The sequence below is a fragment of the Bidens hawaiensis genome, unplaced genomic scaffold, assembly GCF_021521415.1.
Source record: "Bidens hawaiensis isolate Kalapana, Puna unplaced genomic scaffold, B.hawaiensis_p1.1 tig00060385_1, whole genome shotgun sequence".
NCBI classification, from domain to species: Eukaryota; Viridiplantae; Streptophyta; class Magnoliopsida; order Asterales; family Asteraceae; genus Bidens; species Bidens hawaiensis.
In genome coordinates this window covers 32,774-104,862 of record NW_027500904.1, presented here as the reverse complement: position 1 = coordinate 104,862, position 72,089 = coordinate 32,774, and the positions used below count along the sequence as shown (strand labels likewise).

The window sequence follows — 72,089 nt, the reverse complement described above, 5'->3', positions numbered from 1 at the left end:
AGTAAACGAGCCAAGCTCGAGCTCGACAGACTACTCATGGGCTGAGCTCAAGCTTTAAAATTACAGCTCTAAATGAGCCAAGCTTGAGCTCTAGCACTTTTAAATTAAAACTAGCCGAGTCTCGTTTACGCGCCTCTGTAACTACTTTCAAAATGATGATGAAAGTTGAAATTATGACCCTAATTTCCTCTGATTTGCCAGTATATATCAGAATATTATCTCGATGGATTAATTCTAAAGTCGAAATTACTAATGAAGATCTGTATTTTGGTAGGGAAATTTGAGATGATGCATTTTAATTGTTTTCCTGGAATTGGAAATATCAAAGTTGATGGATTAATGGTATAACTAATCTATCTTTTTGTTTAATTACATAAGCTATTAATTCAATTCACCCTGTTTGGTAAAACCCTCTTATATTCTGAATTTGATCTTACTCTTATCCAGGTTAAGAAAAAATCTCACCTTTATCACTTGCCTGCATCCATGCCCATAAAGCATGTTTTCCAAGATTCCAACAAAACATGGTTTTTATACACGGAAATATCACCAAAACCCGAATCTGAAATTTCTCATCGCGGGTTTTCAGAAAATATATGCAAAAAGCCAATAAAGAAAATGGAACCGACAAGTGAAAGAATGTCTGAAACTGTATCTATTTCGGGCATTATCAAGAAATATTTTTCTGTTTTTGATGACGAGGTGACTTCGAGTGGTTCAAAAGCACAGGTGTCAAATTATGCACCAAAAACGCCTCCCACGATTACGAAAGTTGGAGGGTCGCGAGAGACGAAGAGGATCGGAAAGCGGCTTATTGTGGCTGCAAATAATCTTGGGATATCAGCAAGTGATAAGACACCAGTGATCTCTCTCTGCAAACAAAAGTGCGATAAGTTCAGGGTACCAAAATCATCATCTTCCACCGTAAGACATCCTGTTTTTGAGATTGGTGAAGAGTGATTGTTTGTAAAGGTAGATTATGTATACATTGTTAACAATGCATATCTTTGTATTGTAGTTTTTTGTAAGGTTTTGATGGATTTTGCTTCTGGTAGTGACATTTTTAGAAGCAAATGATAAATTTAACAAAATACTGATTTGGGTTTGGGGGCTCAAATGTTGATTTTTAGCTGCGTTTGGAACTATCTCTAATACCCAAGTGAGCCTTTATGAGATGGGATATCAACCGTTCGTCCATAGGGCTCCAGACATGATGAACACCATCAAGGAGGAAACACGTCACTGTAGGAAAAGCCTATTGAGTTGGCCATCCCTTGTACTATAATCTTTAGAGCTACCATGTTTAACACGTTTAGTATGTTAGTGTGGTTATCTAGTGTACGAAAGAGTTTTGGTTTTAGGTTGTAAGGAAAAAAGAGTTTTCAATAAGTTGTTGGTTAATGTTTTATTTTGTTAAGTTAATATAAAATCAACCATGATCCAATTCAGGTTTTTTATTTTGTTATTTCTTGTTCAAAATTAAGTTACTTGAAACAAATTAAATGGCCAAAATCACATAATATAATTGCCGTACATATTGGAAGTAATGGAATGAGGAGAGAATGAAATGAGAGAAGGAATTGAATGAATAAGGGAATGAAATGGATCATTATCATTCTTTTGTCTTGTTTGGTTAACCTATGGGAATGAAATGAATAATTACTTTATGTTGTTTGGTATCCAAATAAAATTGTATGAATGAAATAGAACTAATAAAAACATTCCTATCTCAAAATATATTTATTTTTTTACACAAAAAAAAACCCCCTGAAATGGCGACGATGGTGGTAGCTTCGGCGAAGAAAATGGTGGTGGTGGTAGCTCCGACGACGAAAATGGTGGTGGTGGTGCTGGCGGTGATAGCATTGGTAGTAATGGCGAGGGTAGGGTGGCGACGACGAAGGTGGTGGTCAGGCAGCGACAGTGGTGGTGGCGGTTATGGTCAGGTGGGCGGTGGTAGCGTTGGTGGTAAGGTGGTGGTGGCACCGGTGGTGGTGGTGGTGGCGGAGGTGGTGGCGACGGCGGTGATCAGTGGTGGTGGTGGTGGTGGCGGAGGTGGTGGCGACGGCGGTGATCAGTGGTGGTGGTGTTGGTGTTGAGAAAGTAGGGTGAAGGATGAACGAAATGAAAAAAAAATAAGGGGGTGGGAAGGAATGGTTTTGATGAAATGGGATTCCATGTGTAATGGATGATTCCATTCCATTGAGCAACCAAACATCACTTTATTCATTCCCACGTAATGAATTATTCCATTCCTCTTATCATTCCTGCATAACAAACGCTACCTAATAATGTATTAAACTTTAGGAAAATAATGTTTGTAGACTTGTACAAAAGTGCCCATTTTGAACGGTTTTCGAACTCGTTTGATTAACTCATTTATTTTGTCACCTCTTTAAGAAACTTGCATTGGTAAAAAGATCATAATGGTCTTTCATCACAACTCACAAGAATTTTTCTTTGTATTGCAGTTTGCACTAGGCGAGATGTTGTATCAAAGTAGAAATTTGGGATAAATTTCAAATTCATAATAAGGTAATTTAGACCCGTTTACTATGAACAGGTCAACTCGGACAATATGATCTCTAATAGGTAAAATGGGTTAAAAGTTAGAAAAAAGACAAAGTATATTGTTTTTTAATTAAAAGAACCCTATCAAATTACTTAATTCAATAGGGAGAGTTTTATATAAACTCTTAATTTCATATTTACCCATTATTCGGCCCTTTATTTTGCCACCACTACTTTTTCCGTTAGACCTCATAGATTGTTACATTACAAAATGGTAATCAAGGGATTAAGAGATAAAAGATAAGACTAAGCAGAATCACATATAAGAGGAGATAACTATCAAATCAATAGCTACCATTTTCGTTCACCGTTCATTGTTTAAGCATAACTGACTACTTATATCCACAGTCCCCATATTATGCTATTATTACAATTGACCCCTCTACTATTTACTACCTAACATACATCGATTCAGTGATGGTGGTTTTGTGTTACAGCTAAGATAACTGGCTATACTTTATAAACATAAAAGAAGATTGAGCTAACCCACCAAAGTTACATGTTTCAACAAAATCGACACTTTTGAAGATGTATAACGTCATACAATATATGTATAGTGGATATTAAAATCTACTTATTAGTGTCACTTGAAACTACATTTTAAATATAAAAGATTTAAATGGTAAGTTTTGAAAATTGGCTTGATAAAAAATATAAGTTGTATATAATTAAGTTGTAATACATACAATAATAATATATACACGTAAATTTTTGTAAAACTGTTTTCTCTTTCACACAAACCAATTAACTTGTCAATTTATAATATAAAAACTACCGCTAATGATATAAAAGTCAATCCAGAAAGTTTAATAAATATAACATAAAATTTCAGTCTGAAATTATAGCAAACAAAAAGCATCATTGTCAAATAAAATGCAACTTATTCAATAATCAAATACTCAAACCATGAGCAAAACTTGACCCCATCAATGGGTTCTTGATTCTTACACTCACCCCATACCCTAACACATGGTTGAGCCACTTGTCTATTCTCATTGTCAAGCAGATCGAGCAATTTCTTTGATACCAAGGACTGTTCGAGTCACCATTTCGTTTATCGAGTTGATGGCTTCCAATGTGAGGTCCGAGCTAGCTATTTCTTGGTGTAATATTTGGTACCCAATAGTCACCATGGATCCACGCTTGCCACTTGGTGCACCTACACCACTTTCACCGTAGCCTGGAACAATACATAACCCTGATGGCAAGAGAGCCACTGAAGAAGTGTCTCCGCCGCTCATCACCATGGACACTGTCTGGGAATCCACAGTTGCATAAATAATAAGTGACCCCGTCATGTCACTCGTAGTCTCCTGCAGCACCATAATTTGATTGTCCTTTGTGGATGTCTTTACATGCAAAATAAATAAATAATTAGAAAACAAGCATTTAACTATTAAGACTAATACATACACATACAAAGTAACTATGTAAACTTACATTTGAATTTAAAATTGAGATGCAATTAGGATTGCTCTCATCTTCGCTCAATGGAAAATCGATCATGTTTTCGGTAGCGATCCTATGGTATATCACATCCCATAGACACCTCAAGTCTTTTGTAAGCAACAAACCATACAAGTGTTGATGATTTGCTGGTATCCAGACCGAATATGTTGCACTCATGACTATTCCAAATGGTTCGCCAAAACCACTTATGCACTTGCGTGCCATGATCCTTGGTCTTCCCGGTGCACCCACAACCAACTCCCATTTTTGACCACCGGTCAAACAAACGCCAGCACAAAAGATACCCGTCATGCGTCGTGCTAGCCTATTTAAGCTTATTTTCATTTCTTCGTACAAATCAGGGTGGAGGGTGGGTGAAGTGGCGGCACTTAAGCCCTCACAGTGCCACAAAAGTGCACCAATCCATCTTTGTGCACCAAACCCAACGCCAGATCTAATTAACTGGCGATACTGATGGGGGACTGATTGTTCATTGTATTCAACATGTTCGATCCATGTAACCTACACATATTAGTTAGAAGTAATTATATTATAGTTAGACATTATGCAATACAAAAATATATATGTACCATACCATTGAGAAACCATTTGGTATATCACGTAGGATACATCCGGAAGGACACCTTCTTGTTAAGTTTCCTTCCAATCCATAATCGACAGACAAATCAGCCACAACCCACAACCCCTCGGCTTGTTGTTTGGCAAACCGAATAAACTTAAAGACTCTAACCGGTACTAGAGACGAAATGAGTTGAATTTCGGCTTTCATCTGCATAAAGTTTTAACTGTTTAGCATTTTCTTATCTAAAAACATTAACTTAGACAAAGGAGATAAAAAAAGAACCCAAGAAGGCTTACAAGTTGGAGAGCACCATCTTTTGAACCTTCGGTACCATTAGAAATCACTTCAGTTGTAGTACAACTTCCGATGATGCTCGTAAACATTTCTCTCCATTGATTCTATAGTATATGATATCATGTTCTTGTATAAGTTAATATAATTTTTGGCTCTCTCTGAAACTAACAAAAGCTAAAAAAAAACGATAAGTTACCGCATCGAGTAATGCTTCTACAAGTGTTGAACTACTCATCGGGACCACACTGCTAGCTCTTGTAGCATCGGATACGAATCCACGTGGTTTTCTACCAAGGCAAGGAAGAAAAGCCTTTGCATATTCTTCAAAATTAAGGGTTTCTCCTCCGCCTTCCACATTTCTTTTCCATTGTGGTGAATCAACTAACCCAATCTTCAAGAGTTCTTCCATGGCCCTCGACGCTTGTTCAAGATATCCATTCCTTTGAATGGGTATGTTGATGCCCCTTTGTAATTGAGCCGCCATTGGATCTAATGAACCATAGACGTAGGTTCCTCCTGCGAGTTCCAAGTTAGAACTTGTAAGTAATAGACTAGTAAGACAAACATTATTAGTTCTCGTTTGTGTGGGCAAAAAATATATAGTTTAGGTCGAATATACTCATATACCTTCTTGATCTTTCTTACTTGTCTCACTAGGATATATGATATTGTTTTGCAATTGACTAGGGTCTGATGATTGCTCTTCCATTAATTGATTGAAGTGATTAGTTATTCTGCTAAGCTCCTCTCTCAATCGAGCATTTTCTATCTCGATATTGTGATCATGAAATACGGGCATGTTCGGTGTTGTTGATTGCGCATCACATCTGATGCAAAGTGCGTTCTTGGCAACTTCTTGCAAGGCTAAAAGCTCAAGCTTCATTTGCTCGTTCTGCTTCCTTAGAGTCGAATTTTCATGGCGCTCCGTTTGAGCCTACACAAATGTAATTAATGATTTATAATACCAGTGAATTAGTTGCCATCCAAATAACAATGGTTCTGGAATTTCGAAACTAAATCAAGTTATGCTTTACATATATATACATATAAACTTTAATTTTTTAATCATAGAATTACCAGGTGGTCAACTATGCACACACCATCTGACATCTAATCTCACACAATTTCAACTGTGCGTCCACTTCCAGATAGAGGTTTGATAGCCGTTTTGACCAAAGTTTTATTTTTTCAACATTTTTTCAACGTTTGGCTGTCTATGGTCAGAACGGCCGCTTGAATGTTCCTCAGACATCTGTTATGACTAATATTTTTCAAATTTTGACTTTTTTGATCAAAACGACCATCTCATACTAGTGTTTTGTGGACAGATGTTTGATGGTGTGTAATCAGATGAGGGTAGTGTAACTACAGCATGACCCTGTTATCGGACATTACCTTCAATTGAGTTCTTTTATTCTGGAACCAAAATTTAACCTTTTTTACATCGATGCCGAGTTTTCTCCCAATTGCAGCCCTTTCTTTCTCGTCAGGGTGAGCATTCTTCTTGAAGTATCTGTTATCGATCACAAAACAAAATATAACCAAGGAACAATATATACATGCATGCATGAATACGAAATATTGGTCAATAACCGAAAGGTGAGTATTACTTTTCAAGTTCTTCAGTTTGAGATGGTGTATGACGAGTATATTGTGCTCTTCTTGAACTCGAAGACTGGATTTCTTGTTCGTCACTAGACGCTTCAAAGTTCTCGTTTAAGTCGGATGGTGTTGCTGGTATTTCTTCCCTAGCCCTTTGATTATCATTTCCTTCAGCTCTTTTCCGTGAAAAGTTAGATCCTTCATATCCTGCCATTTTTCGCTTTCGTCTGCAAAATCATCACGGGTGTTAAATTGAAAATCAACAAACAAGATGCATTCAAAATCCATAAATGACTCTACAATAAAAGCTTCGCAAAAGGAATAAGACAGCAACATATATATGTAACAATGTAACATACAATGAAGATTAGTACATCAAAGTATATAATGAAAATATATGGGATATATAATATGGTTTTAAATTTTTATTTTTTTTTAACTTTTTCTAAATAAAAGGAATACTATAATTAAATCTTGGAAACTCGTTGAAATAATTTATGTTGGTGAAAATTTATATAATAAATAATTCAGATATGATGATATTTTCTTTTAAGTTATATATGGAACGAAAAAAATACGTTTTCTTTCATTCAGTTACAAAATCTGAAAATCAATAAAATAAGGCAATCTTGCGGTACATATTATTTCATATCTATTGCTAACCAATTCAAACAAATTATTATAAAAGCTCATTTGTAAACAATGGGTAAAAACTTTATAACCAACAACAAAAATAAAACAAACAAATGTTTAACAAATCGTTTTTAGTATGTTTCGAGTTTGTTGATTTTAAAAACATATTCAAAACTTGAATTCGGAAAAGAGCTAACTGTATCAAGGAAAAAAATGGCAACGACATCTCAGGCTTGAGATACGAGAGAGTTGATATTTTCTAAAATGGTACGTACCCATCATATAAAGAAAAAGGGGAAACAAATCGATATATTATGTATAAAAAACAAAATATGTAATTCGATTTTCGAGCGGGTTCGATCAAAGCTCAAAATTTCGTAATTCAATTTGAACAACAAAATATGAATTCTGATTATATCTATGCCGGAATGAAAAGCCACAAACGGAAGGATTTTGATTTTTTGAGTTCGATTTAGATAATTAACACACATTACAACATACGATAGGTAATTTTGCAACTTTAATACCATGACAAAAGGTTCCGACCGTAAAATCATTTTCATCAAAATTGAAATCAAACTCGAACTCAAAAATTGTAACGAACAAATAAATCCAAAAAAAATGATTACAAATACAAAGGAAAACACATAAGAGGGTACATTATTACTTTTGATAGTAGTTAATCAATGAAAAAGCTTTCTTCTTGAATTCTTTTAACTCATAAAATGAAATATTATAAGTGATCTGACCGGAAGAGTTATATATACACCATTGGAGAGGAAAAGAATGAGACATTGTTGTATCTTTACGGGTGTAAAAAGAAATATGTTGAATATTCTTTAATATTTTTCTATATATATAGCTCCTTTAATTTTTTTCCTGCTATAAAGAAAAAAAATAAATAACAGAAATAATAATCTATATAAACGAAACCTCCCTGTTTTTTCTTAAACCACCAGATTATTTTATTTGGAATTTGTAAATGGTGGTTTTTCATGTATTTGACCCGAATTCACGTGTAGTGTCTCATTAAACCCAGATAGCCATTAAACGATTTATAAGATCTCATTATATTAAAAATAAATCTTACCAAATATTTGATATGAAAATCCTATAAAATAGGGATATACTAAAAACTAATATATGATTTTTTTTAAAAAAAATATTATTTATAATTATGAAACAATTTTATACTAAAAAAATAAGCGGGTTATAGGTCTCATCAAACCCAAATAGTTTTTAAACGGGTTATAACATCTCATTTGTTTGTGAACCCTTTTCATCATCAAATCCAAAGTATATTATTAATTTCCTTATAATAAATAAAATTAAAATACAAAAAAATATATAAATATTAGAAACGTAAAATGTGAAACAAACCCCGTAATCAAACCCTAATATAATTTCTCAATATGATTTTTGTTACGTTAGCGAATCTTTTTTCTTTTAAGTTTAACTTAAATAAAAAAGTTTCACAAAATAATATTCAAATTATAGCAGATGAACATAAACGAATAAATATAAAAATTAAGTAGATAATTCTTTCAACGATTAACTAAAAAATGAAAATAACCCAACATAAATTAATCAAAATAGGTTCAAGTATATTATTAACTTCTTACAATAAATAAACTAAAATCCAAAATACATTCATAATATTATAAACGAAGATATTAGAAACAAAAACTTTAAACAATCCCCGTAATACGGGGGGTAAAAACTAGTCTTACTAATATATTAAAGCAACACAAGTTATCCACATGACATTTAACTAAGCACTCCACATACCAAGTAGATGTCATGTCACTATTTCTTATTATATTATGATCAATGACTCGTTTTCTTGTTATGACGCATGACCCATAATGCTTTATAAAACTTTGAAAAATAAATTATTGTGTGATACGAGTTTCAAACCTAAGACCTTAGGTTTCAAACCAAATGTGGTTACCAACTCCACTAAAGTGGTAATTGTGTTATATTTCTTGACTTAACATATATAAATGTGATTACAAAATTAAATTATTTATTTAAACACCATTTTGGTCAAACTTAACATTTAAAGTTTTGAATTCATAACTTAACATTTACTTTGACTTTATTACGAGAAGACATACGTTAATTTGGTAACAACTAATTATAATTAACAAAATGATCACAAAAGTTTTTTTTTTAATATTACTAAAATCTCAGTTTGACAATGCATATTTATTTAAACTAATAGTTCTTTCTGTTTTGAGTTTTTACTTTTAAGTATCTCATATTTAAATACACAATTACGATATATGCATTTTAATTGAATATTATTTTTTCAATGATATTTTAGTAAAAAAATCATTTAATGTATTATGGATTTTAAAACTTTAAAAAACACCATTTTAAATTTGAATTCATAACTTTAAATATAGTTGAGCTTGCAATACACCATATGTTAAATTTGTTAACAATTAATTATAATTAATGATAAAATCACAATATTGTTATTATTACTTTTAAAACTTAATAGAATCTCGTTTTACATATTTAAAATATATACACATTTACATTAACATGGTTAGACAATTCATTTCTATTTTAGTTATTGTTCTCAATTTTATTTTACTCATAGTAATCCTCTCACATATAGGTTTCACAATTCGTGTATTGTGTGTGTGTGTGTATTCAGTTTTAAATTTTGAATTTAAAATGAATCAATTTGAAACAATATTCCATGTTTAATTAATTAATCAAAAATATACATAATCTTACCTCCCTATACAAAATATATGACATAATAATTTTTACACCAACATCGATCGATTTAAGAAGCAAATCCACGACCATTGTAAGTTTCATTTTTATTACTCACTGTTCCATTCATATGTATTGTTATTAATATGCATACATTGACATTTATATCAATATACTTATTTGTATACAATATTATTATTTCATAAACAACGCAATGGAACCACAAAACATTTTGATTGATGTTGATCGTTTGTCCACTGTTACAATATTGTTCTAAGTTTTATCACTTCTCAAGACTATTAATATTCTGCTTACCGGTAATCTAAGGTACGTTCTTTTACTAATCCCTTCTACTTTTGCAGCTTACTGTTTGGTCCATATTTGGTGGTTTGTACTTAGTTCAATATGTACTTGGGCTTATCTTGTAATATGGTATTGGGCTTTTGGTTAGCTATTGGGCTAGTTGTTTGGTTCCCTATATATAGAACATGCATGTATAGGGTTTAGGTTGGTTGTTCACATTGAGAGAAGTTGAACACTTTGAGAGCCACCATCTAGAGAGCAATACGTGTAATCTCATGTACCAGACGGTTTAATAATATAATCGTGTGCATTTGGAGTATTACTTCGTGTTTATTATATTCATACTGTTCATCGTTGTTCTTGAATCACCACGTTAACTAGATTCCGCATATTTGACGTGTGTTGGTTGATATCATATTGTAGTGATTCAGATTCGGGACTTACAATTGGTATCAGAGCCTTGAACGAATTCAGGCTCGTTATTATGATATTAACAGATTCAAGATCTTATTTTTTGGTGGTTCCGGTTGTGTTTTCCGGAGAGAGTTTGATCGGAGAAGAAGAAGTTGTTTTGGTTAGAGATTGAGATTTGTTTTTGGAAACAAATAAAATCCCTCTAAACTCGCAAAGTTGTTACTACCAAAATTCAACTGATCAACTTATTTTCGGCTAGACTTTTGACAGATCATTTAAGGTTTTCGGCCAAATTGGGGTGTTCTCGGCTACGTTACACTAGTTCTCGGCCAAAATCAAGTGATTTCGGCCAGTCTTCATAGTTTTCAGCCAATCTCTAGCGTTCTCTGCCAAGACTCAAGTCTGTTCTCGGCCAACAACATCTGATCTCTGTCAAACAGAGTTCTCGGCTGTGTTTCATGGTTCTCGGCTTAATTTGGGTGTTCTCGGTCAACCATATTTGATCTCATTCAACAGAGGTTTTCGGCCAGAAGTATTCTCGGTCAAAGACTTAGAGTTTTCAATCAAAGGAGTTATCAGCCAAAAAAAAAGTATTTTGGCGGGAAAATTTTTCTTGAACGAAATTTTTCCAGAATACTCCTTATTAGTAAAAATCCATCCTTGAAAATTTTGGCGAAAATATTTTTTTTCGGGTGATATTTTGGCGGGAAATTCGAAAACAATTTTGTCTTGAACGAAATTTTTCCTAGACACTTCTCTTGACTGGGACATTCTTCTTGAGAATTTTGGAGATCATATTTTTTTCAAAAAAAACATTGGCGGGAAAATGACTTCGTGTGAGATAAGGTTTAAACCATGCTCTTTAAATTGTGGTGAGAAAATAGAAATGTATAAGCTTCATAATGACAGTCTAAGTAGAGATATGGAAAGAATAAAATCAGAGAATTTTAAACTTAAGAAGAATGAAAAGGGTTTTCTAGACAAAATAGAAGCTCAGAACAAGGATATTAAAAAACTTAAGTCTGATTTTAGCATAAAGAGCTGTCACCATCTTGATGCTAAACAGAAATCGCTGAGTTAACTGCTAAACTGGAAGCTTCCAAGTTAGAAATCTTGAATCTAACTAGTAAGTTTCAAAAGGCCGAACTTGATTTTAAAAAATTCGATGGTTCAAGCAAAGTAGTTAACTCAATGATTGAAAATCAATTATGGTGGAAAGAAAACGAAGGTGAGGGGATAGGATATAGTCAAATACCTCCACCATACAATGACAACTATACTAGTCTTCCTCTTACCAAAGAACAGGAGGAAAAGATAAAAGACATGAAGTATGGTAAACAGGTTCAATCTAAAACTGTTGGATCAGGATCCCTAGAGGAAATCAAGCCTGTTTTTAAATGTGTGAACAATTTTGATGCTTCTACTTCATGTGCAGATATAGTAAATGATGTTGCTTCTGATAGTAAAGGGGTTCAGGCTAGTGAAAATGAATCTCATTCTAACGTGTCATCAAACTCAGATGACACCACCACACAAAGTTGTACTAATAATAATAATACACAGAGTTGTGGCAACAAAGGGAAGGCACATAAGAAATCAGCACAACAAGGACAGTCTCGTCCTCATAGATCCTCCGGATGTCCATGTGTTGATAAATCATCGGGTGCTACTTATATCAAGAGGCAAACATGTTACCACTGTGGCACGCCAGGACATATAGCCAGAAATTGTGTCCATCGTCTATATGTTCCATACTACAAGCAAAATCAGAAGGCTGTGCAAAGGGGCAAGAAGAATGGAAAAACCTTTCCTAAGAAGAATTCCAACATGAGGCAATTGTATCCGTTGACATTAGAAGGATGAAGGCGTGTTTCGTCTGCGGGATCGGCGGGCATTTGGCAAAGGAGTGTCACTACCGTGCTGTAAATAGACAAGCCCCTCAGGTGAAAGGTAATAGGTTTCAACCTAATCCATTGGTTAAACAAAATTCTTATTTTAGAAAACCACGTGTATCTGTACAACGGATCACAGATACTCAAGGATTCAAAGTTAATATGACAGGTTTGCACTCAAATGATTTAGAAACTGTTAAAAGAAAATTAAATTTTCAGAAATCAAAGAGTGTTGAGAGTTCTAAGAATTCGAATTCGAATTGCTCCACTCCAAAGTCTGTTCCATCAAATTTCATTAAACCAAGACAGACTTGGAAACTTAAAACTCAGCAACCAGAATCTGTCATAACAAATGATTCTGTTAAAGATGGGAATGATATGAGTTGGCAAGAGGTCACATATGTTGATGCTCAAGGAAACCCCAAGACATTTATGACTTGGGTTCCTATGTCCAACTAATCCGCTATGCGTGTAGGAACAACCACAAATTCATTGTTTATTTAATGGGTTGTGCCAGGCACATGACAGGGCAAATATCCATTGTTTTTAAATCTTTAAACCATCAAATGGATTATTTGTTGCCTGGACGGGATGATTTTAGGGTGATAGAACGTTTTTAATCTGCTCTCTAAGTGTGTATGAACAAATCAGAGAATACATTGCATATTAAAAGGTTTGTTCCAGACATTCAACTCGTAAGTATGCAGAATCTCAAAACAAGTTTATTCCTAGGGGGAGATTCTCACAAATGAAAAATGATGTCTTGAAGATAAAAGGTAATCGTATCACTTTGGTATGAAATATTGATCAATCAAAAATATTTTAAAATTTTAAATTTTTATAAAAAACACAAAAATATGTTCACGTATAGTTTTTCAAGTATAGTGTATTTTGTTTCCCAAAAATGCGAAAATGACTTGAACGTATATGAGAAATGATAGTACATCGGTTGGCTGACTATCACACTTCATTTTTTTAAATACTACGTTTCGACGATTGAGTCTTTTTGAGGTTAAATTTGTACATAAAAGTTTTCCTTTCTGTCAAAATTTTTGCACAAAATTAGGGGGAGAAAATTAAAAAATTCAAAAAGAGTGTGTGTGCGTTTATTAAAAAATTTTATCTATGTCTTTCAAACTTCACTCTCGCTTAAAATTATGTCAGCTGCTCAAGTTTGAAGAACATATACTTGTATATGTTTGGTTCGGTGATCTACTTGTAGATTCACAGGATAGTCATTTATCTAAAGGCTGAAAGCATCTGGGGCAATTGTGATGTGTTTTCGTGTTTTGAATTCTTTCACTTAAAATTATGTCGGTAATCCCAAGTTGGAGGGACACGTATTCTCATATGTGTTTGGTCTTGTTAACCACTAGTGGTCATACGGGATAGCCACTTACCTGAAAACTGAAGAGTGACTGGGGTGACTGAGTTCTTAACATGTGTGTCTTCTGTAATTTTATGGAAATTGATATCATTATTCAGTTAACAACTTTTTAGAAGTTTCAAAATATTTTCATATGAAAATTGATCCAACCTTTGGAAAGTGATAGATAAATTGTTTCTGTGTGCCTAACGGGTGAAGTTATTAAGCTTAAAAAAAGGCTCTAAAACAGTTATTGATTTGTATGGTAGCTTTCCATGATGCGTAAAAGTTAAAGTGATATAAACTAAATATGCTAAACTTACTGTGGAGAGTCATTTTAAAGAAATATGCATGTCTCCAAATACATCTCTCCGAATGATAGGCAGAAAAGCAATTACCCAGTCATACACGAGCCCGTTAGTGTCTTGATCACCAAAAATATTATGTTTCTAAGTTTTTGCTGAAAAAAAAACAAAAAGAGAGAAAAATATATAATAAAAAATAAATAAAAAAAGGATTATTATGATAAAAAAAATAAAAAAATTTCATATTTCAAAAAGCTTAAAGGGTCAAACTAGAACTACAGAGATGGGGGCACAAAAATAAGTCCTGTCATGTCTCGAATGAAAGGCCTGTAAGTCCGGATGGCTTGTAAGTCCAACGTTCAACCTTAAAGCTTAAATATTCTATTTGATTATCGATAAAATCTTTTGATCAAGCACTAGGGGGTTGGAGTCAAATTGGGGTGATCTGGGGAAAGCCAAATACGCTTTGAGAAGAGATAGGAGGTATCACAGGTCCATGAGTGATGTCCATCTAAGCTTTATGCCGAACTGAACCTAATTCATATCACTGATGCAATGAAAATCATGCTAAGTTCATTATACCTGCTATCAACCTGTTTCTTTATGTCATAATAACGCTGAACATGAATCCTTGTGAAAGCACCTTAAACAATATGATTCCATGTTCGGATCTTTTCATAAAGGCGGCATTTTTATCAAAAAACTGAAATTTGATCCTAATTTTTAGCTAAATTACAAGAAGACCGGGTGATTAAATTTGTTTTATTTGTTGTTTTTGGTTTTATTTTATTTCATTTATTTTATTTTTACTTCTTTATTACTCTTGTCGAAACAAATGTGTTAGAAATCATTTTAAAATTTGTCTTCAATTAATGAAATATGATTTCGGTTATTGTGTTATAGTTGGTTTAGCTGGTATGATCTCATTTCAAGTCTTTTCAAGAAAATTAAAAAAAACAGAAAAACATAAAAATTACAAAAATATGTCTGTCTTATTTTGTTTTTAATTTAAATTGTTTTCAAAAATATTTTGGTTGATCTTTCTAACAAAGTTGATTGTTCCTTCAAGACTGATTTCTTGCAACGGAAGCATATGAAGTATCTGAGATTCAAATTGGATGATGCTATCAAAAAGGGGGAGATGGTAGAATATTGGATGCAGATGCTGAAGTTGCTGATCATGTTCAAGGGGAGATGGTAGAGTATTGGATGCAGATTTTGAAGTTGCTGATTATATTCTAGTAAAGATTCTGAAGATCTTGAAAGCATCAGTCTAAGGGCAAGATTGTTGGGTCATAATTTGGTTAGACTGGCGCATATCAAAAGGCCACGACATGATCAAGACTAAAGTGATGTAAACGAAGACGAGTTGAAGAATTGCATTGGTGTAATACCGAAATCCTTATGGATTTCGGTTAGGCTAGTCTGAAGTGAAATAAACAAGAACGAAGCTACAAACCAAGGGGGAGATTGTTAGGTCCATATTTGGTGGTTTGTACTTAGTTCAATATGTACTTGGGATTATCTTGTAATATGGTATTGGGCTGCGGGCTAAGTATGTAAGCCGAGATCCCTTGGGATCTCGGTGGGCTTTTGAAAGCTATTGGGCTAGTTGTTTGGTTCCCTATATATAGAACATGCATGTATAGGGTTTAGGTTGGTTGTTCACATTGAGAGAAGTCGAACGCTTTGAGAGCCACCATCTAGAGAGCAATACGTGTAATCTCATGTACCTGACGGTTTAATAATATAATCGTGTGCATTTGGAGTATTACTTCGTGTTTATTATATTCATACTGTTCATCGTTGTTCTTGAATCACCACGTTAACTAGATTCCGCATATTTGACGTGTGTTGGTTGATATCATATTGTAGTGATTCTGATTCGGGACTAACAATTGGTATCAGAGCCTTGAACGAATTCAGGCTCGTTATTATGATATTAACAGATTCAAGATCTTATTTTTTGGTGGTTCCGGTTGTGTTTTCCGGCGAGAGTTTGATCGGAGAAGAAGAAGTTGTTTTGGTTAGAGATTGAGTTTTGTTATTGGAAAAGTTTGGGACTGGAGACCTTAAAAATCTCAAGCCTTAAACATCACCTTCATACCATTGAATCAGAAGACCAATTGTAAATAGTAAACGACAAAATACAACGAATATTATATTAATTGTGATTATTCCAATTTAGAGCTATTTGTCATATCACTGGTTTATACTATGGAAATCATATTATTACATATGGTTTTGCTAAGTGTATCCCTTCCATATGATTTTTACGAAGTGTACATCCTATTGAACTTATCAAATCAATTATCATTTTCCCTTAACATTATTAACATAAACTTAAGTCCCTTCAACATTTTATTTTCACTCGTTAGTCTTCACTAAATATATCGAATTAGAAACTATTTTGTTAATAATAATGATAATAAATGTAAATATTATCAGTATTTTTTTATTTTTAATAATATCAATATTAATATCAGCCTTTCACATACACACATATTTATATATAATTTTATGATAATGTATCGACGGTGATAATAATAACTACTATTATGATTAAGGACAATAAATAAAAAAAGAGAAACAAAAAAAATAAAAATAAAACATTATAGAAATAAAAAAAATAAAATTAAAACTTTTAAAGAGAGACCATAAAATTTAAAAAATGTTAGAGAGCAATAATATATCAAATAAAATTGTTGAAGGAAATCAAAGTTCAATGGAGGGGGTATGATTTTAGCGGTTGTTGCGTTTCGTCGGCGGCTAAGGGTGCTTCCGTCAAATCCGACTGATTAGGATTGCTATTTTTGGGTATTATATTAAAGTCATGACTAAAGTTGGGAAGAAGTCGGTCTAAAGTTGGGAAGAAGTCGGTCAAAATGGTTATTTTAGAGATAAATCTCCTATATATTTTTCTTTGAAAAACAATACCTGGTTGTTAAGATGCTAAAAATATGCATTATATTTTATGATCTAAGTTTTCAGATGTAAAAAATTTGTTGCTAAATAGAAGTAAATATTTTGATTTGTACTTTTATTACCTTACCAAAATGGAAGCAATCCTTAAAAATTTCTTTATCATGACATATTTTCTCCTTCAAACACATTTTCTTCATTTATAACTCTGCTAAATTGGTTAAACCTACACATGCCACTTCCTAAAAAAACGTACGTTAGAATGGGCCTCACTTGATTCTCATAACCATATGCACCACATAATTTTTATAATCTGATGTTATGTAACATAAACGACAATCCGACATATCACTATCGAGTGATGTTCAGTTTATATAACTAATTAACCAAACAAATAATAAATTATTAATAATAACAACATTTTTGACCAAACATACAAAACGTGCTCTTGGTCATTTTCCAAAACAAAAACAAAATAATTGCAAATGAAAAAAAAAAAAAAAAGTAAACAGTTGGCACCTAAACTGTACACCATAAATCATTAATGCCAACACCATTCTGTTGCATCCCACAATATATTGTCATATTGATATTGTGGTGCTGGTGGTGGTGTGTATTCTTCTTAGTTGGTTGTCGTCTATATGGCGAGTAACATAGACGAAACTGAAGAAACGTGGATCGGCTCACTGGTAGACGATCAACTTTCCTCGGGTATGAGTATGCTATTTCACCGATGGTTGTCCGGAGTATGAGTTCTTCCACCTACAAAACGAGCAGCACCGTGAACTTACCCCTCAGAAAGGGACAGAGGGGTCCTCTTTGGGGTAACCCTCCGGTGTGAGAATAAGAGATTGTAGGAGAAGATAATAATAATCTGAGAGTGAGTAAGGAATTGGAATGTATTTTCTTGCTTACCTCCCCTTGTGGAGGTGGTGTGGTATTTATAGTGTTAGGGTTTCCAATGATTGGGCTCAGATCCCATTAGGGCCTTTTTGGCCTCCTCCTATTGCTTTGCGCCACGTGTCCTTAGGACACCGGTGCTTTTTCATTGATTATTCTCTGACCCAGACATTTTACCTGACCCATGTGCAATCACGTGGTAGCACATGGGTTTTGCTGAGTTGTCCACCTTTCATTGGCAGCTGTCAACATCAGCATATTCTTATTCCTTAAAGGATACCTTCTGGAAGGTTTGCTGACGAGCACAATCAAGGTTGTCCTTATCCTAATTTGGATAAGGACGAGGTTGATTATGTGCACGTGTGATATGCGCCTATCCTGAGGATGCGCGAAGTCTTCTCTTTATTCTCACGCGCAGATGTTTCATGCGCAGATGTGATATGCGCAAGCATATGTAATATGCGCCACGCGCAGATGTGATATGCGTGAGCATATATGATGCGTGAGCATGCGATATGCGCCACGCGCAGATGTGATATGCGTGAGCATATATGGTGCGCGAGCATGTGATACGCGTGAGCATATGTGATGCGTGAGCATATATGATATGCGCCGTGCGCATAGGTTTTGGCTTTGTGCCTTCATGATATCTTGATTTCAAGCCTCTTGTCTATATCTTGTGGGTTGACCCGCCCCGCTCGATGTTAAGGCGGGTACATACCTCTTCAAGCCCCCCAGTCTAATATGTGTATTGTCTCGCGCGAGCGAGGTAAGATAGATATTAGACTTAATAGTTCTCTTTTAATAGGGTTTTGTCTTTTCCTTTTTTATTTCTCATCGTTGCGCGAAATTCTATCCTTGTGGTTGAAATGAATCGTCCATGTACGTGGTTGGTTGGTGTTGACATCCGTCAGAGATGGAGATATGTGTCAGACTTTTCGTGTGCTCGAGGTGCTACAGTTGCCTTTCATGTCCCCTCACACAGTGTCAGGAACACGTGTCGCGCTCGCGTTGGCCTGCACCTGCGAGTGGGGGCGCGTGAACTCTGATCAGTACCTGTTTCGTTCCCTTTCATGTCCCCTCACACAGTGTCAGGAACACGTGTCGCGCTCGCGTTGGCCTGCACCTGCGAGTGGGGGCGCGTGAACTCTGATCAGTACCTGTTTCGTTCCCTTTTATGTCCCCTCACACAGTGTCAGGAACACGTGTCGCGCTCGCGTTGGCCTGCACCTGCGAGTGGGGGCGCGTGAACTCTGATCAGTACCTGTTTCTCTCTCTCCTGGGCCTATAAAAGCAAGCCTTTTGAGTTGTTATTCTTCATCTTCATTGTTATTTCAAAGCTTTTTCTTTCCTTCCATTTTTATTCCGATTAAGAGCTTGTCTTTTGCTTCCAGATTTCCGTTCTTGAAGTAACCTCTGTTTGATTCACAGTTGTATGTCTGATAACCCAGACGCCATAATCTCCCCCAGCAGACGCCGTGTAAAATCACTAGTCATGTCCACTTTGAAGAAGACCGGCAAGGGAAAACGGGCTGCTGAGGCCTCGTCGGAGGAGGTGGGGAAGGGCAAGACAGTGAAGAGGTGGGATGAGATTCCCTGCAAGTTGAGACAGTCTGATTTCGACAGTCTCATCGCCTCTCAGGGTTTTCTCCCTAGTACGGCTGTATGCTTCCGGCGGCCGGGCAAACGGCGGCAGATCCGCCCACCGGCTATATCTCCTTATATTGCCATTTTTTCACTCACTGCAACCTTCGTCTCCCGATGACAAGGTTTATGGGTGCGCTGCTTCAATTTTATGGGATTCACATATCCCAAGTCCATCCTTTTGGACTTGTGCGCATGACTCATTTTGAGTTCATGTGCAAAGCTCAGCGCGAGGAGCCAACCCCTCGGTGCTTTCAATTTTTTTATAAGCCAAAAATCCAAGATTCTTGGTTCTCATTCGTTCCTCGCAGTTAGAAGATCAAGTGCTGCACTGTTTCCTTCAAGAGCCTTCATAACTGGTCTGAGAAATTTTTCTATATTAAGGCTGGTGTGATTCCCATCCGCATGACCATGCGCGCGATCACTTCTGCGCCCGCGGATGTGAATGTTTTTAAGAACCCAACTGGCGCATGGGTTAATAAGTTGACTGCTGAACCATCCCCCGCCAAGAATATTTGCGAGGAAGCGCTGGTGGGGGTTGGCATGAGCAGGAGGTGGGCCGACAGCGCGACTGAGCCTGTTATCCAAGTTGATGGATTATGTGAGTTATTAGCTCATTGCATTATTTCTGCGTGAATATAATTCGTTTTGCTGATATCATTTGTCTTGTTTTATGCAGTAAGCAAGGAGTACGTCCACGCCGCCTATGATGAGCATATGGAGGGTGGCTCTGTTGCGCTGGGCGCTGGGGAAGTTGGCTTCCCCGATCGCTTCGCTGATATGTTCATCCCTGTTGATTTGGGATTTTGCTTTGACAGCGATGCGCCTGGTAGGCCTTTGTACTTATGCTTATGCCTTTAGAATACCAAATTTGGTTAACATTTCTGTTGCACGTATTGTAGATGCGCTTGAGAACTATGAGCTGGAGCTCGCGGAAGAAGAGGTGGAGGAGGAAGCTGAGGTGCCACAACTCAAGCGTAAAGCTAAAGGGCAAACTGGCGCAGGGGCCAGTAAAAAACAGAAGAAAAATGATGCCCCTGTTGCTCAGGATCCTCCTACTCAGGCGAAGGGACTTAAGAAAACCAAGGGGTTTACCTCCAAGGTTTCCTTGTCTTCTTTGCCTCAAGGTGTGGGCAGTCCTCCTGTCCACACGAGGTATGGTGCCGCCACCTCCTCTCTTCGCGCGGCGGAAAAGGGATGCGGCCCTGCGCCTGCTGTTTCCTCTTCAACAGGTATACTTTGTTTATACTTTATGGTTTTATGAGCATGATTCCGATAGAGTTATTAATGAATCTTTGCTCACTCAAATGTTTGTAGAGCCGGCGACCTTGGTGGATCAACCTCAGGCGCAACAAGGTACGGAGGCTGCGCCGACGGTTGCTTTGAAGTCCCCTGTTTTGCCCTCAAAAGGGGGGAAAATGGACTTCATGGCGATGTTTAACTCGCGAACGGCGGTGCGCCAAGGTATATATTGCGCTTTTATTTTCTGACTTTTTTCTTTTTAGATCAAGTCTTGAATCATTTCTCTTTGTTGGTTTTTTCATAGGCATTATAGCTGGCACACAAGCTGCTGGCGGCACTGCTGGCGCCGGCGCCAGCACCGTTGGTTCTGCTCCTGCTCCTGCAAGCACTGAATCTCCCCTCATTGGGATTACTAAGGAGCAGGAGGCTGTTTTACGCGCTGATCTCGCGGCGTCGAGACCTCCCTCACCTCCTCCTGCGCGCAGCCCTCCTCGCGAGACTGGTTTTGATTTTTCCAGGTCGCATGAGAAAAGGCCTGTTACAGAGGAAGACGAGGAGTTCCATTTTGAAGACTCCGATGGCGGCCGCGCAAGCCCTGTAGCGCCACGAGATTTCGTGGCGCAGTCTTCTCGTGGGGCTGGCGCTGACTTTTCTGCTTGCTCCCCGCAGGTATAAGTTCGTTTTGCTCCGCTGCGCGGACTTCCATATTAGTGTTTAAATGACTAGAACGTTGCTTTGTGTTTGCAGGAAGCCGATCACATCTACCGCCCGAGATGGAATATTACTGAGGATAGCTCATTTCAGTCCATGGGGGTGTGTGAAGACTTCTGGGCTCACTCCGTGCCTCCAGCTGAAAGGAGGTTTCAGGAGGAGCGCGCCCGCGTGGACTTGCTCAACGACCATCTTTTCGCTGGGTCAACGTTCTTTGCTGCCTCCCAAGAGCTTCGCTATGATTATGTAAAGGTGCGTGATGCTCTTGCGGAGGCCAAGCAAGAGGCTAAGGTATCTGCTTGGAATCTTTCTGACGCTCGAGAGAGAGCTGAGAAACTCCAAGCAGAACTCAGCGAGAACCGAGCAAGTGCCAACGCTGCCTTCGTGAAGCGCGGGCATGAGCTGCAGGCTGCGCGGGAGAAGCTGCAGGCAGTAGAGGCGGACGCGGCCAAGTATGCGCGGCGAGTGCGCGACTTGGAGCTGGATGCAGAGGCGCGTGACCAAGCACTTGTGCAGTCTATCACTGACAAATCTTCATTAGAGAGTGAGGTTGCGCGCCTGAAGAAGGAGCTTGAGGCCGCGCGGGCAGAGAAGGATGAAGCCCTGGCGACGGCAGCGTCTAGCCAAGAAGCGCTCGATGCTGCGCGAGCGGAAAGGGAAGAGGCCTTGGCGGCAGCAGCGTCCGACAGAGAGGAGCTGAAACAGACCAAGGAAACTGTTGAGTTGTTAAACTCTCAGATTCCTGCTCTTGAGACGGCTGTTTCTTCCCTCGCGCAGGATCGCCAATGGCTAGTCTCACAGGGTATGACTCGTTGCGCTTATGCGATGAAATACTCAGACGAGTTTCAGACCCTTGTGATGGATTGCAACGCTGCCTCGCGCTTGGTGGGTCGAGCTGAAGGGTTTAAGGATGGCTGTGAATATAGCATACTAAAGAAGAACCCATCCGACTACCCTTATCAGCTCGACGTTGTCTGCGCGGACATGGCCGAGGTGGGGGAGAAGTATTTGAATACTCCCATTCCCATCCTTGAGCAGGTATTTTAACCTTAATGAGTTTACCTTGACTTATTTTCCTAGTCTTTTTGTACTCACACTTTTCCTTATGCTTTGCAGATAGCCTTGCTTGCTGATCAGCCCGATCTCGGCGCTCTAAAGAAATTACTTGACGAGTGTGAAGGGGCTGGTGGTGGCGATGATGGCGCGGGCAATGCTGCCTCTGCTAGCGGCTCTGGCGTGGCCAAAGGACCCGCTCCTGACACTATTGTGATAGAAGACGACTCCATTCAAGACGAACAGCTTGACTATGGCAAGTTTGGAGATGACGAGGAGCGGGCTGCGCCAGATGCTGAGGGAGGTAATGATGAGGGCGATGAAGAGGCTGACGTCGACATAGAGACTTGAGAAGCCCTTCATGTTTTTTTTTTATTTGCAGTTTGTATCTCATCATTTTGTAAATTTGTAACCTTCTATGTTTTGGAATGAAATTTTGTTTTTCCCTTATTCGCATCTTGCGCATTCCCCATTCATCTCTTTATATTGCATGTTTGCTTGTTGAAAATAAGATATGCTTGCACGTTAAAATAAGAACAAGGTTGTAAGGAAATTATTTTACTTAATCCTTGTCATATTTTAAGTGATTTTGCAATATCCTGACTATGTTGACACGTGCCTTGGCGTTTCATTATTCCTCTTTTGCGCGACGTTATCGCGCATTTATTATTGGGAATTATGAGTTTTTTAGCCTTTACGTGTCAGTATGTGTTATTCTGATATCCATTACAATTCCATGCGCGACCTCGACCTGAGACCTTAACAACTACGTTTTGGCATGTGCTTTGCCTTAGTTGTGCTTAGGTATTTTTATGGTCTAGCTGCGCAGCATGTAGGATGGATCTTGTGAGTGATTTGAGCTAAGGCTCGTATTATTGGGCTAAGGCCCTGAGCTAAGGCTCATATTATTGGGCTAAGGCCCTGACGTTTTAGAGTTAAAACTCGTTAACGCGTTTGAGCTTGAAGCTCGCGCATGTATGTTTTACTTCGTTTTATTTTTGTTTTGATGTCAATACAATGTTGTCATATTGCTCAAAATTAATAAAGGGAAGTGTGAAACATGTATGCAAAAGGTAATAGAACACACATTAAGAGAAGATTGCGCGTATCATTATTCATAATGGCTTAAAAAGCCTTGATTACAAACTTGACAATTTTTACATGAGACATTTTCTAAGCTGTGCTGCGTTCCATGCGCGCGGGATCTTCTTTCCATTCAAATCTTTTAAAGCGTATGCGCCTTTTCCCAATTCTTCCGAGACTTGATAAGGTCCCTCCCAATTGGGGGACATCTTTCCCGGGGGTATCGCGCGGCTAGCTTCATTGTTTCGAAGGACAAAATCATTCTTCTTGAAGTGGCATTCTTTCACGCGCTGATTGTAATACTTTTCTAGTTTTTTCTTGTATTTGGCTTCACTGATGATAGCTGCTTCTCTGCGCCCTTCAAGTAAGTTGAGATCCAACCTTCTTTCGCGCTCGTTATCAATCTTACTCATCATGAGCACTCTATGGGATGGGCATCCAATTTCTGCTGGAATCATAGCCTCCGTTCCATAGGTTAGGCTGAACGGGGATTCGCCATTGCTGGTTTTGCTTAATGTCCTGTGCGCCCACAGGACATTAGGTAGCTCCTCGACCCATGAATGGGATTCTCCCTCCAACCTTTTCTTCAGCCCATTTAGCAAGCTTTGGTTCGCGCGCTCCACTTGGCCATTCCCCTGAGGGTGGTATACTGAAGTGAAGATTTGGTTGATGCGCAATTCCTTGAGCCAGCTGGATATCTTCCTGTCGATGAATTGTTTGCTATTGTCGCTCACAATTTCCATGGGCAGGCCAAAACGGCTTATGATGTGGCTCCAAATAAATTGCTTCATCGCTTCGGCTGTGATTTTTGCTAGTGGCTTGGCTTCAACCCATTTTGTGAAATAGTCTACTGCCACTACCAAAAATTTTACTCGCCCTTGCGCTTGCGGTAGGGGACCCACAATATCGATTGCCCATTTGTGGAAAGGCCATGCGGAGGTCACCGGAATCAAGTTGTTCTTTGGCCACATGGTGTTTGGCGCATAGCTCTGACAAGCTTTGCATTTTTGGATCTCTTTTAACGCGTCCAAGTACATGCCTGGCCAATAGTAACCTGCGCTCATTGCCTTGGCAACCACCATGCGCGGGCCAGCATGTATTCCACAGATTCCTTCGTGTATCTCTCTGATCACATATCTTGCTTCCTCAGCATCTAGGCATTTCATGAGCGGTCCAAGATAAGAGCGTCGATATAATGTACCATCAAGCAGTTCATAGTTCTGCGACTTGTGTCTTATCTTCCTCGCCTGTGCGCGATCGTCCGGTACCTTTCCCTTCTTCAAGAATTCCATTATTGGAGTTATCCATGATGAAGGGGTTGTATGAATTACAAGGACAGACTTCGCTCCCACCGACGGGTTGCTCATTACTTCTACCCTGACATCTTTGCCAAAGTGATCGAAGCTGGTTGATGCCATCTTACTCAGCGCGTCAGCAGACTTGTTTTCACTGCGCAGAATATGTATGATTCTTAAGAAGTCAAATTGCTCAATGAGCTTTTTCGCCTGCTCTAGATACAGAGGCATGGTATTCTCCTTGGAATCAAAAAGGCCATTGACCTGTGCTGCTACCAAGTATGAATCAACATGGGCCTCTAGCTTTTTAACTCCGAACTTGTGCGCGATGCGCAGACCAGCCAGCAGGGCTTCATACTCAGCTTCATTGTTGGTGCTCTTGAAATCCAACCTGATTGCGTAAGTATACTCATGACTTTCTGGATCCACCAGCTTGAGGCCTGCGCCGGACCCTTCATTGTTTGAAGCTCCATCAGTGAATAATCTCCAAACATTTTCTTCATTATTGGCTCGCGGAGGGTCTACCTCGCGCTGAGCCTCTTCAATTTTTCCTTCAGGGATTTCTGCGATGAAATCAGCTAAGACTTGTCCCTTTATTGCTGGACGGGGATTATAGGCGATCGTGTGCTCTCCTAATTCCAGCGCCCATTTTGTCAGCCTTCCTGAGAGCGCGGGACGCCGCAAGACTTGCTGGATGTTGTAACCAGTCAGAACTTCAATAGGATGACCATTGAAATATCTATGAAGCTTGCGCGACGCGTGTGTTAGTGACAAAACTAACTTTTCCATGATGGAGTAGCGCGTCTCAGGATCTGTCAACACCCGACTCACATAATAGATTGGTGTTTGGATTCCCTTGCGATCCACCAACAACACTGCGCCGATGGCGCGCTCTCCTGCTGACAGGTACAATGTTAAAGTTTCGCCAGGAAGTGGAGCTGTGAGCGCAGGCAGATTTATCAGACATTCTTTTATCTCACTGAAAGCTTGCTCGGCCTCAGGCGTCCACTTGAATTGGCTTTTCTTTAGGCAATTTCTCGATGTGTTAACGAATGGGGTAGATTTGCTTGCATGGTTCGCTAGGAACCTGTTGATTGATACCAATCTACCATTCAACTTTTGAACTTCTTTCATGGTGGATGGTGAGGGCATGTCAAGGATAGCCTCCACCTTCTCTGGGTTCACCTTGAAACCATCCTTGGTGACCATTACACCGAGAAATTTCCCTTCTTCTACGCCAAATGTGCATTTGCTCGGGTTGAGCTTCATGTTTACTTCCTTTAGGCGCCAAAGGGTTTCTTCGATGTCTTTGAGCATTTGTTTTTCCTCCCTGCTTTTGATCACCAAATCATCCACGTAGACTTCTAGGTTTCTTCCAATTTGCTCGTTGAAAACCTCGTCCATGAGTCTTTGGTAGGTGGCTCCCGCATTCTTCAAACCAAAGGGCATTTTTGTGTAACAAAAAACACCCTTGTCGGTTCTGAAGGCAGTCTTGTCCTCGTCTTGTGGTGCCATTTGAATTTGGTGATAGCCCTTATAGGCATCCAGAAAACATTTGAGCTTAAATGGCGCCACAGAGTCCACCTTCGCGTCAATGTTTGGGAGGGGGTAACAATCTTTTGGACATGCTTTGTTGAGGTCTTTGAAGTCAATGCACATCCTCCTTGACCCGTTGCTCTTCTTTACCATCACAGGATTGGCTACCCATGTCTGGTATCGTATTGGGCGGATGATGTTTGCGCACAGTAGATCCTCTACTTCCTCATTCATGGCCTTTGCCTTCTCATTCCCCATGATTCTCTTCTTTTGAGCAATTGGCTCTACGGACTTGAACGTGTTGAGAGAATGTTGCGCCAGGTCTCGCGGAACCCCAGTCATATCGGAATGTTGCCACGCGAAGACCGACATATACGTTGTGAGCAATCTTTTCATTCTCAACCTTGTGTCGTCTGATATCGTAGCTCCAATTGTGATTGTTTGCTCTGGGAATTTTGGGTTGAGAATCCATTCCTCTGACGCGTTGTTTGCCATTGAAAGTTTCATTCTCCCTTCCCGCGGAATACTTTTCACTGCGCACAAATGATCTCGGTATACAAATGTTACACCTGTTGGTGTTGGGAACCCCAACGCGCCGTGCGCTGGCGACGGTATGGCGTTGAATTGGGCAATCGTTCCTCTACCCAAGATCATATTGTGGCATGAAGTGGTGGGCAAGACCAAGAAGTTGACAATTTCAGCTCGCTTGTGTTTCTCATCCCCCATAGTTAGTTCAAATTGTATCTGACCTAAGGGGTTAATGATTTCATTTGAAACACCCGAGATTGGTGTATTCACAATTTCGAGCCTTGCTTGGTCAGCCGGATCCAACTTCCTGAAACATTGCTCATACATGATGTCTGATTCACTGCCAGTGTCCACCAAGACTTTTGACACTTCATAATGAGCAATGTGTGTAGTGATGACTAGAGGACTGCTGATAGAAGGGCCTCCCCTGATTCTTGGGAAGATTACTTGTTGCTCGCGCCAATCTCCTTGGACTTGCGCGCTTCTCTTTCTCGATCGTTGCCCTTGCCTTCCTCCCTCGGCTACACAGATTCTTTTGAACTTTTTGCTGGCTGAGGCTCCATCTGGTTGTTCATTCTCTGGTCTTGGGTTTTTCACCAGGTGAGCCAACTTGCCTGATTTCACATCTTTTTCAATCGCATCCTTCAAATGGTGGCATGCATCGGTGTTATGCCCCGTGGACTTGTGAAACTCACAATACTTGCCACTGTTTGGTGGTCCCTTATAGTGTAGTGGCTTGGGGCTTTTAAACTGGACAATCTCTATGCTTAACACTTGTGAAGGCGTTTTAGTGAGGGGAGTCCATATTCTTGGTAGAGGTCTGTTAGGCTCTCTGCCCCCTCCCTCTTGTCACCCTCTCCACGATTACGACTGTCTTTTTGGGGCTGGGGTGAGCTTGGTTGTGCCTGCTTTTCTGCGGGAGAAAAACTGGTTTGTTGCAACCTGGACCATACAGAGTTTTGTTTGCCCCTCCTTTCGTTGTTGCGCGGTGCTTCTGCTTGGTGCCCTCTTTCTCTTGCTCTATCTTGGGCAATTTGTTTTTCATTTCGCGCGAAGACTCGCGATGCTTCCATTAGCTTGGCCCAAGTGGTTGGCATGCCATCTCTGCTCACGAGAGCTCTGCGGAGTTGATCACTGCGCGCACCTTGTATAAAGGCCACGCGCAAGAGTTGTTCAGTGATACCTCCAATTGCAAGAGATTCCTGATTGAAACGAGTTATGTAGTCTTCAATCGTTTCATCATTCCTGAGCACGCAGTGCATGATGCCATCAGGGTCGCGCGTGTGTCTGCGCTGCTGTACGAAGTGAGCTTGGAACTTCTCCAATAGCTCTTCGAACCCATCGATTTGCCCAGTCGGCAAGCTTTCGAACCAGACACGCGCCGCGCCCGTGAGGCAGCGAGCAAACATGTGACACCATGTTGGCATCGTCCAGCTTTCTAGGTTTCTAGTGTTATAAAAACCTTGTAAGAAATCGTCTGGATCTGTTGTGCCATCGTACTTGCCCAACCCACTTGGCATCTTAGTTTTGTGTTGAATGGGAGCCTTCGCGATGCGCTCAGTGAATTTTGAATGCTTCACCAAGATGGCTGGCCTGTACGGTGTGGTTACGTCCACTTGCCCTCTCGCTGGTGGGCTGTACGGTGTGTACAGATCCAGATCGGCTTTGGCTCCAGGCGCCATGTTCATGTGCGCGCGGAGCTGTGAGCCTCCTGCATGAGTATCTCGCGTCTTCTTCATGCTGTGCACTTCTTCATCACTAAAATCAGCGTGTTCAGTGTGAACAGAGTGACCATCTTCCGGCGCGCGCGCCCTTTTTGTTGTTCCTTGAATGGTTTGCTTATCAAACGCGAGCCTTTGTGTTAGGTCGGCTAACTTTTTGTGTTTGACCAGCTCATTGTATTTGTCCATTAAACGCCGTTGTTCGTTTATGAGCCATTCTTTAGGGTCATTTGTTTCATCTTCTGGACCCATTGGTCCTTTTTGTTTCGCGCCGGTCAAATTTTGGAACGTGAGATCGTCTGGAGGAGTTTCAGTCTGGCTATGAGGAGTTGTGATGAAGGGATGGTTACTGGTGGTGCGCGCAGAATCACGCGGCACCCTCAAAAACTGTTATCCCTCGTTAACATCCTCACGCTCAATATCCTCCAGAACTTGATCGCTGTTTCGAACACCAGAAATCATGATGAAGTTTTTCAGAGAGAACTGATGAGATTTTGTTGCCGTTGTAACAGGTGATGGCGCCAATGAAGAAACGTGGATCGGATCACTGGTAGACGATCAACTTTCCTCGGTTATGAGTATGCTATTTCACCGATGGTTGTCCGGAGTATGAGTTCTTCCACCTACAAAACGAGCAGCACCGTGAACTTACCCCTCAGAAAGGGACAGAGGGGTCCTCTTTGGGGTAACCCTCCGGTGTGAGAATAAGAGATTGTAGGAGAAGATAATAATAATCTAAGAGTGAGTAAGGAATTGGAATGTATTTTCTTGCTTACCTCCCCTTGTGGAGGTGGTGTGGTATTTATAGTGTTAGGGTTTCCAATGATTGGGCTCAGATCCCATTAGGGCCTTTTTGGCCTCCTCCTATTGCTTTGCGCCACGTGTCCTTAGGACACCTGGTGCTTTTTCATTGATTATTCTCTGACCCAGGCATTTTACCTGACCCATGTGCAATCACGTGGTAGCACATGGGTTTTGCTGAGTTGTCCACCTTTCATTGGCAGCTGTCAACATCAGCATATTCTTATTCCTTAAAGGATACCTTCTGGAAGGTTTGCTGACGAGCACAATCAAGGTTGTCCTTATCCTAATTTGGATAAGGACGAGGTTGATTATGTGCACGTGTGATATGCGCCTATCCTGAGGATGCGCGAAGTCTTCTCTTTATTCTCACGCGCAGATGTTTCATGCGCAGATGTGATATGCGCAAGCATATGTAATATGCGCCACGCGCAGATGTGATATGCGTGAGCATATATGATGCGTGAGCATGCGATATGCGCCACGCGCAGATGTGATATGCGTGAGCATATATGGTGCGCGAGCATGTGATACGCGTGAGCATATGTGATGCGTGAGCATATATGATATGCGCCGTGCGCATAGGTTTTGGCTTTGTGCCTTCATGATATCTTGATTTCAAGCCTCTTGTCTATATCTTGTGGGTTGACCCGCCCCGCTCGATGTTAAGGCGGGTACATACCTCTTCAGCAACGTTATTGTTGTCGCCAGAGGTTGTATCTGAAACAGAAAGTTACACCTCTGGGCGGTCTGGAAGCGTTCGGAGTGATGATGAGTTGCGGCAGAGGCCGATTGAAGGGACTGTGGATTATTCAGAGGAGCGTTACGTGTTCTTGTGTTATAAGAAACCGCAAGTGTGGCCTCCGCATATTGAAGCCGCGGAGTTTGATCGCTTTCCGAGGTTGTTATCGGCTGCTATTGCTTCTAGGAAAATTCATATGAAGAAACAGGTTTGGGTTTTTAATGTTTCTGTTATTTACAGCTGGTTTTGATGCGGATTCTGTGACTCAAAACAGCTAAGTTGGATGGGTCCGGGACCGACATGTTTTAATTATTTGGCCGTAGGTTGTTTATGATCTGGTTTTTGACGGAATTCAAGGACCGAATTGATAAGTAAGGTTCTTTTGAGAAACTAAACCGAGCTGATCAAATTGACCAAAACGGTTTAGTTTTGACGGTTGACTGGTTTGGGCTAGTTTTTTTTTTTAAACGGTATCGTGCCATTAGATTTTCGAAAGTTTAATAAAGTTCAAAAAAGTTAAACCTTTTATTCTTTTAAGCATAAAAGGTATAACTGAAAAAAGTTAAAAAGAAAAAAAAGAACACAATCTAAAACATAACGGTATCGTGCCATTGGGTTTTTTGTTATTAATATACACGCAGGCAGCCACGTCAAGGTTTTTTAACACGTAGGATGGACACGTCATCTAAAACATAACGGAGTTAGTACTCGGTTAGTCGTGGACTGGTGGCAGACACATGTGTGAAAGTTGGGACCGTTGGCAGTTAAAGGGATAGTTGGGACCAGCGCCGGCAAAAATTAAATACTTGGGACCAATAAAAACCAATAGTCCATACAAGATTAATAATATGTAAATCGTTTTTTAATTTTAATGAGATCAAGAAGAAGATTTAAAAAATAATAATAACTCGAAATCAATTAAATTATAATATATACGTATTATAATTATAAGTGGTTATACGCATTATAATTGTTGGGTTACTAAAATTGATTTTTTTGTAAATTATATGGATTAACTAAAAAAATATGATATTTTGGTTAGTTAACTACTAACCAGGCCAAACTTGTCAATTAATATTTAGCTCTGTCGGTGGTTCGGTTTTAGTTGTAATTAAAAATGTTAAAAGTGATAAAAGAGTTGGTATATAAAAACTGTAATAATATATATACGTAACGGTATAATTTGTATCAATGAATAAAAAGGTTCAATAGCCCGTTCCCAACATCACACCAGACCATTGAACTGTCAAACCGCTAAAATCAAACGATTTAAATATCGTGTCACTTCACTTTGTGCGGTCTATCAATTTCATCGGTTTATGAACACCCCTGATTTCATCTAAAATCTTGTGATCAGATATGCTATTTGTTTGTTTATCATTTTATACACATTTTTAGTAACGTGTCGCGTTTATATGATGTTTTGACTAGACCCGTCTAACGATATGCGAGGGACATGATGGGACCGAGTCATCCAATGGAGATATATTAATTTTTCCAGATATGATCAGATACAGGTCAGGTTCCAATCTTAATGAACCAAACGGGTCAAACTAGTTTATAAATAATTTTTAAAAAACTTGGTTTTGCAATTCAAAAAGGGCTGGTGAAGCTGCTTGTTGCCAGTAGACGCCTTCCATATGCAATGGTGATAATTAAGTTTTAATATGAATGAACAAAATTTTAGTGTATTAGTTATTCAAAATTCTTTTTTTTTAAATTAAAAAATAGCCCAATGGATTTTAAAAAGAACTTGTTTCTTTCTTCTTTTCTTTTTTTTTATTAATAACCAATATTAGCAAAATGCAGGAGATTGACTCATCTTGATGTTGACACATTTGTGGAAGAAGTTCTTGTAAAAGAAGGTGAATGGCTGCCCGGAAACCCTGAATCGTTAACAGGAACGTTCATTTTTGTTTGTGCTCATGGTTCACGTGACCAAAGATGTGGTGTTTGTGGGCCTGCTGTGATTGCTCGGCTATGAACCGAAATAGAGTCGCGTGGTCTTCAAACCAAAGTGTCTGTTAGACCATGCTCGCACATTGGTGGTCACAAGTATGCAAGAAATGTTGTCATTTTTGGGTCAAACGATCACGGGATGTAACATCCCGAAATTTCTAAAGTAATATTTATTATATTATTTTGTCGGGTGAAATAAACGAGTTAATGGAACGATAATAATAATAGCAAAATATGAAGACTTAGTAGGATAATTAGATGGGATTAGATATGGACCAAAAGGAAATACGGGCCTTCGGTCCATGAGCTTAAGGGAGTATAAATACCCCCTTAAACCACAATCCTTTCCATTCCATCCATTTATCCATCCTAATCTCTACACACTCCAAAACACACACAACCCAAACCAAGATCCAAAGGCGAGGACCCGGGCTCGTTGGTGCTAGATCGTCGTGACGAACCAAAGCAACAAGACCAGCTCGTGTTCGTAGTTCGACTCATTTACGGTACGTTTATATCGAGAACTTGTTCGTTTAGGTTTGGATTAGTATAGAAATGATAGATCTGTGTTTTTATGGCAAAAAAGAATCCAACAAAGCTAAACTTACTGAAAATGGATATTATTTGATGGGTTAATCGATTGATAAAAGAACCCGTAACCTATATGCCTAAATCGCACCCTTTAAACATCGATGTTAGGTCGATTTGATGGTTGGGGTTTGTAGGCGCTGGTCAGACGATTCCGTGGATACCTAAATCGAGTTATTTGGTTAAGAAACGAAGATGATTAAGGGATTTAAGGACGAACAGTACCTGCAGCTGGACAACTTCGCCTGCAAGCTAAGTTCGCCTGATGAACTTCGCCTGCAAAGCTAAGTTCGCCTGATGACAACTTCGCTGCAAAGCTAAGTTCGCCTGATGACAACTTCGCCTGCAAAGCTAAGTTCGCCTGATGAACTTCGCCTGCAAAGCTAAGTTCGCCTGATGACAACTTCTCCTGCAAAGCTAAGGTCGCCTAATGAACTTCGCCTGCAAAGCTAAGTTCGCCTAAGGTTTAACTTCGCCTAAAGCTAAGTTCGCCTAAGGTTTAACTTCGCCTAAAGCTAAGTTCGCCTAAGGTTTAACTTCGCCTAAAGCTAAGTTCGCCTAAGGTTTAACTTCGCCTAAAGCTAAGTTTGCCTAAGGTTTAACTTCGCCTAAAGTCAAGTTCGATTAGAAAATAAATTACAAACGATAAGTAAAAGTAAGCTAATACTAGGCCACCAGATTAAATCAGGCGAGTATTGATACGTGTAACTTATACAGTCAGCCGAGCTCAGTTAAAGAAGGGATTTACAACTATCGGAGGAAGAAGCAGAGTTCAGGTGAGTTCTAGCCCCATTTATGTGTTATGTTTTCGGGGCTGTGTGCATACTCGATATGTTTGTTAATACGCTTATCCTAAGAGATAAGTGTATGCCTTATGTGAATGATGTGATATGTATGAATGATTGCTTGATGGTACGTGAACGATCTTCGGATATTGCATGTACTGTCAGGTTGTAACGCTATGTATAAGGTAAGTATGATATGTATGCTTATGTGTATGAACGTGAAAAAGTTAATAAAAGAAGGAAATGATGGTTGTATGGTTGTATGGTTACGAAAAGGGTAGCGAGCCCTAATAATACTCGAGGTATGATGTATGGTTGTATGGTAACGAAGAGGGAATCGAACCCTACTAATATTCGAGAACTAGGGAACCGAACCCTACTAATATTCGAGGAAAGAGGGTACCGAGCCCTAATAATACTCGAGGAACGAGGGTACCGAGCCCTAATAATACTCGAGGAAGGAGGGTACCGAGCCCTAATAATACTCGAGGTATGATGTATGGTTGTATGGTAACGAAGAGGGAATCAAACCTTACTAATATTCGAGAACTAGGGAACCGAACCCTACTAATATTCGAGGAAAGAGGGTACCGAGCCCTAATAATACTCGAGGAAAGAGGGTACTGAGCCCTAATAATACTCGAGAAAGGAGGGTATCGAGCCCTAATAATACTCGAGGTATGATGTATGGTTGTATGGTAACGAAGAGGGAATCGAACCCTACTAATATTCGAGAACTAGGGAACCGAACCCTACTAATATTCGAGGAAAGAGGGTACCGAGCCCTAATAATACTCGAGGAAAGAGGGTACCGAGCCCTAATAATACTCGAGGAAGGAGGGTACCGAGCCCTAATAATACTCGAGGAAGGAGGGTACCGAGCCCTAATAATACTCGAGGAATGTAGGGCGTAATGCTCTTTATAACGTATGATATGAAAGTAAGTTAATACAAAAGAAAGTATGAAAGTATGAAAGTATGAATGAAAGAATATAAGTTTATGTGTATTGTATAGTGTATGATTAACTAGAACTCACTCAGCGTAGCTGACTTTTAGTATGCACGCAGGTGAGTAGAATGAGACAGCTAGCTTGAGCGGGCACATGGTGGGCGAATAGGAGACTGGCATTTGAAGACTCAAGATGTTTTAATGTAATTGACGTTTATTTTGAAAGACAAGAATGTTTAATTAAGGCAAGTTTTGGATTGTTGTAACGTTTCATGAAAGTTTTTATATTCCGCGAAAGTTTTAATGAACTCTGATTTGTAAGAACTGTGTTTATGAGTAAATCCGACGCTAAAGTAAGGCTACTGCGTTCGGGGCCTTACAAGTTGGTATCAGAGCATAAGTTCGAGAGATTTAAGCATCCTACATGCTTAGACTCGAACAGAGAATGAGATTTAAAATGAGAAAGAAAGAAGATGCCAGTTCAAGATAGCCATGTGTCACTCAAGCAAGCTCAGTAAAAGTAAAGTGTATGGTAAATGGTGTATGTTAATGTTGGCTTATTTGCTAAATGAAGAATGAGTGCAGGTTAGGGATAGGATTAATTGATCTTAACTGATTAACTGTTTAAGAGTATAAACAAGCACAAGTGAAATCATGAAGGGAAGTATGTAGAACCTGAGGAGTAACGCAAATAGTTAATTACACTTGATCAACGTCATTAACTACTTACTTTACAAATCATGTGCTAAATAATTCCTAGAGTGATGACGTTTATGTTTTCCCTTTAGAATACTAATGGCTGGAGCTGGAGAAATTGTTGGAACTGGAGGTCGCACTGGACGTCGTGGTAGGCCTCGTCTTGTCTGGCAACCCTCGGTAGAAGAAGCTTCCAACACCGGAGACGAAGGAGGCGCAGCTGGAGGAAACTCGAGCAACAACGAAGGACATCAACTTGACCCTGCTGTTCTAGCTGCCATTGCCCAAGCTGTGGCAACTGCCATGAAGACTGGGAATCCCGAAGGATCTGCTGGAAGAATTGCTGAAGGATCAGGAGAGAATGGTAGGAAGGATGGTGATGGAGGGAAGGGTGACTCGAGTGAAGCTGGATTTGTCAAGGTTGGTGATGGAAAGAGAGGTCGAGGTGGGTGTAACTACAAGTCCTTCAAGGGATGCGACCCGCCGAAGCTGACTGGTTTGGGAGATGCAATCGCTACTCTTCAATGGATAACCACTATGGACAAGATTATCCGCATTAGCGAATGCCGTCCCGACCAAGCTGTGGGTTATGTTACTCAGTCATTTGAGGAAGAAGCTATGTATTGGTGGGAAAGTGTGGAGCAGAGAAAGACTAGGGATGAGATTAAGGCGTTGAGATGGGACGATCTGAAAGAGTTGGTGATGAAGAAGTTGTGTGCAGATGCCGAGGTTGAAAGGACGGAGATGAAGTTCCTGAATTTAAAGGCCGGTATGATGACGCATCGTGAGTATACTACTGAATTCAACCGACTAACTAGGTTGGTTCCTGATATGGTTGACACTGAGGTCAAGGGAATCAAATGTTATGTGAGGGGATTGCCACAAAAAGTCCGCATGTTAGTCAGGGCAAATAAACCTGCTACTTTTGACTCTCTGTTGAACTTGCAGAAGTGGTTTATGCTGACCTGGCTGAGGACGATGTGGTGGTGGAGGAAAAGAAGGAGAAGAAATGGGCTACCTCTGCTAAGCGGTCTGGCGAGATGGTGACAACAACTGATGGGAGGAAGGCCAAGGTTGGGAACAAGGATGCATGTAAGACGTGTGGGCAAGTGCACCAGGGAGAATGCAGGACTGGGACAGACAGGTGCTATCGGTGTGGAAAGAGTGGGCATTACTCTCGAGAATGCCCTGATCGTCCAAAGTGCTTCAAATGCGAAAAAGCTGACCACATGGCTAGGGATTGCAAAGAATCAGGGGCGGGAGGTGCGAAAGGATAAAGACTTGGGGAAACTGCAGAGAGGAACACTAGATGAAGGAATAATTGCTCATGCAATGGTTTTATTAAATTACATTTGCTTAAGAACTTGTTTTGTGTTAAGGTTTAAAACTTATGTTTATCAGTGACGTGTAATATATTGAGTTTGGTTATGAATGATTATTATGTTATGATGAAATGTTGTTTTAGACAATAGTGTTAAAAGTACTAATCGAAGCCTTGGAAGGATGAGATGAGTCTTGGTACATCGAGGGTCTCATGGACAAGCTACCTTAAATAGCTAAAACACATGACCACCATTCGATGGCTGCAAAGTCGGGAGTAAGAAGGATAACTAAGAAAGCAAAGATGATTCAATGAAGTGTGCGATTATAAAGAAAAAGGTATTCCTTTTACAAAGGTATTCCTTTTAAAGGAATAAGCTAGGTTTCGGGGACGAAACCTCTTTAAGGAGGGAAGACTTGTAACATCCCGAAATTTCTAAAGTAATATTTATTATATTATTTTGTCGGGTGAAATAAACGAGTTAGTGGAACGATAATAATAATAGCAAAATATGAAGACTTAGTAGGATAATTAGATGGGATTAGATATGGACCAAAAGGAAATATGGGCCTTCTGTCCATGGGCTTAAGGGAGTATAAATACCCCCTTAAACCACAATCCTTTCCATTCCATCCATTTATCCATCCTAATCTCTACACACTCCAAAACACACACAACCCGAACCAAGATCCAAAGGCGAGGACCCGGGCTCGTTGGTGCTAGATCGTCGTGACGAACCAAAGCAACAAGACCAGCTCGTGTTCGTAGTTCGACTCATTTACGGTACGTTTATATCGAGAACTTGTTCGTTTAGGTTTGGATTAGTATAGAAATGATAGATCTGTGTTTTTATGGTAAAAACGAATCCAACAAAGCTAAACTTACTGAAAATGGATATGATTTGATAGGTTAATCGATTGATAAAAGAACCTGTAACCTATATGCCTAAATCGCACCCTTTAAACATCGATGTTAGGTCGATTTGATGGTTGGGGTTTGTAGGCGCTGGTCAGACGATTCCGTGGATACCTAAATCGAGTTATTTGGTTAAGAAACGAAGATGATTAAGGGATTTAAGGACGAACAGTACCTGCAGCTGGACAACTTCGCCTGCAAGCTAAGTTCGCCTGATGAACTTCGCCTGCAAAGCTAAGTTCGCCTGATGACAACTTCGCTGCAAAGCTAAGTTCGCCTGATGACAACTTCGCCTGCAAAGCTAAGTTCGCCTGATGAACTTCGCGTGCAAAGCTAAGTTCGCCTGATGACAACTTCGCCTGCAAAGCTAAGTTCGCCTGATGAACTTCTCCTGCAAAGCTAAGTTCGCCTAAGGTTTAACTTCGCCTAAAGCTAAGTTCGCCTAAGGTTTAACTTTGCCTAAAGCTAAGTTCGCCTAAGGTTTAACTTCCCCTAAAGCTAAGTTCGCCTAAGGTTTAACTTCGCCTAAAGTCAAGTTCGATTAGAAAATAAATTACAAACGATAAGTAAAAGTAAGCTAATACTAGGCCACCAGATTAAATCAGGCGAGTATTGATACGTGTAACTTATACAGTCAGCCGAGCTCAGTTAAAGAAGGGATTTACAACTATCGGAGGAAGAAGCAGAGTTCAGGTGAGTTCTAGCCCCATTTATGTGTTATGTTTTCGGGGCTGTGTGCATACTCGATATGTTTGTTAATACGCTTATCCTAAGAGATAAGTGTATGCCTTATGTGAATGATGTGATATGTATGAATGATTGCTTGATGGTACGTGAACGATCTTCGGATATTGCATGTACTGTCAGGTTGTAACGCTATGTATAAGGTAAGTATGATATGTATGCTTATGTGTATGAACGTGATAAAGTTAATAAAAGAAGGAAATGATGGTTGTATGGTTGTATGGTTACGAAAAGGGTACCGAGCCCTAATAATACTCGAGGTATGATGTATGGTTGTATGGTAACGAAGAGGGAATCGAACCCTACTAATATTCGAGAACTAGGGAACCGAACCCTACTAATATTCGAGGAAAGAGGGTACCGAGCCCTAATAATACTCTAGGAAAGAGGGTACCGAGCCCTAATAATACTCGAGGAAGGAGGGTACCAAGCCCTAATAATACTCGAGGTATGATGTATGGTTGTATTGTAACGAAGAGGGAATTGAACCCTACTAATATTCGAGAACTAGGGAACCGAACCCTACTAATATTCGAGGAAAGAGGGTACCGAGCCCTAATAATACTCGAGGAAAGAGGGTACCGACGAGGAAAGAGGGTACCGAGCCCTAATAATACTCGAGGTATGATGTATGGTTGTATGGTAACGAAGAGGGAATCGAACCCTACTAATATTCGAGAACTAGGGAACCGAACCCTACTAATATTCGAGGAAAGAGGGTACCGAGCCCTAATAATACTCGAGGAAAGAGGGTACCGAGCCCTAATAATACTCGAGGAAGGAGGGTACCGAGCCCTAATAATACTCGAGGTATGATGTATGGTTGTATGGTAACGAAGAGGGAATCGAACCCTACTAATATTCGAGAACTAGGGAACCGAACCCTACTAATATTCGAGGAAAGAGGGTACCGAGCCCTAATAATACTCGAGGAAAGAGGGTACCGAGCCCTAATAATACTCGAGGAAGGAGGGTACCGAGCCCTAATAATACTCGAGGAAGGAGGGTACCGAGCCCTAATAATACTCGAGGAATGTAGGGTGTAATGCTCTTTATAACGTAAGATATGAAAGTAAGTTAATACAAAAGAAAGTATGAAAGTATGAAAGTATGAATGAAAGAATATAAGTTTATGTGTATTGTATAGTGTATGATTAACTAGAACTCACTCAGCGTAGCTGACTTTTAGTATGCACGCAGGTGAGTAGAATGAGACAGCTAGCTTGAGCGGGCACATGGTGGGCGAATAGGAGACTGGCATTTGAAGACTCAAGATGTTTTAATGTAATTGACGTTTATTTTGAAAGACAAGAATGTTTAATTAAGGCAAGTTTTGGATTGTTGTAACGTTTCATGAAAGTTTTTATATTCCGCGAAAGTTTTAATGAACTCTGATTTGTAAGAACTGTGTTTATGAGTAAATCCGACGCTAAAGTAAGGCTACCGGGTTCGGGGCCTTACACGGGAAAGTCACGGGCCACTGGTAAGAAGCCTAGAAGGCGTATATATACCTCTCGTTTTGTTTTGTTTTTACATTTTTTCGGTTTGTTATTGGGATTTTGGGTTGTAATGTTTTTCAGGTATGGATATGTTATGCCGGATGATGTACCCGCATTGCTTGAACTTCATGTCGAGAAAGGGGAATTCGTAGACCGGCTTTGGAGGTAGGTTTTTCCTTTCGTAGTGTCAGTTGGCAAAACGGTCAGGTCAGGCAGGGTGACGGGTCAGCATGTGTCATTTTAAAAAGTTGATCTTTTGCATTTGGGTCAGGTCAGGTTTCGATGCAACTGACCATTTTTTAAATGATCAATTTTTTATATATATAAGGTGATGTTTTTTATAAAATGGTCATTTGTGTCAAAGCCCGACGTTCTAACTCAAACTCAAATGATCAATTTTTTTAAAATGACCGGTTCTGACACGTCACCCTACCTGACCCAACCCACCCGTTTTACCATGTATGCTAGTGTCTTCTATAAAAATCAAAGACGAAAATATATTGATTTCGTCTTCAGGGGACAGAAGAGGTTACCAGAAGACAACCTAACCAAGGGTAAAGAGCTAACGGTTATAGCAAAAGGCGGTAACAACATAGATGATGTTTGTGACCCGATGGAACATGGTGGTTGTTGCAACAATCCTCCCATTGCCCCTGAAGATCCAACAAATTACAAGTGTGCCACCAAGTCTACTTCTCAGAAGAATAAAGTGATGATCAAGAATCAAGTTTCAAGTAACATGAGTAATAAATCGGGGCCTGCAACGCACAAAGTTTATAATATGCCAACATGGCTCGAGACGTGGGAGAGGGAAGACGTATATGCAACGCTTGCTCTTATTGGTGCAGCTCTCTCGGTTGCAGTCGCCTACAACTGCTATAGACAGTTGGGTTAAACGGAGAGTATTAAATTTTCTTTTTTCTTTTTAAATATTTGTAAATGCCGGTGGGATCCGATTTTCTATTTAACCCTGATGCATAAGCCAATTTAATGTGTGTTTAAGATAGGAACTCTTCTGTTGTGATATACCTCTACATTAAACATAACTAAGTTACATATTTTGTTTAACTTATTCATATGTAAAATGATCATATACATAACGTCTTAATCGTTAAAATAATGCTTGAAAAATAAACGCCAAATGTAAATAATACTAGGCTTATTTTCTTGTTTATTAAGACATACATGAGACAAAATTTAGAGGACTTGAAATATTATGGGTATTTCAAACTGCAAATATGGAAGATTGAAGCTTACATTAGCAGAGAATAATAGTAACATGTGAAATGATACATGGACTGACATGTATTAGTTAATGTTTAATATCTTTGATGGCTTTAAAGATGTTCTCAGCTCTGACGGGACGATAAGGAGGAGGGTGTGGGTGTCGTAGGCAATCGATAAGCTGGCGGATACGGTTGCGAGCAAGTCGACACCAGAAGCACAGGCCTATTTGAGTAAGGAATCCGGTAATAGTAGCAATGGCCAAGGAGAGCCCCATTGTCTTTGAAATTAATTCCTAGTGGGATATGTGATGTTTTTTTATATAAAATTTTGTGCCTAGTAACTGAAGATTTAGAATTATCATTAATAGGTAAGGTGTCATTAATTTTTCTGAGTTGTAACAGATGCACTGTTTTTACAAATATGACATTAGTGTTATTGTCGTTTCAACTCGTCCATATAGATCATCATTTCATTGAAATGTGTGAATCAATCGATTCAGTCGGCAAGCTTAAAGGTTCGGAATTGGAATTGTTTATGAAAATCTCATAAACTAATTAAACAATCTATACCCTATTTAAGCCAAAACAATTCAAGGATTTGGTTCTTTTCAGAAGTATTTTTTTAGCGAGAAGTGCGAGAAGTTAATTAGACCAATCAAAAATTTTCTTTTTTATTTTTTGATTATTTAAATACATGGGTATTTTAGTAAAATGCTAGTTATTATTTTTTTTGGTAACTAATCACAATTAATAGTTAGTTACAATTCAATTTTTTTTCATCTTTAATTATATAAACATAAGTACTTAACCCCACCAACTAAAGTTGATATCGTCTCCTCCATCTAAATTAATATCAAGCTTTAATTTCAAATAACTCAATACCATATTCAATTTCAAGATACAATTTCAAATTATGTTTGTAATTTAAGAATCAGGAAAGGAGTTCAACCAATATCTATGTAGGCATGTATGAATAGGATTGTTGAATATATTTTTAATTATCACTTCACTTGGTATATGTAACATGTTTTAATAAGATAACGATAAACACCAAAATCATAGATAAAAAAACAATATACCAAACACTGTAACATATTTTAAATAACATATAACACTTAAAACACTTGACCAAAACAATATAACATATTTTATATAAGATAAACAATTTAATTGATCGACAGTTGATTCGTTTTCTTTGTTATCTTCTTCTCTCTTCTTTTTTTTACATGTGCAATAATCAAGATCGTTAATATACTTAAACCATATGTGAATCTTTTTGTTTTTTTTGCTTGGGGGCTGATCGTGCAACAAGTACAAGAACCTTTATTTAGTATTCCTTTTGGTGCAGTGACTAAGATGGTATCTATATCATCACACCCATACAAATCTTGAATTATAGAGGACTTCTTGTTATATCCTACACACACACATAAGACATTTCATAACGTTCCCTACATATAATAATGACCTGAACCAACGAAGATATTAACGATTCATATAAGTAAAATCATCCACAGTGAACAAAACACATACACAACAATTCACCATACACCAAAACCAACAAAAAAAAACTTCAAACAACTCTACACAGATCATCCTAAAATTTTTACAGCCTAACATCATACAACAACATAGCATATAACACCAAAACCAGTATAAGCCTACACAGATCATAAGCCCATACAATAATCCTACACAAAATACAATCAGGACATTACTAACATATATAATAAACAAACCGTATACACAAGAAAGTCAGTGAACCTACATTGTAAATAACCAACATACACAACAACCACAGTCACCCCTACACAAAATACAATCTACACATCACCTGAATAAGCATACCCAAAAAAACAAACCACATACACAAGAATTTAAGTCAACCTACACGGTAAACAACCTGCATACACTACAGTCACCCCTACATAATAAACAAATTATCTACACAAGAGACTTATTATCTCTACACATAAAACAAGAAAATTATTAACTACTTCAGCATACACATAGCGCAGTCAACATAATATAGTTATTTCCTACACACTCTACGTAATCCCTACACATTTCAAAAATATAATCTACACACCTAAATTATGCCATACACAAATAACATAGCTATCTAAATGAATAGATTAGTTATCTAGACAGTTACATTCTGCTAAAAACATAACATCCTTCATAAGCTCCTTAGTTACATACACATTGTTAATTACTACTCAAAACCTTGTCTGACTCATACTCGAAAGGGTTAGATACATACATTATAATTTTATCATACACAATTAATAAGCATCCCTACACAAAATAACAAATACATATAGAATTTCATGGTAGATACACATCAAAATAAGTCACTCGCCATGGTATTAATACCTACACAATATATCTGTAATGTATCCATGAACATACATACAAACCTAATATGAACATACATAAAAAATAGCAGTCTACATCCTTAATTCCTTATCAAGTTATAAGCCCTAAAATTACGAAAACCACAATCAACTTACTTAAAAAAAACCTATTTTTTTACCCAAACAATAGAGGTATTGAATCGATTATGAATTTTTGTACCAGAAAACCCTTACTTAAACAAGCTTCCATTAGTAACTTCATAGCCTACATATAATCATATAAAAAAACCAATAAACCACAAACACAAAAACAACAAAACCTAAAATTGATGAACATACCTTCAATACTTTGTGCAGGGTTCAATCCCACTAGCATTCGAGAACCCCCAATTCCACTTCAAAACCAATGTCGTTCAATTGAGAGAACATCAACTGCTTCTTATACTCAAGGAATTGAAATTAATCGAATTTAATTATGACGATTTAGTGTATCAGTTGGATAAATGAAGAAGATTTCGTGCCTCAAGCCTTGTGCAGGAGTTATAGAGTATAACCAGGGATACATCAGCCGTTCCATTTTGCTAGCTACACAAGATTTATCATTATGCCCTTTCAAGCAATAAAAACCTGGTTATAACTTCTTGATATTTACTAAAATGCCATGTTGTAACATAAACCATTGATCTTTGTAATCAATGGTTGTGATTTACTTCTCGCAAGATCCATCCCCAACAATTCAAATATTAAAGTTGGAAACAAGATACATGAAAGTTTTAAAAATAAATAAAAAATGGTAGAACATGATTTCATTCAAATGACTGAATCAAAAGATTCAGTTGGCAAGCTTAAAGCTTTGGAATTATTTCTCAAAATCTCAAAAACTAACTAAACAATCTCAACCATATTTAAGCTAAACGATTAAAAAACAAAATTTAGATACAGAACAATAATGAAAACTTTAAAAATAAATAATAATAAAAATAATAATAATAATAATAATAATAAAATATATAAAAATAAGAAGATATAAATTTGTTCCATAACTTAGGCCTTCTTTTCCTATCCTTCGTCCAACCGGCCCACCTTCTTGATCCATCTTTTGGCCCATATGATTTTGGATTATTGGATTAAAATAATCCAACATTCAATGAGTTGATCAATAATAATCTCACCTCAGTTATTTTCCTCTGGCAGTCCCAGATTTTCCATGTTTTTTGTTTTATGATCCCGCTAAAAATAATTAATGGTGTTAACTTTTTGCTGATGTGGCTATATGAGTTGGCATTTAAAAATTCAACGTGGCTTTTTTTTATAGTTATCTAAATTATGTGGAATCCCTCACGCATATAACCCCCAACTTATTCACTGAAGCCCTAATTCCGCAGCCGGAGTAGCTACGGCACCACCTCCGCCGTCGGATTTGAAGAAGTACCCATCGAAAAAAAAACGACTTAATCGTATCTGCAATCGTGTCGGAATCAAGTGAAGAAGGCAAAAGGCTTGAATTCTGAGAACTACCCAGTTGATTGTCAACAATATTATCATCTAGGTGTTGCTCAAAATGACTCAACTGTTCCAGGTTATGCTCAAAATTAACAATCGAAGAATTAGGGTTTGTGTTTCTTGGTACCCGGAGTCGCAATAGGTTTGTGTTTCCGGTGGACCGTACAATGTGACCACCTTGAACATCGACAATCTTACCGCCGGTTTTCCATAATCTTGACGACCCAGTTGGTTCTTGCTGCTGGTTCTGCTGGAGCTATTGGTGGTTGGGAAACTGATAACTTTCACCCATTTTTTCCGGTGCATATTCGAAAGAAGATGAATAAGATCGTTTGTTATTCTGTTGCGGCGGTGGTGGAGGTGGTGCCGTAGCTACTCCGGCGTGGGTTTGCTGAAGCTTAATAAGGATTCAAGCAGATAAAAACTTAGTTATAGATAATAATAATAATAATAATAATAATAATAATAATAATAATAATAATAATAAAAAAGTCACGTTGGATTTTTAAATGTCAACTCATTTAACCACATCAGCAAAAAGTTAACCCCGTTAATTATTTTTAACGGGGGATCATAAAACAAAAAATATGGAAAAGGTGGGACTGTCAGAGAGAAATAACTGAGATGAGATTATTATTGGCCAACTCATTAAATGTTGGATTATTTTAATCCAATAATCCTATGATTTTTAATTCTTTACCGGCCTACTTTCAACATTTTTTAACCCATTGCCAGGATCAAATGACCCACTAGAGATGCACAAATCGGGTTTTTTAAATACACGGCTCCGGGTATTGAACCAGGTTCGGGCCAGCTGTCCCTTTCGAGGTCGTCTACCAACACCTCAGCAAAACACCACCACACAACTCACCACCGGACCCCGCCTACAAGACACCACCTAGGGTTTCTAGATGGTGGTGGTTGAAGACGGTGAACACGATGGCGGCTGTTGAAGAGGGTGGAACCGACATGAGTTAATGGTCAACCACAACAGCCCACCGCCACCAAGGGTTTGGAATCGGAACCCGGCAACGATAAACAATCATCATGGGCTTGGAGACAGTTCATCTATCGCACAAATCACCCCACGTGTAAAGATCGGCTCCTAAATGATGATAAGTACAGAACTATGTGTGTAATGTATGTATGTATTGATTGTATGTATAGGTGTGTATTGAAAGTAAGTACTTATCACATTATAAGTTGTAAATTGAATGAACAGTTGTCACTGTGAAAGGAGTTGTGAATGCTTTTTAAATATATATATAATAGGCCAATGAGCCAACAACAAAAAAAAGTAATAATAAAGTTCTTCTATGATACTTTTAACAAATCACATGGACTCCTATAATAACATATAACTTTCATAAACATATATAGTTTCTTGTAACAAATTTCTTTTCTTCTCCCAACATTACATTCATCCAAAGAAAACTGAACAAATACACTTCAACTTCTAAAGTCAAACAAATTGACTTTTAAACATCAAAAGGAGAAACAAGAGAAGAAAGCCACAAGACTTAATTACCCTCATATAGCCAAAGTTTTAAGTTACAAAATAAACTTAACATCACTCTTTTTTTACATAACCATAAGTCATACACATTGGCGGCATAAGGTGGCGGCCGCCATTTCATTTCTTTGCTTCATCTCCATTAATTGCAACAGCCTCATTTTGACCACTTAACTTTTGAAACTCGGATTCTATAGTTTGCGCAATCTTTTCATCTTCAGGGTTCGGTTCAGGGAACGCCACATGAAATGATTTTTGTGATATCATGGCTCGTGACTCCATCACGGCCTTGGCTTCCTGGTTAACATAGTTATAAAGATCCTGATGGAATGCATGGTCCAATGAAAAACAGTTATCTTCAGCCCCGCGGGTTCTAGAGTGTTTTGAGGATCCGGATCCACTGCCTTCGCTTTTACAAAAATGAGGGAGAGACTCATAGTCCATTATCTGCCATTTAATTAACAATGTCATTAAGTTTTTGTCACTAAGTTTTCATAACTTGTTTATAGTTTAAGGTTTTTAAATTACCTTCAATAATTCATCTTTTCCACAGCCCGGAAGCACCTGTATTTTCCTCCTTGTTCTTTCTTGCAGAAGAGGCTTCACGACCTACACGAATTCATATTCAAACTTGAATCACAATTAACATGATGGCTTATTAAAAAAAATATATTACAATAATAGTATAAATCTTTGCATAACATAATTTAGGTAGTGCTTTTTTTTATTCGACCCGTTTGAAATGAAAACCAACCCAAATCGATCCATTAAAAATTGTTATCTCTAGGAAACAACTAACCTTCCAACATGCTGAGAATATATATGGAGCATTGACAATGTAGTAGATGTCAGTCATTTCCGGATAGTTCACGTCATCAATGCTGGATATAGCCGTCAATAACTGCAACAAATAAATGTTTTCGACTTGTTATCAAATAACATGTTCCTATTTATACATTAATTTCCCATTATTGTTTAGGTCTTCTTTTAATATTAAAAGTACCTTAAGCTGACTGAGTTGTGAAATTTTAAGCCCGGTCATATCCAAAATCTTGATACACGTACCAATATATTGGTTATACTTTTTCGTGGCAGCCGGCTATACAAGAATAAAATGATCAGCCCATTTGAAAAGCTAGAATAAGTGTATAAGTTACTTGCTAAACAAGCTAAACATCAGTGAGTGACTGCTTACAGATATTATCCGGTCTCTGTATTCGTTTATCTGGATGTGTGATTGAACATAGTAATGAATCTAAAAAATAAGAGACAACTACATTAGTAAAATATTACATGTATAATAAACATGGTTATATGAACCAACATATATATTCTTACTGATGCTTTATCGTATGTGCTGAGCCCTACGCCAACCGTTAAAACAGGTTGCCCCTTCAACGAAAAAACAAAAAAGGTCGGTCAGGATCACACGAGAATGTTAAATTATTTACATGATTATAAAGTGCAGAACTAAAAAAAAGTACCTCTTTTGTGTAACCTGACATTCCTATAAGTTGTGAATCACGGACTTCTCTATAAAAGTCAACAGGAACGATCGGTTTCTGTATAATTTAACCGGAAAAATAAATTAGCAATAAGTTTAAATGGAAGGCAACAACAAGTGCAAAGGGCAGACAAAGACGATAAAATGCATATAAAAGAGGATGTCTTTTTAAATAGTAATTAATGTTACAAACTCACTGCAAGTATATCATCAATCTCATTTTGGATCCTCCATTCTAAGCAATCAACAAGCTGAAAACAGATATTTCATACTCAGGACAATGCAGATACATATATAGATCTTTGTGATCAAACATTAAACAAGAGCTAACTAACCATTTTGTGAGCCTTGGGTATGTTTCCATCTCTTGCTTTTAGAAACCGAACCAGGGTCTCAACCGGATATCCTTGGTGCAAAATCTGCCATTTCGTAACCAAATTTCAATTTCAGTCGTATTATGCATAAACATATACACGTATACACTCATATAGGTGTATATAGCTAGAGAGATGTTTATTATATATAGAACACTAGATTATTGTGACAATTAAAAGAACAAACCTAAATCATTAGAAAAAATAAAAATCCATTGGACTAATTCGTTCATATGTCCTTTAGATCTTAACCGTTACATAACCTAACAGAAGTTTGCTCATAATTCTTTAAAACTTTGAGAAGAGATGAAAAAACATTGAATTTCAACCACTTTTCATATTTTAACAAAATTTAACGTCATAAAAATGAATGATTTATTTTGTTATGCGTGTTTAGGCATAAAAAGAAACGTGTTTTATCGGCATTTTGATATAGATCATAATCTATACTCATATTTCAGATAATATTACAAATCAAGATCATAGCAATCATGAATACTGCACCTCAAATGAGTTCTGGTACGGCTCGTCAACTGAAACAACAAATTTTGAAAAAAAACCCGAAGATGAGAACGTCAAATTATATAAGAAAAAACCGTAGATATGAAATAAAATGAGGAATTGAAAGAAAATCGGGGTTTTGAAATGAAATAACCGACATGCATCAACCAAAATCTGCAATTGCTTGATCATATCATCCGATATGATGATGTCCATTGTGCCAAGAAATATATCCGAAATCCAACAAAAACAATAATAATGATAATGTGTTACTATTATTTGAAATAATATTTGTGGGTCATGAATCCATCTTTGTTTATTGGTTTTGGTTTCGTTTATGAAACGAAAAGCGTTGAAGATGGATGGAGGGAAAGGTGAAAGTTGATGGACAGACAATAATAATAAAAACAAGGAATGGTGGAAGTACAATATCCGTCCTTCTAGTTTGTATTAAGTGAAAAAGAAGTCCTTGAGACTTTTAATAAGTTCAAAACTAGTCCTTGTTACTCGTATGGGATACAAAATTTGTCCGGGAAAATTCTCAAAATGTCCTTTGATCACCTTTTCTTCTAATGTCTCATGTGTCTTCTAACATGTACGTCTATGTATGTTATGGTAACAAACTAACAATGGCACTGATGTCATCTACTCATCTCTCTAAACTAATCAGAATGAGTCAAGTGACAAAAGGGTGAATTTTTTATTTGAAGAGCCTACTTAGGAATTGGGCTCTCAAAACTGGGTTATGGCTCACCAAACAACTAATACACCACCAGCCCAATAGATGGGCCTAGGGATGGCAATTCGTGTCTTAACAGGTTTAACAGGTAAGAGGCGACGCGCGTAACACAAATATCAAACTTGAATACGACTCGTTTAACTACTTTATATGTCATGACTATAAGACAGTTTTAAGTTTTGTGTACCAATAAGGGATAATGAGGGAGTCTAGTCTAGTAATTTCAATTATTTAAGAAAATAAAAATTCACATACCGCACTTAGTTGTAATTTACGTGAGCTTGGTATTTTGGATAAAAATCAGCTAAGGATAATGTATCCAAATATCTTAATGTGAGGTCTAGTGTTACGATAACAATGACAATTATATGAACGAAAATGGAGTTAACACAGTGATTTGTTGCGAGGAAAAACCTTTTGACCTTGTTCAGATCAAAAGAAAAAAACCCCGGGTGATGACAACTCGTCGATCACCAGTTTATTAATATCAAAAAAGGGTTACAATGAGTGGAGTTGTTGATCAACGAATACAATGAATGTTATGTGTGTGTGATTACTGATAACTTAGCAGCTAGAGTATGTGTGAATGTGTGTCTAATGTTGATCACAACTCAGTATAAAAAGAAAAGAAATAATAATTAACTAACAAATAGATCCTATAAATCCCCTAGTCTTCCACTCTTCTTCATTGTGCTCTTTGACCACGTGCTCATAGAAGCTCAGTGACGAAATAAGCGGTAGACTAAGTCTAGGAGCCGTTGCTGTTATTTAAACATCAGTCTTCATATGAAAAATCATCCATTAATAGCAATGTTGGCTAAGGATCTTGGATCCAGACTTAGCCATAGAACTCTTCAGAAGGATAATTGATCTAAGCACGTCTTCAAGAATAACATATCATGTCCTTAATACTTCAACAATTGGTGACTCAGCAATAAGTCCTGTTATTCTACCACTACTCCCATTAGCTTAGTCATTAGTCTCGACCATGTGCTGCAGGTGCCTTGTAGCGAAATATACGGTAGACTGGATCATGAAGTTGTTATACCTGGCTAACACATCACCATTAAAAATGCAATCATTAGTAAACAAATAATACCGAGGATCGCTGATCCTACATAACCTAAAACATATATTAAGGATAATCTATCCACAAGATAGTCAAGGATAATGGATCCTCAGCATAAAATTCATGCCCTAATAATTGCCTCCCAAATGGTGGGTGATTGGGTAACACAACTGTCATTTTGAATTTCAAATCCCAGCAAAAAAGAAGACGATCAGACGTGTGTCCACGGTTATTATCGATAAACCATAATTATACGCCGCCTATATATGAGACGATCATAACCCTCTTATAACCACACATCCAGCCGTCTTTCAGGTATCCTTCTTTCTTCTTCTTTATTTTCTTTCAATATGTCAACTGTTTTTGTATCCTCCTCATCTCCTTCTTTCAATCATACCGAGCCCGATGATCTCTACTCGCAAGGTATCCTTCAAGCCCCTTCCTTCGAGATTTGTAAGTTCACAGATCCGGAGATTGACGAAAGCCGACCACACTTTCCGGCCAATACAATTTTCCGACCCTTCGATTCTCTAGCCCGCAGTGATAGTATATCAAAAAACTGGGTTTGCTTTCCAGCCCAACCTTTTCTTATATGCTTCAAGTATCCCTTTCCTGATTTCACCCAAAGATTCTTTACCCTGACGGGAATCAGCTACATCCAAAACATGCCGATGTTGTGGAGAGTCCTTCATACCATAGAGAGGATAATAGAAGAGGAGTGCGTCGAGTTTGGCTTGGCTGAGTTATCATACCTGTGTAACCTGGTTACCCATGGCTCTAAACGCTTTGTCTTTAAATCGAAACCTCGACAAGCGATCCCTATTTCCAAGGTTACTCTGAATGGTACTCTCATGAGGAACCAATTTTTCTTTGTAAAAAGAGATTCCATTCCGGGTGGAGCCGATCTTCCCAACAGGTGGATCCAGAAGGGTAGGATCTAGGATCCTTAGGTTGTAATAATAGGATACTTGATTCTTCTATTAATACTTTTCTTTTCTCATGCAGTTGAAAATTTTGCATTACTATCTGAGCTTCCTGGAGTCGAAGAGAGAGTTGAAAATTCCTATCACTGGATCCTACAATCAGAACCTTTCAGGCCAAGTTTATCAAAGCTTTTCATGAGACAAACTCAGAGTCAAACATGTCAAGTAAGATTAATAAATTTTAATATCAAAAAGAGAAATAATTGAAAACTTATCTGTGAATTACTGTTTACAGGTGCTCAAAAGTCAGGAAAGTACGCTTCTAAGAAATCTCTTGAAGATATCGACTGCATGTTCACCAAGAAAGAAACTCCGAAACCAAATCCAGTGTCCGAGCCTCGTCCAATCACAACCTGAGCCAAGTCAGGAGCCAAGAGGAAGAAGGGCTCAGATCCAGAGAACCCATTTGAGACCGAGAAACAGCTTCTGGAAATGCTTTCGACCGTAAGGATCCTTTATTCTTTCAATTTTTATTGTCCAAGTATTCTTCTAAGCTTATCCTGTTTTCTTTTATAGGCCATCAATTCTGCTCGAAGCCATCATGACAAGATCGTTGGAGAGTACGAAGAGACCCTTGCTGCGATGAGGTTCATGGTTGCTGCTAAAGACAAGGCCCTCTCCAAAATGACCAAGGAGAAGAAGCAGGCAGAGGATCATGCATCCACACTTGCGGTCCAAATGCAGAATGAGATCAACCGGGCTACCGACGAGGCAAAGATCTGGGCAGCAAAATCAGTTCTTCATGCCAGAATCAAGCTAGTGACTGAAGCTAACGACCCAGCCTTCGACAGATCCTTATGGGACATCACGCAGTGGAAGCAAGCTTTGGCTGACTTGGGTGGAGGTGAGGACAAAGAAGAAGATGAGATGGCTGATGCAGGTGGAGCAGGCACGAGCGGAGTGAAGGATGCGGGTGAAGTTGATGGAGGAAATGAAGCAGCGGTGGAGGTTGAAGCAGCTGCATAAACGGGCGATGAAGGATACAGAAGACCAGGCCCGAGCCCGTTTTCTTTATTTTGCTTTATGATGTTTTTATGAACAATAAATATGGTTTGTAACTGACAGTAGTAACTAGGGTAAAGGATCCTTGATCCTTAAGACAATTTGCGGGGATAGCAAAGGTGGATGGATCCTCTGTTTGTGGGGATGAAACCTTTGTTGCCCCTGTTCTTTAAATTTCCTACACTTATGAACAGTTAGTACTACTTACTTAACCCAGGTGGATGGTCCATCTTTTGCATGGTGAAGTCCGGGTTAAGGATTTTGGATAAGTCCTGGTGACTTATATTAAATAATATAAAACTTTTAACTACTTGTGTGTTGCCTATTATTTTGAAAGTTTGTTTGATACAGATTTAATCTAGTTGGATGTTTTAAACAATAATCTCTAGCAAAAAGTTTTAGGATAAAACATCCTTAAGGAAAATATTTAGGAAAGAATATTCTCAAAGAACAAACTGTAGGATAAAGTATCCTCAAGGGTTGATAAAAGATTTTAAAATAGAATATCCTTAAACAAGATATCCCCCTAAAACATTTAAAAATTATTGCAACTAAGACAATGTAAATTCATTGATAGAAACCATACCAGAAGGTCTAATTAGACCTAAGTTACCATAATTATAGAACCCACAATGATCCTTGAGAAAGTAATATTAGGATCTTGAATCCATAGTACTTTGTCTTCGTGATGAACTTAGAAAATCTGTTGCAAACAACTTATAATGTTAATTGGGATCAAACCCATTAAGCTGGGGACAAGCCCAAATAATAAACCGGGGACAAGCCCCTGCAACTGGGGACAAGCCCGTGTACTGGGGACAAGCTCGTGAACTGGGGACAAGCCCAAAACTGGGGACAAGCCCAAAACTGGGGACTAGCCCAAATACGGATGTTAACTGGGGACTCGCCCAAACTGGGATTTAGCCCAAACGTAAGATAACGTGAAAACGTTATAAACCGGTGGTATGGTACGTCTACCATAAATCATAGGATCCTCCATATAGCCGAGGACAACGAAATTGTCAGCCACTAAGCGTGTATTGGTCCCGCTGCCCTGAACTATACGTTGGATAGTGTGCGCTCCAGGCGAGAGTGTGGAAACTCTAATTTATAAGAAAGGTGAAAACCTTTAAACCTTGGAGGATATGACCATCGGGGGTCATACCCAATCGTGGGCTAGGCCAAGGTAAATAGTAAAGTACCTTGAATGTAAAGGAGGGGTGGCCAACCTCTTGGTTATTACATATCTTATTAATATCCTGCACTGATACTTAAAACTTGGAAGAAACAAATTATTAAGAATATATTATCCTTAAATTAAAAATTAAGAAACTGAAAAGGATAAAGGATAGATTTTACCAATTTTGGGGATCCTTGATCCTTTAAGGATAATATATCCTCACAGGATACTAGATCCTGATCAGAAAAAGTACTTCTTGAGGTGTATAACATTCCATGCTCTTGGTAACCTGTTGACTTCCATAGTGAGCAAATGATATGCCCCAGTTCCCGCCTCCGACTCGATTAGATAAGGACCTTCCCATTTGGGTGCTAACTTCCCATCAGCCGGATTGGTCGTATTTTGGAAGGCTTTCCTCAAAACTAAATCTCCTTCTTGAAATCTCCTAATCTTTATACTTTTGTTGTATGCCCCAGCTACCCGTTGTTGATAAGCTGCCATTCTGATCTTGGCCAGGTCTCTGAGTTCTTCAACAGTATCCAAGTCTTCAAGAATAATTTCTTCATTGGCCTCAGGATCACGGATGCTCGTTATTGCTGTAGGAACCACCATTTCTGTGGGGATAACGGCTTCTGATCCCAACACCAATGAGAAGGGTGTTTGGCCTGTTGCATTTTTGGGTGTTGTCCCTTCGACCCAAAGAACATAAGGTAGCTCCTCGGCCCACTTTCCATTTTTGGATCCTAGCTTCTTCTTTAGATTGTTGATGATGATTTTGTTGCTAGAATCCGCTTGACCATTAGCTTGAGGATGCACTGGAGTAGAGGTAATCATCTTGATGCCCAACTGTCATAAAAGTTAGTTGGTCTTTTCCCAATAAATTGGGAACCATTATCACAAATAATCTCAGAAGGAATGCCAAATCTATTTATAATATTTCATTTAATAAAGGATACAACTTCCCTTTCTCGTACTTGCACGAATGCTTCTGCTTCTATCCATTTGAGAAGTAGTCTATCATAGCAAACATAAAGACCTTTCCACCTGGTGCCTTTGGTAGCTTACCAACAATGTCCATTCCCCACTTCATGAAAGGCCATGAAGAGGATATAGGATACATTGGTTCTGCTGGCTGGTGAAGAATATTTCATGCCTTTGGCAAGCATCACACTTTTTCGAATATTCCATTGCATCTTTCTTCATCGTCGGCCAGAAGTACCCAGTCCTAAGTATCCTGGAGAATAATGCTCTTCCCCCTGTGTGGTTGCCGCAATCACCTTCGCGAAAATCTTTGAGCACTTCTTGTATTTCAGGATCCTCTATGCACCTCAAGTATGGACCTACAAGTGATTTTCTGTATAGCATATCCTCTAATAAAATATATTGTGATACCTTGAGTTTGTAGGATTTCGGATTTTCCATAGCTGGGATCTCTCCAGTTTGAATGTACTTCTTGATTGGTAGGATCCAGGATCCTTGGCTAGCTAAGGATGATGGATCCCAAAGTACAAACTATTTGTCACTTGTTATCTCCCCAACTTCTTGCTCTCCTATTGCTGGCGAGAGTATATGGATGATTGGGATCTTCGTATCTTCTGGAATTTTCAAGGATGAGGCTAAATTTGCTAAGGCATCTGCCCCGGCATTTTCTTCTCTTGGTACCTGTACTATACTAAACATTTCGAAGGATTTTGCCAATTCCTTCACAATTTCTAAATACTTGATCATATTCTCACCTTTTACGGTATAAGAGCCGTTAAAGTTGTTTGTTATAAGTAAAGAATCCATATAAACTTGAAGATACCGGATCCTCATGCTTTTGGCTAAAAGTAAACCTGCGATGATTGCTTCGTACTCTGCCTCATTGTTGGTAGCTTGAAACACACATGCAATGGACTGGGGTATTATGTCCCCCTGTGGCTATTTCAGTAGTATGCCCAATCCTGTTCCTCTTATGTTGGATGCTCCATCTGTGAAGAGGATCCAAGGATCCTTGGTTTGCTCTAGTTGTTGGACTTCTAAATCAACCTCCTTTTGCATGTCACTGCTGAAATCAACCACAAAGTCTGCGAGTGCCTGTGATTTGATAGCTGTTCTAGGCTCATACTGAATGTCATATGCACTCAGCTTCACAGCCCACTTAGCCATCCTACCTGACAATTCTGGCTTTCTAAGAACATTCTTAACAGGATAGTTAGTTCTCAGAATAATAGTAGGAGTTTCAAAGTAATGTCTTAATTTAGTAGAAGCCATAATGAGTGGAAGAATTAAATTTTCTAAATGAGAATACATTGCTTCTGCATCTAAAAGACTCTTACTTACATAATACACGGGGTGCTGTTCACCTTCATGATCCTTGACGAGGACGTTACTTACTGCATTACCTGAAACTGCTAGATATAGATATAAGGATTCTCCATCCACAAGCTTCATCAGAGCTAGAGCTGAGGATAAGTAATCCTTCAAGGCTTTGAGCACAGTCTCATGCTTTTTCGTCCACTCAAACTTCTTATTTTTTCTAAGAATGTCGTAGAAGTCTTTGCATTTCTCGGAGGATCTTGAGATGAATCTGTTGAGAGCGGCTATTCTTCCCGTGAGTCTCTGGACATCCTTGGCATTTGCAGGCGCCTTTAGGTTGATGATGGCTTCAATCTGCTATGGGCTTGCTTCAATTCCTCTTTTAGCCACCATATATCCCAGAAACGTTCCAGCCTTAACACCAAAGTGGCATTTTGACGGATTCAGTTTCATGTTATACTGGTCAAGGATATTGAAAGCTTCTTCAAGATCCCTGAGGTGATCCTCAGCCTTCTTTGACTTCACCACCATGTCGTCTTTATAGACTTCCATGGTTTTGCCTAACTGATCCTTGAACATCATGTTGACCAGTCTTTGATATGCTGCCCCTGCATTTCTTAGTACAAATAGCATAGCAATATAACAATATATGCCGGTAGGAGTCATGAATGCGGTATCCTCTTGATCAGATGGTTCCATCTGAATTTGTTGAAATCCAGAGGAAGCATCTCATGTCCCGCCGTTGCATCCACCATGGAGTCTATATGTGGTAACGGGAAAGGATCCTTGGGACATGCCTTGTTTAAATCTGTAAAATCAATGCATACCCTCCAGTTTCCATTCTTTTTTGAAACTATAACCATATTAGCCAACCATCGAGGATATTGAACCTCTCTGATCATACCAGCCTTAAGAAGTTTTTCAACTTCTTCTTGTATGATCTTGTTCCTCTCAGGAGCGAATTTTCTTCACTTCTGCTGGACGGGTTTAATAGATAAATCGAAGCCTAATTTATGAGTAATTACCTCCTTAGAAATACCTGTCATGTCTGAATGTTTGAAGGCAAACGTAGACTTTCTTCGTTTTAGGAAGGATATCATATCCTCCTCAAACTCACTGGGGATACTGGATCCTAGGAACACTTTCCCATCTGGATCCTCAGGGTTCAAGGATACTTCCTTTAAGTCCTTTTCCCGAGCTTCCAGCACGTTCCTAGGATGTTGCTGTGGTTGCTATGCTATAGTTTGTTTGGTTGTCGGTTTCATTGATGAAGAGTAATAATTCTTGGCCTCCACCTGGTCACCGTCTATCCTCACAACTCCCCATGGAGTAGGCAGTTTGATGCACTGGTGATAAGTTGAGGCCACCGCCTTCATTCCATTCAGCCGGGGCCTGCCTAGAATAACATTGCAACAAGAAAGGTTATCAATAACACAAAATTTTTTATATGAATTTAACCCTTCAATATAAATTGGAAGGTTGATGTCCCCTAATGTCTTCTTGGTTTCTCCACTAAAACCGACTAGCACTGATGTTCTGAGGACGATCTCGGAGTCTAGAATGTTCATCTTCTTAAGGACGTCATGCTGGATGATATTGACCGAGCCCCACCGTCAACTAGGATCCTGCGTACATAATGGTTAGCGATAAATAAAGTAATAATCAAACCGTCATGGTGAGGATCCTGGATGTTTAACTTGTCTTCCTCATCGAAGAAGATACTTTTGTCTGTCGTCAAAGTGGTAGATACTATTGGTCGGTCTCCGTTATCCAACTTGATCTCTTTGGCGAGCCTTTTTGCTGCAGAGAAGGAAGTTCCACATATGTCTGATCCTCTAAAGATGAAATTGACCATTCGCACACCCAGTTCATCCTGGTGAAGATCCTAGTTACTCGAATCAAAGAAGATTCTTTTATCAGTTATTCGAGTAGTAGGGATGATTGGTCTTCTTTCATCGTCTTACTTGAACTCTTCTGTGGGCTCTTCTTCTGCAGGGCAAGAAGTTTGAAATACGTCGTAATCTCTGGAAACGAAGTTGATCACGTGAGCATCTGGTGGTGGTGGTGTTGCTTTTTGTGGAAGATCTTCAGGATCTTGGATTTCTTCCTTCCCAAGAGCTCTTCGAAGTGGCCCTTGCTCAGGAGGTATCCAATTTCCCTCCTTAAGCCAATACACTCATCTGTCATGTGGCCAAAATCTTCGTGGAAAGTACCACTTAGATTTGTCTTTGAAGGTGGTTGTCTTCTCGTTATTTTGGGGCCACCTTGCTTTCTCACCTAGATCCTTCATGGCACAAATTAAGCCATGGGTGTCTACGGAGAAACAATACTCAGAGATGCAGGGGTAGTCTTCATCATCATCTCCTTCTTCGACTGATCGCACGTTTTGATTGTTAAACTTGTTGTATGGCTTTGAGTTGTTGTTCCTATACGAGGATCCTTTATTCTTGTCAGGGGATTCTTGTTTCGTCTGAGCTCCCAATCTTTATTGGATCCTTTTGTCATCTTCCAGCCGTATAAACCTTAGTGCTCTGTTCCTTACTTCATCTAGAGACCTGCAAGGAGTCATCACAAGATCATCATTAACGGGGGAGCTCATCTGAACTCCCATCTTGAATGCTTCAACAGCAGAAGCCATGTCAAGATTAGGGATTTCCAGAGCTTCCCTGCCGAACCTCGTAACAAAATCCCTAAGGGATTCGTCATTAGGTTGGATAACTCGGTATAAATCACTAGTTAACTTCTCAAATTTCCTGCTACAGGAAAATTGACTGTTTAACAAGTTAACTAAATGTGAAAAAGAAGTAACTGAAAAGGGAGGAAGACTTAGCAGCCACTTTAATGCTGATCCTGTCAGTGTAGATCCGAAGCCTTTGCACAAGCAAGCTTCCTTGAGTCTCTCAGGTATATGACTGATCTCCATCCTTTCTCTGTATTGTGCCACATGTTCTTCAGGATCAGTGGTCCCATCGTAAGTCTTCATGTTGGGGGTTTGGAATCTCTTCAGGATTTCAGAATCACAGATAGGTGGAGCAAATCTGGATAACTTGTGGCTTCCCTCAGGTATCTCGGGGGTTGGTCGTATCACCCCGGGGACACTGGATATCATATCCTTGAGCTTCTGTAGCTACTTGGCCATAGCTTGGTTGATACCTGTATCTTTCATGGGACCACAGTTAGTGTTAGAGGATATAGGATCATACAAGTTACCTCTTTGCTGGGCGAAGGTTGGCATCCCGGATGAGTAGCTGGGATGAGAAGAGTCTGCGATAGGAGTTGGTCCTCTAGAAGCTATGGTCTGCATGAGGATTATATCTCCTTCATGGACTTTGGAGGATCGTTTATGTTGAACTCCTAAGGATCCTTGATTCTGAAATAAGGATCCTTGAGGTTGGGAATTATAGGGTCCTTGGTGATATAACCCAGAGGATCCTGGTGGAAGGATGGATGATCCTTGTTGGAAGTATTTGGATCCTTGAGTTTGCTGACCCAGGGACCCTTGTTTAAGGATAGATGATCCTGGCTGAACCAACGAGAATCCTTGAGTCTGTTGACCCATGGATCCCTGTTGAAAGATAGATGATCTTGGCTGGAAAAATGAGGATCCTTGATTTTGTTGACCCATGGATCCCTGTTGAAGGATATATGATCCTGGCTGAACCAACGAGAATCCTTGAGTCTGTTGACCCATGGATCCCTGTTGAAAGATAGATGATCTTGGATGGAACAACGAGGTTCCTTGAGTTTGTTGACCCATGGACCCCTGTTGAAGGATAGATGATCCTTGTGTGAACTGAGCCATGGATCCTGGACTGGTGAAATCCAGCATCCTGGGCATCAGGGGAGTGTGATCCTCCGTTGGCCTCTTAGTCTTCTTGAGATCTTCTATTTCATGAAGGATCCTCTGGTTGGTCTTGTTCTGCTGTTCCATGTATGCTTTAACCTGCGAAAACATAGATGAAACATCAATGTTAGTATTAACCACCAACGCAGCAGCAACGGTTTTTGAGCTCTGGAAGACTGGTAATTACGTCTTGCTTCCAGCAGCAGCAGCTCTTGGTGCTCCCATGATCGGCGGAGGCATCGGTGGCAAAGTCCTTGATGAGAGAGGAACTGATGACGGCATGGCTGATGAAGCAGAGGTTGATTGAGAGGCCATTGATAGTGATATGGGTATGAAAAGGTTGAAAATGATAACAATAATACGTATTATAGCACCAATTGCCCCACGGTGGGCGCCAAATTGTTTTGGATAAAAATCAGCTAAGGATAATGTATCCAAATATGTTAATGTGAGGTCTAGTGCTACGATAACAATGACAATTATATGAACGAAAATGGAGTGAACACAGTGATTTGTGCAAGGAAAAACCTTTTGACCTTGTTCAGATCAAAAGAAAAAAATCCCGCGTGATGACAACTCGTCGATCACTGGTTTATTAATATCAAAAAAGGGTTACAATGGGTGGAGTTGTTGCTCAACGAATACAATGAATGCTATGTGTGTGTGATTACAGATAACTTAGCAGCTAGAGTATGTGTGAATGTGTGTCTAATGTTGATCACAACTCAGTATATAAAGAAAAGAAATAATAACTAACTAACAAATAGGTCCTATAAATCCGCTAGTCTTCCACTCTTCTTCATCGTGCTCTTTGACCACGTGCTCATAGAAGCTCAGTGACGAAATAAGCGGTAGACTAAGTCTAGGAGCCGTTGCTGTTATTTAAACATCAGTCTTCATATGAAAATCATCCATTAATAGCAATGTTGGCTAAGGATCTTGGATCCAGACTTAGCCATAGAACTCTTCAAAAGGATAATTGGTCTAAGCATGTCTTCAAGAATAACATATCATGTCCTTAGTACTTCAATAATTGGTGACTCAGAAATAAGTCCTGTTATTCTGCCACTACTCCCATTAGCTTAGTCATTAGTCTCGACCATGTGCTGCAGGTGCCTTTTAGCAAAATATACGATAGACTGGATCATAAAGTTGTTATACCTGGCTATAACATCACCATTAAAAATGCAATCATTAGTAAACAAATAATACCGAGGATCGCTGGTCCTTCATAACCTAAAACATATCTTAAGGATAATCTATCCACAAGATAGTCAAGGATAATGGATCCTCAGCATAAAATTCATGCCCTAACACTTGGATCTACACATGTTCAGGTTCCAAATATCCTAACTCTTTAAGGCATAATCTGCTAGTCACATACTTGTTATAACAAGATCTACTTTACTTTAATATATTATATGAGTAACAAGAACTGTTCAAAGTCACCATTAAAGCTTTGAACCTAATCCACATCAAAATTTGTTTTCTTTTAAAGAGTCAAAATAAGTCAAAAGGAAAATATGAAGGGAAGCAAAATTCATCCATGTTTCTTTACAAAAAAGGAAAAAAATTTAAGTGATGATAAAATTTTGATAAGTTCGATAAGAAAAATCTTTTAACAAAAGATAAAATATGAATGTCTACTCTTGTCTCTACAAAGAGCTTCAAGTATTCTATAGCATATTTTTATGTTATTATTAACGGTGCATAGAAATAAACCAAAGTAACATTAAAACCTAGGTAAAGCTTTTTTATAAGTTCTTTTCATAAAATTGGGTTTTTGGGTATTATACTCAATGTTAAAACATCCTTTACGGAAATTTTAAAATTCTTAATATAATATTACAATCTATTGTGGCACTATAATATATATATATATATATATATATATATAGAAAAATAATGATAATAATAATAATAATAAAAGGGTTGAGAAGCATGATCACATGGGTGTTCAGAAAAGTAAGACAAGTGACATGACAACTCACAGGAATAAAACTAGGGTCAAACTCTTAGTGCCCACTTTACATTGTTTTTACATTTTTGGTTTTTAACCATTTCTTAAAGAAAGGGTAAATAAATAGATAAAAATGTTAGTACTAAAGGAAAAATATTATAAATGTGGGTATTCAAATAATACAAGTCTATGATACAAAATGATTAGAAACAATTGTCACATTAATAATCATTTTCTATTTAAAAGTTAAGAAATAAAGTCGTACCAGCTTTTGCATGATATACGACTTATATTGCATACTCAAACCCCCAATGCGGGAGACAATTCTTGAGTTTGTTTTGAAGAAAATCTTGAGACGAATTTGAGAAACAGCCTATATAAATTCGAAGGTGTTTTTTCAAGAAGGCTCCTAAGGGACCGCGATTTTTCTCCTAAGGTAGGGAATAAACCCCATCTAAAAGACAAGGGATATTAAAAGTCCTTTCCCTGAAGAGGGAAGTCGTATCATTATTCTTCGTTGACGAACCACCACCAACTTGGGTAAATAAGACAAGAACCAAATTATTTGGCATAATATAAGACCCATAAGCGATGAAGGAGGTTTCAGATATGGAAAGTAACTACAAAAAGTGTTATTTTATTAGTACCGTGACCGCGAGATCTCAAAGAAACAAGCTTCATAGACATCACATTGCAAGAGCTTATCCTAAGAAGAAGAAGCTCCTTCTTGGGGATATGGTGGTTAAGAAAGGTCCATTCTATAAAGAGAGGAAAAGCCTCCATCAGCAACACTTTACATTTCAAAGCCCTCTACTGAATAATTGCTCCGGAACCAACCCCCTTACAAAATAATTCTCCCCAGAACGAGGTCCCTTACTTGACCATCTCTTTAGAATGAAGTCCCATACTGAACAATTACTCCATAACAAAGTCCCTTACTGAAAAATTCCTTCAGAACAAAGCCCCATATTGAATAATCTCTTCCGGATGAAGCCCCTTACTAAACAATTACTCCAAAACAAAGCCCATTACTGAAAAATTCCTTCAGAACAAAGCATCTTATAAAATAGTTCCTTCAAAACAAGGTCCCTTACTGAACCATCTCCTCGAAATGAGGTCCCTTACTAAACATTCTTTCATAACAAAGCACCTTCCAAGACAAGCAAGTCATAATGGAGCCCCTTCCAAGAAGGAAGCCTCCTCTAAAGACAATTCATTCATAATGATGCTCCTTCCAAAACAATCCCTTCATTACAAACACTTTGCCCAGACAATCCATACTGAAGCCTCATACCATATTACAATAATCTTTTTCAAAGAAGAAAATTCCCTTTCCAAGGGATGAGGTGTTTAAAAAATCCCCATAGTAAGGAAAGATATCATTTTGGGCAAGATTTCTAGGCAAAGGAAAAGAACATCCTCCAGATTCTTCTTCTTCTTCTTTTTTTTCTCAAGGAGAATAATTCCCTTCTGATGAAGTAAGTATTTAACAAGTTCCTTCCATGAGGAAGGAGAGTCTTCTACAGTAGCATATCATGTTTCTAGAGTTTCAAGAAGAATTCCCTTCCAAAGAATGACAAAGTCTCAAGGGAAGGAAATAACCTCTTGTAGCAACACTTTACCCTCCAAGAGTTTCCCATGGTGAAAAAGCTTTCATATCCATATATAAAAAGATGGGGGGGGGTATCCCTTCTATTAGCCCCTTCCATCATCCTTCATGTGTAAGACTTCTAACATGTAGTAAACTAATTATAATTATGTTTTTATATTTATGACTTATAAATATAATTGATTGATTATTACTTATATTTCCACCAAATGGGATAACGCCCTCTTTAAGAGGCAAAATACTTATAATTCCCTAAGATGGGATAAAGCCCTCTTTAAGAGGCACATTACTTATAATTCCCCCAAATGGGATAAAGCCCTCTTTAAGAGGCACAATACGTATAATTCCCCCATACGGGATAAAGCCCTCTTTAAGAGGCACAATACTTATAATTCCCCCAGATGGGATAAAGCCCTCTTTAAGAGGCACAATACTTATGATTCCCCTTAATGGGAAAACTAGATCAATTCGCCATCACAAGTGTGGAAGGAAGGCCCGACTGAGGGGCTTGGATCCATATACAAAAATAGCCCAATCAACGAGGCTCCATGCTTATAATTTCCCCTGAGGAAAATAACCCAATCAACGAGGCTCCATGCTTATAATTTCCCCCGAGGAAAATAACCCCATCAATGAGGCTCCATGCTTATACCCATCCATGAGGCTCAATACTTATATTATGCCGAGAGGAAAATATCTCCTTCTAAAAGCCCCTTCAAATCATCATGATTAATGTTGGTGGTTTGATACATTTCATCATATATCATCAGATCGGAGATTGTTTGTGTACGTTAAGGAAACTTGGGTTTAAATCCTTTAGCCTAATCATAAATAGTTAGCATAAATGATGCTAAGAAAATGAGTCTCCTCCATGTGAGGGGTTCAAGTCAGGAAAGCCCAAAAGAAACCAAGAAACTTGAGGAGTACTAATTACTCTAACCAAACATCCAATCAACCAGATAAGAAATGCAAATTTTAAAGTACCAAGCAGTTAAGAGAATGGTAGGCGATCTGAAAGGTATCATTACCTTTTAAAGGATCCATGAGAGGCATTTTCAAAACTATCACCATTTTGGTGTGGGCCCAGTGATGGGCTGAGGAGATAAAAGAGAGATTGGTAAAGGACGAGGCTACCCTGGAAATGGTAAGGATGAGCCCGATAGTGGTTTGGATCATTACCTTTATCATAAATAACAAGGATAATAGACTGGACATACTCGATGAGGCTACCCTGGAAATGATCCCAACGATAACATTCTCGCCTTACCAATCGTTAAGGTGATGGTGAGATCAGTAAAAGATATCGACACTATCCTTATGAAGAAAGTTTAAAGATGGGTAAATGTCTTTAGAAAATACATAGAGAAGCGTTCAACCATTTGAGATAACACGAAAATCGGGCCACTAGAGAAAACGACATAAATTGACACTTCCGAAGGATAAAGAAAGCACCGTGGAGGCCGAATTAAAAGTGCAGCGAAGAACTGATATAATTCCATTACATTCGTCATAAATAACGAGCGCAATGGACTGGGGAGACTTGAAGAGGTTAACTTTGAAATGAGTTCTCCGAATGATAAGAGAAATAGGCCCAGTAGCACACAGGGGCCCTGAATTGAGTGTGGCTAAAGTAAGGAAGCCTAAAAGAAAGTACTTAAAAGACCTCCCAAAGTAACTAAACGAAACCAAAGGTTCTAGGGGGATTAAGGTCTTATACAATTGATCTAAACAAGTTGGTAGTATCAACCTATAAGAAATGGTTAGAACAACACATGTGCCAGGCCATGTTGTTGGAATAGATGGGGCAAAGTCAAAGAGAACAATTGATCCAAAAGAAAGTTCCTAGGTCGAGAATCAACATCCAATTGAAGTTTAGGGTGGATCACGCAAGAGGTCACGACAAAGGTAGAATAGAGACTTGTTGTAAGTCTATTATGTTAGTGCACATAAATTTGACATTGTGGATATATCATCCTTGCATATGTTTTCGATCAGTTATCCTTAGCGTGTGTTCCAGATCCTGTCAGGATCAAGGATCCTCAGTATTTATTACTTACTAATGATTGTTCTCTTTGTTATATTAAAATAAATGCAGGTACAACGGCTATTGACCAAGCCCAACGTATATTTTCACAATCAAAGTCATTAAACAACGTGTTCAATGCATGAAAAGGCTACAATGAAGGAATGACTTGATCAGAGGCTAAAAATAGGAGATTTATTTAATGTATTTCATGTATAAATAGAAGCTTGATTAGCTAGGTTTAGACACAACATAACACAACAACATACACGACATTTCTCTGTAATTCTAGCAACACACACACACTTAGATTCATTGTATTCGCTGAGCATAGCTTCCAACCCTTGTAACACCCTTTTTTGATTAATATAGTGGTGATAGACAATTGTCATCACTCGGGGTTTTTGTGCCGGCGATCATCATCCGATCAAGGGCTTTTCCTCATAACAAATCCTTGTGTTCATCATTATTTCATCTACCTATTACATATACAATCAGAAACACCAAGTCCCGCAATTACGAATTTGGTTACATTATCCTTGAGTGATTTTTGACCAAAACAATTTGGCGCCTACCGTGGGGCAATTGATGAAATAATCCAGATTATTTCCTATCAATTTTCAACCTTATTACCTATACTACTATCAATTGCCTCTCAACAAACCTCTGCTTCAACCACCATGCCATCTTCAATTTCTCTCTCATCAAGATCTTCATTGCCAATGCCTCCTCCACTTGCGAGAGCACCAAGGACTACTACTGTTGGAAACAAGACTCAAACTCCCTTCTTTCATAGCTCAAAGACCACTGCTTCCACTTCGGTGATTAACTCTAACAATGATGTTTCTGCTATGTTTTCGAAAGGTTAAATCATATATGGAGCAGCAAAGTAAGACTAACCAGAGGATCCTTCGTGAGATAGAAGATCTCAAAAGGACTAAGAGGCTAGCAGAGGACCAGACTCCTCTGATGCCTAGGATGCTGGATTTTACCACTCCAGGATCCTTGGCTCAACTTGCTCAATGATCAATTATCCTTCAACCAGGATCCATGAGTCAGCAAACTCAGGGATCCTCAATTTACTAGCAAGGATCATCCATCCTTCATCCGAGATCCATGAGTCAGCAAGCTCCAGGCTCCTCGTTCCTCCAGCAAGGATCATCAATCCTTCAACCGGGATCCATGGTTCAACCAACTCAAGGATCCTCTTTCCTCCAACAAGGATCATCCATCCATCAGTCAGGATCCTCTGGGTTGTGCCATCAAGGATCCTTCAACTTCCAACCTCAAGGATCCTTCTTCCAGAATCAAGGATCCTCAAGACTTTAGCATCAAAGATCCTCAGAGGTCCATGAAGAAGACATTATCCCAATGTAGACTATTGCCTCTAGTGGACCGACTGCTGTGGCAGACGCTTCTTATCTGGGCTACTCTTCTGGGATGCCGATGTTCACACAACAAAGAGGTAACACCTATAATCACATATCCTTAGACACTAATCTTGGTTCCATGCAGGATGCAGGTATCAACCAGGCTATGGCTAAGGAACTTAAGAAGCTTAAGGATATGATATCCACTATCCAGCGTGCCAGGAGTGGTCCGACCAATCCCTGAAATACCAGAAGGGAGCCACAAGTTATCCAGATTTGCTTCACCAATTTGTGATGCTGAAATCCCAAAACGGTTTCAGACCCTCAACATAAAGGTGTATGATGGAACAGCTGATCCGGAAGAGCATGTGGCTCAGTATAGGGAGAGGATGGAGATCAATCCAATTCCTGAAAGACTCAAGGAAACTTGTCTATGCAAGGGTTTCGGATCCACACTAACAGGATCTGCACTTAAATGGCTGCTAAGTCTTCCTCCCTATTCTGTTACTTCTTTTTCACATTTAGTTAACTTGTTCAACAGCCAGTTTTCTTATAGTAGGAAATTTAAAAAGTTGACTAGTGACTTATATAGAGTTGTCCAACCTTATGATGAATCCCTAACGGATTTTGTTACAAGGTTTGATAGGGAGGCCCTAGAGATCCCTAATCTTGATATGGCTATGGCTGTGGAAGCTTTCAAGATGAGGCTACATAGGGGCTCCCCGTTTTATGACGATCTTGTGATGACTCCATGCAGGACTTTAGATGAAGTCAGGTCCAGGGCGCTCAGATTTATATGGCTAGAAGATGACAAGAGGATCCGAGAACGGTTAGAGGCTCAAACGAAGCAAGAATCTTCTGAAAAGAAACGAGGATCCTCATTCAGGAACAACAAATCGAAGCCTTAGTCCAAATTCAACAATCAAAACATCCGAACAGTCGAAGAAGGAGATGATGATAATGAATATTACCCAAGAATTTCCGAATATTGCTTCTCTGTGGATACTCATGGTTAATTTTTGCCATGAAAGATGTTGGAGAGAAAGCGAGGTGGCCTCAGAAAAATGAGAAAACAATATCCTTCAAAGAAAAATCCAAATGGTGTGCATTCCATGAGGATTTTGGCTATAAGACTTATGATTGTATTGGTTTAAGGAGGGAAATTGGGTACCTCCTAAGCAAGGGCCATTTCAAGGAGATATTGGGAAGAAAAAAGTCTAGGATCCAGGATCCTGAAGATGTCCCACAAAAAGCAACTCCTCCCTCACCGGATGCACAAGTAATAAACTTCATCTCCTGTGGATCAGATATATGTGGTACTTCCTTCTCCTCGGCCAAGAGACATGCCAAAGAAACCAAGTTGGAGAACGGAGAGCGACCAGTCATATCCACTATCTTGACGACCGATAAAAGAATCTTCTTTGATGAAGAAGATAAAACAAGCATCCAGGATCCTCACCACGATGGTTTGATTGTAACTTTATTTATTGCTAACCATTATGTGTGCAGAATCCTAGTCGATGGTGGAAGCTCAGTCAACATCATCCAACATGATGTGCTTCAGAAAATGAATATCCCAGACTCGGAGATCATCCCAAGGACGTCAGTGCTAGTTGCTTTCAGTGGCGAAACCAAGAAAACATTGGGGGACATTAAACTTCCAATCTACATTGAAGGGTTAAACTCTTACCAAAAATTTGGTGTTATTGATAATCTATCTTGTTGTAATGTTATTCTTGGCAGGCCATGGTTACATGGACTGAAGGCTGTAGCCTCTACTTATCACCAATGTATCAAATAACCAACTCCTTGGAGAGTAGTAAGGATAGATGGTGACCAGGTGGAAGCCAAAAATTATTATTCTTCATCCATGAAGCCGACAGCTAAACAAACAATAGCATTGCAACTACAGCAACATCCTAGGAATGTGCTGGAGGCTCGAGAAAGAGATACAAAGAAGTATCCTTGGATCCCGAGGATCTAAACGTGAAAGTTTTCCTAGGATCCAGTATCCCTAATGAGATTGAGGAGGATATAGTATCCTTCCTAAAGCGATGAAAATCCACATTTGCCTTCAAACATTTAGGCATGACAGTTATTTCGAAGGAGCTAATTACTCATAAATTGGGCCTTGATTATTCTGTTAAACCCGTCCATCAGAAGAGAAGGAAATTCGCTCCTGAGAGGAACGTGATCATACAAGAAGAAGTTGAAAAACTTTTTAAGGCTGGTATGATCAGAGAGGTTAAATATCCTCGATGGTTGGCTAATGTGGTTTTTGTTTCAAAAAAGAATGGAAAGTGGAGGGTGTGTGTCGATTTCACCGATTTAAACAAGGCATGCCCCAAGGATCCTTTCCCATTACCACATATAGACTCCATGGTTGATGCAACAGCATGACATGAGATGCTTACCTTTATGGATGCTTCCTCTGGATTTCAACAAATTCAGATGGAACCATTTGATCAAGAGGATACAACATTTATGACTCCTACCGGCATATACTGACTGTTATGTTGCTATGTCGTTCGGACTAAGAAATGCAGGGGCAACATATCAAAGATTAGTTAACATGATGTTCAAGTACCAGTTAGGCAAGACCATGGGATAGTGAAGTCAAAGAAGACTGAGGATCACCTCAAAGATCTAGAAGAAGCATTCAACATCTTGGATCAGTACAATATGAAGCTGGACCCGTCAAAGTGCCATTTTGGTGTCAAGGCTGGGAAGTTCCTAGGATACATGGTGACCAAAAGGGAAATAGAAGCAAGCCCCGAGCAAATAGAAGCCATCATCAATTTGAAGTCTCCTGTGAATGCTAAGGATGTCCAAAGACTGACGGGAAGAATAGCTGCTCTCAACAGATTCATTTCCAGATCCTCATAGAAGTGCAAAGACTTATATGATATCTTGAGGAAGAATAAAAAGTTTGAACGGACTCAAAGGCATGAGAATGCACTAAAGGCTCTTAAGGATGATCTATCCTCAGCGCCTGCTTTGATGAAGCCAATTGATGGTGAGCCGCTGTCTCTATACTTAGTCGTGTCAGGTAATACAGTCAGTGCTATTCTGGCCAAGGATCATGAACGACAACAGTACCCGGTATATTATGTAAGTAAAAGCCTCTTAGATGCAGAGGTCAGGTATTCTCACCTTGAAAAATTAATTCTTGCTATGATTATGGCCTCAACCAAGTTGAGACACTAATTTAAAACACATACTATTGTTTTAAGAACTAATTATCCTGTTAAGAATGTGCTTAGAAAGCCAGAATTGTCAGGAAGGATGACCAAGTGGGCCGTGAAGCTGAGTGCATATGATATTCAGTATGAGGATAGAACAGCCATTAAGTCACAAGCGTTTGCAGACTTTGTGGCTGATTTCAGTAGTGACATGCAAAAGGAAGCTGATTTGGAAGTTCAGAAACTAGAAGAGACCAAGGATCCTTGGATCCTCTTCACAGATGGAGCATCCAGTGTAAGAGGAACATGATTAGGTATCCGACTGAAATCGCCACATGGGGGCATAATACCCCAGTCCATTGCATGTGCATTTCAAGCCACCAACAATGAGGCAGAATACGAAGCACTTATCGCAGGTTTACTTTTAGCCAAACAAATGAGGATAAGGTATCTTCAAGTTTATATATATTCTTTACTTATAAATAACCACTTTAACGGCTCTTATACCATGAAAGGTGAGAATATGATCAAGTATTTAGAAATTGTGAAGGAATTAGCGAAATCCTTCGAGTTCTTTAGTATCATGCAAGTACCAAGAGAAGAAAATGTTGGGGCAGATGCCTTAGCAAACTTAGCATCATCATTGAAGATCCCGGATGATGTAAAGATACCTATCATTCATATATTGTCTTCGAATTGGAGAACAAGAAGCTGTGGAGGTAACAGTGGATTGCACAGAAGAGCTTAAGGATCCTTCATCCTCTCCAAAATCAGGATTCCTCCAAGATGGAGAAATCCCTACAGGGGAAAACCCTAACTCTTTTAGATTGAAGGTATCACAATTCATTATTTTACAAAATATTGTATATAGAAAATCTCTTGCAGGTCCCTATTTGAGACGCATCGAGGATCTTGAAATACAAGAGGTACTCCAAGACTTCCACGAAGGCGATTGCGGCAACCACACAGGGGGAAGAGCACTATTCTCCAGGATACTTAGGACTGGCTAATTCTGGCCAACGATGAAGAAGGATTCAATGGAATACTCAAAGAAGTGTGATTCTTGCCAAAGGCATGAAAACATCCTTCACCAACCTGCATAAACGATGTATCTTATATCCTCTTCATGGCCTTTCATGAAGTGGGGAATAGATATTGTTGCAAGCTATCAAAAGCACTAGGCGGAAAGGTCTTTATGCTTGCTATGACAGACTACTTCTCTAAATGGATTGAGTCAGAAGCGTTCGTTCAGGTTCGAGAAAGGGAAGTTATATCCTTCATTAAAAGAAACATTATAACTAGATTTGGTATCCCATCTGAAATTGTTTGTAATAATGGATCCCATCTTATTGGGAAAAGAACTAATAACTTTTGTGACAGTTGGGGCATCAAGATGATTACTTATACACCAGTTTACCCTCAAGCCAATGGCCAAGCAGAATCAAGTAACAAGATAATCATCAACAACTTGAAGAAGAAACTAGGATCCAAGAGAGGAAAATGGGTTGAGGAATTTCCTTATGTTCTTTGGGATGATAGAACAACACCAAAGAATGCAATAGGTCAAACACCCTTCTCATTGGTGTTTGGATCAAAAGTTGTAATCCCTACAGAGATGGTGGTTTCTACTGCTAGAACAAGCATCCGTTATCCTGAAGCCAATAATGAAATTCTTCTCGAAGACTTTGATACTGTTGAAGAACTGAGAGATCTAGCCAAGATCAGAGTGGCAACGTATCAACAAAGGGTAGCTGGGACATACAAAAAAATATAAGGATCAGAATATTCCAAGAAGGAGATCTAGTCTTGAGAAAAGCCTTCCCGAAAACAACTAATCCGGCAGATGGAAAGCTAGCACCTAAGTGGGAAGGTCTTGATCGAGTCAGAGGCAGGAAATGGGGCATATCATTTGCTTACTATGAAAGCCAACAGGTTACTAAGAGCATGGAATGCTATCCATCTCAAGAAATACTTTTTATAATCAGGATCAAGTATCCTTAAAGGATTAAGGATCCTAAAATCGGTAATATCTATCTGATCACTTATTCATTTCAGATTCTTATTAATTTAAGGATA

At 38.9% G+C, this 72,089-nt stretch overlaps 5 protein-coding genes across 5 annotated transcripts in view; 3 read left to right on the top strand and 2 right to left on the bottom strand.

Annotated features, from left to right (window-relative positions):
- Positions 1 to 1,027, top strand: part of LOC143603049 (uncharacterized) — a 1,672-nt gene extending 645 nt beyond the window's left edge. Inside the window, exons 2-3 of the mRNA XM_077079975.1 lie at positions 275 to 342; positions 448 to 1,027. Of these exons, the coding sequence (XP_076936090.1) occupies positions 275 to 342; positions 448 to 960 (581 nt within the window). The 3' untranslated portion in view covers positions 961 to 1,027. The remainder of the gene's footprint in view (positions 1 to 274; positions 343 to 447) is intronic.
- A 2,542-nt stretch (positions 1,028 to 3,569) lies between these two features.
- LOC143603048 (homeobox-leucine zipper protein ROC5-like) lies at positions 3,570 to 5,381 on the bottom strand. Its single transcript, XM_077079973.1, has 5 exons — positions 5,094 to 5,381; positions 4,900 to 5,001; positions 4,616 to 4,810; positions 4,012 to 4,542; positions 3,570 to 3,920 (listed from the first exon to the last, which is right to left on the bottom strand). Exons 1-5 carry the CDS (start codon positions 5,379 to 5,381, stop codon positions 3,570 to 3,572), a joined length of 1,467 nt encoding a protein of 488 aa, XP_076936088.1.
- A 24,859-nt stretch (positions 5,382 to 30,240) lies between these two features.
- Positions 30,241 to 32,407, top strand: LOC143603047 (uncharacterized). The gene is made up of 3 exons (XM_077079972.1): positions 30,241 to 30,528; positions 31,752 to 31,837; positions 32,130 to 32,407. The coding sequence occupies exons 1-3, from the start codon at positions 30,241 to 30,243 to the stop codon at positions 32,302 to 32,304; spliced, it is 549 nt and encodes a 182-aa protein (XP_076936087.1). The 3' UTR covers positions 32,305 to 32,407.
- Positions 32,408 to 39,746: 7,339 nt separating this feature from the next.
- Positions 39,747 to 40,695, top strand: LOC143603051 (uncharacterized). Its single transcript, XM_077079977.1, has 3 exons — positions 39,747 to 39,760; positions 39,858 to 39,941; positions 40,293 to 40,695. The coding sequence occupies exons 2-3, from the start codon at positions 39,871 to 39,873 to the stop codon at positions 40,669 to 40,671; spliced, it is 450 nt and encodes a 149-aa protein (XP_076936092.1). The 5' UTR covers positions 39,747 to 39,760; positions 39,858 to 39,870; the 3' UTR covers positions 40,672 to 40,695.
- A 5,644-nt stretch (positions 40,696 to 46,339) lies between these two features.
- On the bottom strand, positions 46,340 to 51,335 carry LOC143603046 (SEC14 cytosolic factor-like). The gene is made up of 10 exons (XM_077079971.1): positions 51,315 to 51,335; positions 48,215 to 48,298; positions 48,077 to 48,130; positions 47,860 to 47,937; positions 47,714 to 47,767; positions 47,571 to 47,630; positions 47,379 to 47,474; positions 47,175 to 47,276; positions 46,904 to 46,984; positions 46,340 to 46,822 (listed from the first exon to the last, which is right to left on the bottom strand). The coding sequence occupies exons 1-10, from the start codon at positions 51,333 to 51,335 to the stop codon at positions 46,496 to 46,498; spliced, it is 957 nt and encodes a 318-aa protein (XP_076936086.1). The 3' UTR covers positions 46,340 to 46,495.
- Positions 51,336 to 72,089: the final 20,754 nt, after the last annotated feature.

Bases quoted from the DNA above. Each gene is read 5' to 3' on its own strand.
- LOC143603048 (XM_077079973.1), bottom strand. From the start codon at position 5,381: ATGGCGGCTCAATTACAAAGGGGCATCAACATACCCATTCAAAGGAAT. The intron at 4,811-4,899 runs GTAAGCCTTCTT...AACTTTATGCAG, and splicing joins AAGATGGTGCTCTCCAACTT to ATGAAAGCCGAAATTCAACT. The intron at 4,543-4,615 runs GTATGGTACATA...TAATATGTGTAG, and splicing joins TACCAAATGGTTTCTCAATG to GTTACATGGATCGAACATGT.
- LOC143603047 (XM_077079972.1), top strand. From the start codon at position 30,241: ATGTTAAGGCGGGTACATACCTCTTCAGCAACGTTATTGTTGTCGCCA. The intron at 30,529-31,751 runs GTTTGGGTTTTT...TGTTTTGACTAG, and splicing joins AAATTCATATGAAGAAACAG to ACCCGTCTAACGATATGCGA. The intron at 31,838-32,129 runs GTCAGGTTCCAA...AGCAAAATGCAG, and splicing joins CCAGATATGATCAGATACAG to GAGATTGACTCATCTTGATG.
- LOC143603051 (XM_077079977.1), top strand. From the start codon at position 39,871: ATGCCGGATGATGTACCCGCATTGCTTGAACTTCATGTCGAGAAAGGG. The intron at 39,942-40,292 runs GTAGGTTTTTCC...TTTCGTCTTCAG, and splicing joins TTCGTAGACCGGCTTTGGAG to GGGACAGAAGAGGTTACCAG.
- LOC143603046 (XM_077079971.1), bottom strand. From the start codon at position 51,335: ATGGGTAACCAGGTTACACAG. The intron at 48,299-51,314 runs GTATGATAACTC...ACGAAATGGCAG, and splicing joins TGGGTAACCAGGTTACACAG to ATTTTGCACCAAGGATATCC. The intron at 47,768-47,859 runs GTACTTTTTTTT...TTTTCGTTGAAG, and splicing joins TGTCAGGTTACACAAAAGAG to GGGCAACCTGTTTTAACGGT.